This window comes from Azolla caroliniana, unplaced genomic scaffold (genome assembly GCF_043228905.1).
Source record: "Azolla caroliniana isolate FFs.n. ecotype wild unplaced genomic scaffold, voAzoCaro1.0.p SCAF_14, whole genome shotgun sequence".
NCBI lineage: Eukaryota > Viridiplantae > Streptophyta > Polypodiopsida > Salviniales > Salviniaceae > Azolla > Azolla caroliniana.
Window position 1 is genome coordinate 5,080,113 of NW_028230449.1, and position 72,089 is coordinate 5,152,201.

At 44.9% G+C, this 72,089-nt stretch overlaps 1 pseudogene; it reads right to left on the reverse strand.

Moving 5' to 3' along the window:
* Positions 1-6,613: 6,613 nt before the first annotated feature.
* Positions 6,614-39,040, reverse strand: LOC147855341 (uncharacterized; annotated as a pseudogene).
* Between the last annotated feature and the right edge of the window lie 33,049 nt (positions 39,041-72,089).

A 72,089-nucleotide genomic window follows, 5' to 3' on the forward strand; every position in this document is an offset into this window, starting at 1 on the left:
AAGAAAGAAAGAAATACTAACATCCTCTAAGGCCAAAAATTGGCCCATGAGACAATTGGTGTACAACAAAATAGGGTATTTACCCAATTATAAAAATAAAAATAAAAATAAAAATAGAACTTAAGCTAAAAGAGTTCTAGTATTGTGCAAAACGTGTTATGGTGTAACATATTCTATAAAGGAAATGACTTTGTACTAGGCCTAGTTTCATTTCCATCCAAGCCTCTCAAAAAGAAGTCGGAGGACAAAGTGCGTCGGTGTGGGTGTGACATGTGGTCCTAGTGTAGAAGGTACCCCAACCATGGCTTCTAGGTGGTGTAGCTCACGTTCCCTTATTTTCTTAATTGCTTCTACACCATGTCGAGTTGCTTTGAAACCTGGCATCCGAGGGCATTTGGTTCTTCTTTGGTTTTCCACTTCATCAAGGAAGAGGCCGAGTGGTGTAGGTGTGTCCACATTCGTTATCTCCCCTTACCCTTGAAAAGCTTCATTTGTTACATGTTAGTGAATATTAGAAACGTTATTGTCAACATTTTGTAGTTTATTCTCTCTATGTTGTTTTAGCTCTAAGATATATCTGCCTAATTTCTTTATATCTAGAGTATCTAATAGTTTGGGGAGGGTGGGAGAGAAACCGAGTATGTCTCAGTATTTTGCCCTTATCTCGGCATAAGCTGGACACTTACATTTAAAGTGGTACTCATCCTCTTATCTGTATGTGACATAATCTACACATCCTTTCCTCTCTAGGGACTCCATGTTGAGATCGTGACCATCCACAACTGGTTTCCGTTCGTATATTCGTGTGCAAGAAATAAACACCCAGACAGAAAACCAAAAAATTAAGTAACTAGAAATAGAGAACACACAAGATTTTACGGTGGAAACCCGAACTGGGAAAAACCACGTGGAGTTCACAAACTCCGAAACAGATCACTATGATGATGAGGGGAGTACAACAAGAAACTCAAAGGAAACGACCTCGAGTTCTTCTTCAACAGACGACTATGGCGTTACACTTACTCACACTCTCCCTCTCTCACTCATTCTCATAGTTACACAAGTGACGACTTGTTCTCACTAACTTACAAAACTCATCATCCTCTTCATAATGATTGCCCTTGATGCTTATAAACAAAAGCAACTTTCTGGCTATTTACAAGTATAGCCCACAAGGGCACATTTCGACTATTTACAAATATAGTCTTCCAAGTTGGCTATATACACGATTTCGGTTTCTTACGAGGACCAAATGGCCGGAACAAGGAGTGTGTAAGGATAGGCACACGACGGTTAGAGGGTGGTTAAGCTAAACAAGACAAAGTAGGCAACATACACTAATGCGAGAGAGAGAGAGAGAGAGAGAGAGAGAGAGTTTTATTAAAAGAGGGTGGTGGTCTTATGCAAACTAGTTTCGCTCCATGGTGGAGCTCTTCAGTGCAAAGACCATTACAACAAGAGAATGTGATTAATAAAGGGGTGGGGAGGAAGAGGGGGTGAGGTAAAAGGAGTGGGGAGGATTTGACTTGTGTAGTAGATGAGATAGAATAGGATGTGGCAATGGCAGAGATAGATAGATTGATTATATTATCGTCTTCGGAGGTCAAATATGACCTATGAGACCAAAAATATTACATTTCATATAATACGTGTGAAAGTGAGTAGTGACTCTCGATGTTCAAGAACTTTACTAGTGAATGTTGCAATCAAGAGTGCACATTATGGTTGTGAGAGGAATTCATGCAAGGATTGGAGAGAGAGAGAGAGAAATGTGTGTATGAAAGTGATAGGGAGTGAGAGAGGGGGAATGAGTGTAATGATGATGGTGAGGGGGCAGTTCTTAATGTGCTGAAAAAAAGGGTTTTAGGATGGCAGTATAATATTAAGTGGGGGATGTGGGTGGATTGTTTGAAATTTTAGTCTTAAGTGGGGGACTTGTTTTGAAAACTTAGTTTTAAGTGGGGGAATTGGGTGGATTGTTTGAAATTTTAGTCTTAAGTGGGGGATTTGGGTGGATTTTTTGAAAACTTAGTCTTAACTAGGAGGGCATGTAAGGACTTAGATTTTGTCCAACATATGAAGGGGCGTGAGATGCTAGCAAGGTCAGGATGTAGCACTAAGCCATTATAGAGATTTTTTAGAAAACTATGAATGCCTAGTTTTGGGGTATGTTTGGTGTATCTAAGTTTAAAGATTGTGGGGTTGAGGGGGGTAGTAGTTTTGGGTTGATATAGGAGTGTTTTTCTAAGATTAAAGGGTATTTTCCTATAGTTTTTTAGTATGAAGGAAGGGGGGTAACCACGGTTAACTAGTCTATTGAAAAAGAGTTTTTTCATTTGGTAGAAACCTAATGGGGTGCTTTCTCTAATGAAATATCTCCTCACTTCATTCGTGATAAAGTGTTGTTTTGTATGGGGAGGATGATCTGATGAAAAAGGCAAGTATTGTTTTGAATTGAGAGGTTTTTGAAAACAATTAAATGAAAAAGATGAGTTTTCGAGGTTGATCCATATGTCTAAAAAAGGTAGCCTAGAGGGGGAAGTTTGAATAGTAAGCTTGATGGAGTTATTTGTGTGTAGAGGGTAAGAGTCAAGATATTGTAAAAGTTGAGATTTGGTGCCTGTCCAGAGCCCAAATGCATCATCAATATAGCAGGTGAAGTAGACGAGATAGGGGGGCGATGGCTGTAAGTTTTCGAGATATACTAAAAAGAGGCAGGCGTATACAACTGAAAAGTTGTTGCCCATCACCGTACATTTTATTTGTTGGTAGACTACGCCATCGAAAGTGAGATAGTGATATTCTAAAACAAGGGCACTAAGGGTATAGATGAGATTAGTTTTCGAAGGGGAAAAGTGGGGGGTGATTAGACTACGTAGGGCTTGGAGTCCTAGCTTAGGCGGGATACTAGGATAGAGAGATTCAACGTCAAACGTTGTCCTAAAGATTGTGGTTGTGTCGCAACCGCCGGGGTTTTGTGACTCGGGGATGATCATGCAGATGGTGCAATGACAAGAAGCCGAGAAAGCAAGATTGATACGACGTTTTCCCGAAAAGAAATTTATTTGTAAAACACCACTTACAATATTTATTTGCCAAAAGTTACTTAACAACACTTGAACTTACAACCTCTATTTGAGAAGAAGCATTCGAGAAAGACCACTTCAACTTATTTCATTTCCATTTATTCTAGTCTCTTTCTCCTTATATTACAAAATTTGTTTACCAAGTTCGCACAACCATTTGTTTGCAAAGAGGCATTTGAGATACACCACTTCAACATCTTGGTTTTCTTCTTTTCTCTTTCTTTTCTTACTATTTCTCTTATGTTCAATAGGCCCCTAGCTTCATGAGCAACCTCTACATCTCTTCTTCTTGCGAGCTTCCTCCCTCCCTCCCTCCCTCCCTCCCTCCCTTCCTTCTCTCCCTTCTTCTTCTCCTCTTCCTTTTTCCCGCTCTACCCTTTCTCTTTAGCCACCATGGGCATGGCTTTTATAGGGTGGTCAACCGCCCTACCACCCTCTTGAGGCGGTTGACAGACCGCCTCATGCAAGTGGTTATTTTATTATTTTATTTGTAAATTTTACAAATTCAATTTTGTAGTTGTACATTTGAGAAACTACAAAAATGGCCCTTATTTAATTTCGAATCCCCCTTTTTACATAATTACATTTGTGTCCTGAGTTGCATTAGTCCTTCCGAAGCTTGTATCTTGGGCGTCTGAACTCCGATTCACAAACAAAAAATTCCTACATGCTCCTCGTCATAAGCTCCAGACGGGAAATGTACTTCTATAGATTTTTGACATTGTTTTGACATCGTGAAGCAACAACTTCACGACACCCACCCCCTCTGAACTTGCACACCTATGGGTGAGTTCACACCACTTAAAAAAAATTCATCCTCATTTTCTATGAAATTAGGTTCGGTTTCTTCTCTTCTTTTAAAAATCTTTATTCTTTTCCCTGCAATCAACGTCTGTATCTCAGTCCCATCCAACTTGTTCAAGGAGTAGGTAGCCTTATCAGTCACCTTCCGTACTTCGTAAGGCCCAAACTACTGTTTTGCGAACTTCCTCATTGTACTGTATTGGTTCTCGAGGCTACTGTCCAGTACTAACACCCAGTCTCCTTCTTGAATCTTTCATGGTCGTAATCTGTTTACTTTGTCAAATCTTGCTTTGTTCTTTATTCGAGCTTCCTTCAATTTCTTAGCAGCCTTTTCTACAACTTCTGCTTGACATTGTAGTTGTTGGATACGAACAACTAGCAAGTCTTCTCTACTCATCTCCGACTCCCATGGTAGCATTGCCCATGTAGCAATCTTCTCTTCAATCGGCATCACTGGCCTTTGTCCTGTCATGAGCTCTATCAGCATATATCCTGTCACCGAACTATGTGTGGTCCTATCCGCCCACAATGCATATGGCAAGACCTTCGGCCAATTACCTACTTTACCTTTGCATGTCTTTGCAAGTGCTTTAACTATCGGGCTATGACCTCTTTCTACCTTTCCATTTGCCTCAGGATTATATGATGTTGTCAATCTACATACTATATCCTCTAATATGAATTGACATACTACCGACGTGGTCTTCCTTCAACTTGATTTGTAAGGTCTTCTCTAGCAAGTACCAAGAACTTCTTTTGACCTGTCCCCATTGGCATTGCCACTATATCTACAATCCATTTGTAATATATAGTCGGCGAGTAGTTCGGGTGCAACTCATCTCTATGCTTAATGTTGGCGTAGATTTGACAGGTTGGGCATGTCTCGACAGATTTGACAGGTTGGGCATGTAGAATCCTGGCCATCGGTATCTTTCCTTTATTTTGCTGAATGTTTCCCAGACTCCACGGTGTCCGGCCCACTCCTTGTCATGTAATTCCTTTTATATCTGTTCCCGCTGCACTTGGACACAAATAACCCGTTGTGGACTTCCCATTTTACACTTTGGGCGCTTCCAAAGGTAACCTTGATGCAAGAAAAATCGGTGTGCCTTCTTTCAGAAATTTGAGAAGTTTCTCCCACTCAAAGTTCCTTCCTTCCATGGTGCTTGTAGATACTTCCCGATTTCCTTAAACTCTTCATTATATTCTTCTTCTTTAAACTCATGTTCTTCATGTGGCTCACCCCCTCTAATTGCATTTATGGCTAAAGCTGATTCTTCTTCGTCACTATCTGATTCTGCCACTTCCTCATTTTCGTATTTCGCTCTAGACAACATATCAGCTATTGCGTTCTTCTCACCAGATATATGTCGAACTTCTGGGTTGATGGTTTTGATGTAGACACACACCACCTAAGCATTGCTTGGTTTGGAATATTGCAATTTGCAATAATCCCAAGAATTGGCAAGCAATCAGTCTCCACGATCACCTCTACACCAACTAGATAGTCCCTATCCGTCTTGATAGCGATGACTATCCCCCAAAGCTCTCTCTTCACTTGTGCATACTTTTTTTGACGTACACTAAGTACCTTCGCACCAAACCGAATCAGATGTCTTTCTCCTTCCTTATCTTGTTGGCTTATCACCCACCCGATTCCAATTGCACTTGAATCAACTGTAAGGATTATCGGTAGGGTGTAGTAAGGTTGTTTCAAAGCAGGAGCTTTCGTCAAATTCTCCTTCAGGCTTATAATTTCATTTGAGTGTTCTTCTGTCCACTCGGATCTGATACGTGGGCATAATGTGGAATCCACTTGCAATAGAAGACACATGCACCCAAGAACCTCCGAACTTCAGATACAGAGTTGCATTCCTCTTTCATATTCTGTATTGCATTAATCTTCGCTGGTGCTGGCTTGGTTTTGTATGGCCCACACATATTTCCTACCACTAGTACTTCTTAAACCCCGAATATTGATTTTGGAGCCGAAAGTGTTAGGTGTACCTCTAGTCTAGTCTTGAAAGCACTTTATCACAATCTTCTATGTGATCTCGGACAAACTTCCGACATCTACCACTATCCAATTCTTCATTCTTCATTCTTTCCTCACATCCTTCAATGGGTATATCATCCAAGAAAGGCATGGTTATGTGGAATAAAATCTCGGAGAACTTTGTGCATACCATTCATCATGTGAGAGATCGAGTTGGTTGCACCTTGAGGTAGGGTACACATCTGAAGTAATCCACTAGGAGTCCTAATCGAGGTGATATCTCGACTACCGACCGCAAGCTGGAACTGGTCGTAGCCGGAGTAGAGATCACACATGGAGTAGCTTTCAGCAAACATCTCTGCAAACTCATCTACTATCGGCCCCACTCCTGAATTCCGGATAGTAACTTGATTCATACGTTGCATGGCTTGAATGAATCGAAGCCGCCCATCCTTCTTTTGCACCGTAAACCATCTACTCGAGTATGGAGCGTTTGATGGTTCCAAGATGTCCATCTTCACTCTCTCTTTTAGAAGCTCGATTAGTTACGGTATCCTTGCTCTTGGTATTGGGATTGACTTTAGATTCCATGGAATGTGTGGGATCGTGAAGATGACCATTGGTTCAACTACTTTCGGATCCACACATCCAATTTCTTCAGGGTTGAAGGAGAATGCTTTCCCGTGCCGCCCTAGCATTTTTCTAAATTATGCTTCCTCCATAGGCGTTAGGAAGTCCCCCCTCCAATTCTTAGTTGTTTAATCATTTCTTTTGTGAATTTGTGCCCAATTCTCTTTGGATCCTGAAGAATTGGCTCGGTTGACACCTCCTTCATTATCTTTTCACTGTCTTCTAGAAGCGGTGTTGCTGCTGCCCGGACCTTCTTCTCCACTGTTTTGTACTTTGTGTTTATTCGAGCTTCTTCATTTTGAAGATACTCCTTGATGGTTTTGAACATCTCAATGGAGTTTACCATAACTTCAACTTCATGATCTTCCGTCACTAGAGACTCTAACTCTCCTACTGTATCTTTAAAACAATATTCTTCAAATATATTCACTAATTTTTCTTTTTCTATTTTTAGGAATTTATTTCCTTTGAAATCTTCTATTATAGTTGCGCCATCTACTGATGCAACATATAATTTACATTTATCTTCAATGCTATGAATGGGGCTTCTTACCTCCCTGAGGCCATCACAACCCCTTTTTGTAAGGGTCCACTCTAGAAATCTTGTACGAAATCCCCCACATCTCATAGTGGATGATCCCGAAGATACTCCTTATTCCTTTCATGATTTGGTCGAATAGTAAGGAACTATACCGACCTCTTCCCATCCTTGCTTTGAATCCTAGCAAATGCCGCTCTGTTATCAAGCACTTTAGTCTCCATTCGTACTATTGTGATGTACGGTTGCCTCAGGATTACCGGATAAAATGACTTCTCCTGGATGAAGAAGTTTTGATCTACTAACACATCCCCAATTGTAACTTTAATATTTGGGCATGCGCCACATAAATCCTCCACGACCTCGGTTGCTGCTCTCACCTTCCACCCGTGGTTTCTCTCTATTGGCCATCTCCCGCGATTGTAGAAATCAGATCATATGATGTTAATCTCGGAGCCGTGGTCGATGAGTGCCACGCACGGTTCCATTTGATCACCAATTCTGACTGGAGCGTCAGTTGTCGCCCGAGCCTAGTGCATGCGGGTGTAATGGCTTCTTTCCTCTCCATGATTACACTGTATGTCAGCACTCCGTACCCAGGCTAACAATGCAGTCTCCATATCTTCATCTTCCTCCTATATCATGACGTCATTTACACCACCCATTTCTTCAACCACTTGTCTTTTTCTCCGGATCACATCGATGATCGCTTCATGAAATTCCTTCTTCGCGATCCCTGGTACTTCTCGTAGTGTTAACTCGACTTTATTATCGAGAATCCTAAATTTGAGCACATGCTTTAGGTTGGTGGATGTTTCTATGTCAGAGGCGAGTTTGAATGACAAGGTGACCTTCTGATTACCCTCGTCTTCTTTCATTGCCTCCACAGCAGCTCGTTCCGTTTCCCATTTCTTTTGCTCTCGGGTCTTAGGTTTTCTTGAAGGTCCCACTTCTTCAGTTCTCCTTCTCTTTTCTTCGATTGTCACTTCGTGGGCATTCACCCCTACTATCTTTGTGATTGTTGTGAATGAATCTACTGGGTCATCCCACCTAGTACTATTCCTAATTTTGTCGCCGGCCTTTCGTAAGTCCTATGGTTGGGACTCTTTTGTCAGTAACAGACTTTATCACTTTTCCCCAGAATCCTGATCCAATATGGGGATCATCGACCTTCAATCCGGAGGTAGTCGAAAAGTACATTGCTTGAACATTCTTCGACTCTTTGTCCTCCATCATTTTCTTCATCCCACCTTTGTCGAAGTTGGTTTTTAGGGGTTGTTGGGTCTTCGACGAGTGGATTCTCCCATTTTGATAGAAGATAGTGTTTCTTTCTAATGCTTCCTTATGGCTCTTTCTAATGCTTCCTTTCATAAGTCCTGTGGTTGGACTCTTTTGTTTGTAGCAGACTTTATCACTTTTCCCCAGAATCCTGATCCAATATGGGGATCATTGACCTTCAATCCGGAGGTAGTCGAAAAGTACATTGCCTGAACATTCTTTGACTCTTTGTCCTCCATCATTTTCTTCATCCCACCTTTTCCAAAGTTGGTTTTTAGGGGTTGTTGGGTCTCCGACGAGTGGGTTCTCCCATTTTGATAGAAGATAGTGTTTCTTTCTAATGTTTCCTTATGGCTCTAGCAATCCCTTTTTTGGTGCTCTGTGCTATCGCACCATATGCATCAGCGAACGAATTCTCCCTTTTCCCCTTCATTGGGATTTTGTCTTACACTTGAGCTTCCACCCTTCTCAAGCTTTATGAACTTGAGGTGTAAATCTTGCATTCCCATTATCAGATCATCGATCGCGGACTCTGGCTCCTTTCCCTTGCAAACATCCGTTCGGGTTCTTGATTCTTGTTTTGGATGTTCTTTGGTTGTTGTCTTTATTCTGTTGTCATAGCCATCCTCCATCCATAGTGCTCTCCTTCGTAGTACTCGACAAGCCTCGGGTACCTCCGCCCAATCGGACACCAAACCAGTTGTGCTTGTCCGGTCTTCTAGAAGGATAGTGATATCTTTTCTAAAATATTGATCTACAGCTTGGACAAATAAATCCACCTTTTCTGACTGTAATAGTTCTTGGTCTTTTACTGAGAGCTCATTATATCTTTTCCCGAACTCCCTCAACAACTTTGAGACTGAGAGTCCTTTACCCCCTTTCTTGGTCCATTCGGGAAAGCTTTTCTTTGACATTCGGGTCCGATCTTCTACCATATATTCATCAAGAAATGCTTGAAGAAACCCGGCCAATCTTCACGAAATTTCTCCGATAATTCCGTTACCCTTGCTCGGACATCAAGTGTGCACACCGGTTAATATGTTACACTATTTGTACTCTGGTTGCCCCTCTACTGGCCATCTTGTATATCATAGACCTCGAGGAACCGAGTGACGTCCTCACCATTAACTTTGCTTATCCTCTCAATGATCGTTTATACGGCGAGTGTTAACTCACTTTCCATCCGATTCATCACACTTTGCTCTTGCAACATATGACTCATCATCGTCATCATGAAACTTGCCATATCTTCATTGAAGCCCTTATTTGCCATTTTCTTTGATTTTCCGCCATTTTCTTTGATTTTCGAACCTCTTTGGAAAACTTTAGCTCCGAAACTCTCCTTGTCATCGACACTTCACATCGGGTTCACCAAATTTATGTCGTAAAGATTGTGGTTATGTGTTGCAACTACTGGGGATGATCGTGTGGATGGTGCAATGACAAGAAGCTGAGAAAGCAAGATTGATGCGACGTTGTCACGAAAAGAACTTTATTTGTAAAACACCACTTACAATATTTATTTGCCAAAAGTTTCTTAGCAAGACTTGAACTCATGACCTCTATTTGAGAAAAAGAATTATGAGATAGACAACTTCAACTTATTTCATTTCCATTCATTTAAGTCTCTTTCTCCTTATTTATATATACCAAATTTATATTACAAAATTTGTTTACTAAAAAATCGTTGTTCTGAGAGGAATCAATCTCACAAATGTTTGTTTGCAAGGAGCCATTTAAGATACACCAGTTCAACTTCTCAATTTTCTTGTTTCATCTCTCTTTTCTTTACTATTTCTCTTCTGTTCATCAGGCCCCTAGCTTCATGAGCGACCTCTACATCTCTTCTTCTTGCGAGCTTCCTCCCTCCCTCCCTCCCTCCCTCCCTCCTCTCCCTCCTTCTCCTCTTCCTTTTTCCCGCTCTACCCTTTCTCTTTAGCCACCATGGGAGTGGCTTTTATAGGGTGGTCAACCACCCTACCACCCACTTGAGGCGGTTGACAGACCGCCTCATGTAGGTGGTTATTGTTATTATTATTTATTTATAAATTCTACAAATTCGATTTTGTAGTTGTACATTTGAGAAATTACAAAAATGGCCCTTATTTAATTTCGAATCCCCCTTTTTACATAATTACATTTGTGTCCCGAGTTGCATTAGTCCTTCTGAAGCTTGTATCTTGGGGTTTTGAACTTCGATTCACGAATTGAAAATGCCTACATGCTCCTCATCATAAGCTCCAGATGAGAAATGTACTTCTATAGATTTTTGACATTGTTTTGACATTGTGAAGCAACAACTTCATGACAACGTGAATAAGAAACTATTAGATGGTGGGTCTAAGTTTTCTAGTGATTGGATTAATGTGTGGGAGTCTTTTAGATATTGTGGTTGGTGAAGGAGGATTTGTAGAAGTTGGTGGTGTAACCACTTTGATGTTTGTTCAAATAAGGAGTTATTATATGAACAAATGGGTCGAAAACCCATAGGTGTTTTGTGTAATTTAGGGAGGAACTAGAGGTTGGATACTTGATATTCCTTTTTGGGTTTGTGGAGGAAGAAATTGGTTTCAGTTAGCGAAAATGTGCGTAAGTGTTTTGTTATTATGTTATTGAGGCAGTATAGTAACTCTTCCTAGGGGTGGTAGAATTTGAGAGGTGTTCTATGGGTTTGGTGTAGTATGTGTCTTTATCTAGGACACATACTCCCATATTTTTATCAGTTGGGAGGATGATAATGTGTTTATTGTTTTGGAGGCATTTTAAGGCTCTAGAGAGGTGGTATGGGATTCTATTGTTGTGTTTTTCTATGATGGACACTAGGGGTGGATATTCTATTGGTGGCATCCAACTAGGGTTAGGTAGTTTGACGGGGTTGAGAGGAAGTGAAGTTGTATCTCTAAAAAAATGTTTTAGCTTGAGGGATCTATAGAGATGGCGAGCTCACTTTTGACTGAGAAGCTCGATAGGAACAACTATGTATCTTGGTCATACAAGATGCACCAGTACTTGTTGCGGCATGGTTAATGGAGTTATGTCGAAGGAGTGAGTGAAGTAGCGTCGTAGCCGACACACAAGGACTTCTCGGCGTGGGAACAAGGAGCAAGCAGAGTGTTGTACTACCCCGTGTCCTGTGTGCAAGATCAGATGCTCGACTACATCAGAGACGCAAAGTTGTCGAAGGAGGCCAGGGAAAATCTCAAAAAGATTTTCACTACCAGTACCACAACCCAGAGGTTGAAGCTCCAACAAGAGCTCAACAACAGCTTGCGGAGAGACATGTCAGTTACATAATATACCACCAAGATAAAGGAGATCTGCGACGCACTCAAGTTCATCAACATGCCTATCCAAACGAGATGGTGAAAATTTGCCCCGGTGGTCTAGCGAAGAGATGTGCCTATCCAAACAACGATTTGCACTTGAGAGAAACCATCGTCCTCCCCTGACTTGCAATCAATGCTAATGGTGGAAGAAAACCACATGAGTGGGTCGACGACCACTCAACTGGACAAATGGATGTTGTACACATAGGCGGATCAGCCCCATGGGCGTAGTAGACAATGTGGGTCAGTACGCAACAATGGTGGCCAAGAAGAGCATAATCGGAGGCACGAAGATAGTGCTGAAAACAGTTTCGGACCCTCCCGACAGGGGGAGTGAAGACGGTGCCAGGAACCGTCAATCGAAAACCGATATAGAAGGCTAGTATTGTGAACTCGTTGAAGAAGACCACTTCCAAATCAGAGGAAGTGTGGTATGTTGACTCTAGTGCGTCGAACCACATGACGAGCCATGAAGAGTGGTTCTCATATTAGGAAAAGCCGGAGCAACCGGGTGTTGTCGAAATCGGAGACGACACTCCTCATCCGATTGAGCATGTCGGAGAAGTCCCTTTGAGTCATGTCGGACTAAAGGAAAAGTTGATGAATGTTTTACATGTTCCAAAAATCACGAAGAACCTAGTGTTGGTTGGACAGATCGTCGACGAGGGGATGCAGGTGCGGTTTACGGACCTCGGGTACTTCATTGAGGAAGAGGACCGGATCATCACGCAAGGGCGTCAAGATGGGAGGATGTCTAACCTCGACACCAACGATGCATGCACCACATTGTTCGCAAAAGGATAGAAATTTGAGTCGTATATCGACTTGTGTCACAAGAGGATCAGCCACAATAATTATCGAAGGCTTCAGAACCTACAGTTGAAACAAGTCGTGTTTGGACTGCTGAAATCCAGTGGTTGGAAGGCCCATATTGTGAAGCCTGCCAATTTGGGAAGCAACACCGGCTTCCATTCCTCACCAAAAGAAACCGGAGCTGTAACAAGCTCAACTTAATACATTCAGACATATGGGGACTGACATAGAACGTTAGTCTTGGCGGGAACCGATATTTTGTCTCCTTCATCGACGACTATAGCCGACACACATGGATCTCCCTAATAAAAAAGAAAAGCAAAGTTTTCGATTGTTTCCGGAACTTACAGAATTTAGTCGAATAGGAAACGGAGAGGAAGATCAAGTGCTTGCGGTCGAATGGCGGAAAAGAATTCAGTTGTAGATACACACTAGAACAAAACGGTGTGGCCGAAAGGAAGCACCAATCTATTGTGGAGGCGGCACGGGTGATGCTAGAAGAGAAGAGCATGCCCAAGTTCTACTGGGCCGAAGCAGTTTGGACGACTGTCTACATAGAGGTCCGAACAGCCTTCTACATCCAAAACCAGATCAGGGAGAAGGTGTTAGCACAGGAGTTGTATTTCAGGCGGGAGTCGAATTTAAGACACCTTGTGGTATTTGGTAGCATAGCCTTTTTGCATGTACCAGATGAGAAGAGGAGAAAGGTGGACCCAAAGTTGGCTACTCTTATGAGCAAAAGGGGTATAAGTGCTCCAACCCCCGGACAAAGAGAACCTGAGTAAGTCACGATGTCAAATTTGACGAATCGGCATCCTGGTACTCTCTACCGACTCTGCCTCCCGACTCCGACCACTCGATTCCGGAAGATGAGGCCAGTGAGCCCGAAACAATCCGAGCAGAAGAGGAAGAAGAGTTCGGTACTCTAGATGAGAGTCTGATCTCATTTCGGCTGAGCGGGGCGAACAAGCGACTAAGTCGGAACGACCAGTCAGATGAAGAGCCGGTGAGTAGTGGAGACTCAACCGGGTTGTCCCTGTGCAAGGAACTGAGGAGACGGTTCACACGCAAAGAGAAGGGGAAGAAGACGATGCCGGAATATGGCACCGGTAGAGATGAGTCGGATCGGAATGAATCCGACTCTGGAAAGAACGAAGATGGACCTTTGGGAACGAAGTCTGAGTCGGCCAAGAGGGCCTTGAAATCGGCTAATGAGAAATTACGCCAATGGACTCGCCAAAACAACTCCGTAAAACGGTACGACTATAGTGAGTACATGGCGCATCACTATGCGTACATGAAAAACGTGGCGGTAGTACGTGAGCCGAAGAGCTATGGAGAAGCGGCCAAGGACGCAAATTGGCGTGCTGCTATGGAGGAAGAAATGCAGGCACTTGATATCAACGACACATGGAACCTGGTTGACCCTCCCCAACATTGCAAACCGATTGGTTGCAAGTGGGTATAGAAGGTAAAGTACTACGCCGACGGTTCGGTCAACCGGTACAAGGCCCGATTAGTTGCCAAAGGATATGCACAGACCTACGGAATCGACTATGACGAGACCTTTGCTTCGGAAGCAAAGATGACAACGGTTTGTGTGGTGCTAGCGGTTGTTGCGGTGAGGGGGTGGCATCTTCACCAAATGGACGTGAAGAATTAGTTTCTTCAAGGTGACCTTGGAGAACAGGTCTACATGATCCAACTCCCCGGTTTTCAATCGGAGATGAACAAGTCGGCAGTCTACCGACTCAAGAAGTTTTTTTACGGCCTAAATCAAGTTCTCCATGCTTGGAATTCGAAAATCACGAACCGATTGCGTAAGTTGGGGTTTACGGCCTCCAAGTCCAAGTCCTTGTTGTTCATTTGGAGAGGCCCAAAAGGTCTAGTATGTATCAGATTCTTGTTATATGTGGATGATCCAATCATCATTGAACCCAGACTCGCTAAAATCGGCTGAGTGAAGTCCCAACTGTTAGAGGCATTCGAAATGAAGGAATTGGGGGACCTTCATTGCTTCCTCAGGATCGAAGTGAACCATACCCCCGATGGCATATTGCTTTCACAACGATACTATGTGTTGAATATGTTGTACAAGTTCGGCATTATGTATTGCCGACTAGTCTCCACACCCTTGGATCAGAACCTTAAGCTTCGTCCTGACTCCGGACCGGTTTGCAACGAGAGATGGTTCCGAAAAATTGTCGAAAGCCTTATTTACTTAACAATTACTCGACCCGACATCAGCTATCTGGTCGGACCGATCATGAAATTTATGCAGAGGCCGACCGTCGAGCCCCTTTAGTGCGTGCATAGACTATTGAGGTATGTGAGCGGCACTAAGGATCATGGATTTTTATATCTACACGGTATAACGGAGCACATAGAAGTTGGCACGATCTACTACGACATGGATTTTTATATCCCGATCTACTATGACAACATGAGTAGCATGCTGCTGGCCAAGAACCTCGTGTTCCATGCTCGGACGAAGCACATAGAAGTTCATTATCAGTTTTTGCGCGAGCGGGTCCTCAACAGTGAATTCAAACTTCAGTGTGTTCAGACGGATCGGCAAGTTGCCGACATCTTCACCAAGACACTTGGTACCAACAAGCTGCAACATTTTTCGGAGATGCTTCGGAGATGCTTGTGGGGGAGAACCGATATTGATACGGGTAGAACTAGAACCAGAACAGAAACTGAGAAAATAGGTAATGACACCGGACAAGCAGTCGGAGAGAAGGAAACCAAAACAGGGGGAGACAAGAAGAAGAAGGGGCCCGAGTCGACTAAAGAAGTCCTCACATCTGATCAAGTTAGAACAAGTGGCGACAGTGGTAGAGTGAAGAAGGACAGAGCCGACCAGAAGAATAAGGCCAAGATCTAGACATGGTCTGATGTTGTAAAGGGCCTAAAGATTGAAGACGAATTGGAGACAGCCAATTCATACAAGAGTTGGAACGAATTGGACGCACCCGATTTGGAGGAGCCGAATTAACTAAAGGCCAAACGGATGAGAAAGCACTAGAAGTTGACATTGACATGGAGGAACTCACGGGTTGAGGAGCGCGAGCAAGGTGGGCAGACGCTAGGAGGAGCTAGAGGGAAGGACCGGCAGTCACTGAGACCACGATCCGACCTCAAGTTGAGCTTGAGGGGGGAGTGTTGAGCAAACAAGCGCAGTATCCGAAACGGAGAACTGGATGGGTATTCGGATCGATATCCGGAACCAAGAGCCGGATCGGGAGCAAGGTGGGCAGACGCTAGGAGGAGCTAGAGGGAAGGACCGGCAGTCACTGAGACCACGATCCGACCTCAAGTTGAGCTTGAGGGGGGAGTGTTGAGCAAACAAGCGCAGTATCCGAAACGGAGAACTGGATGGGTATTCGGATCGATATCCGGAACCAAGAGCCGGATCGGATTGTAACCGGTAGGCTGTTAGAGCCCTACGATCCTAGCCTAGTACGTAGGCATATTTTTAGGAGTCAGTGTCAGTCGTTCATATGAGCATTGAAATACATGTTAGTACTTTTGTGAGTCCTTTTAAGGACTTGTATAAAAGTGTTGACTGAAAACATTAAATATGTACAAAGTGTTATTTTGAAATTGTTTTTATGTTGTTCTGCTCTCTCTATCTCTCCCGTGTACTCTATGTGTAATTTAACCTTTCCATTAAACCTAGTTCTGGTTTTCTGTTGTTATCCGGCTAAGTCGGTTTGTCTAAGCTTCCGCACATTAACCTTCACACTAACTGACTTAGGGCAATTTCCCTTTATATTATTTACAAAGATAGCCTAACTATTGAGAAGCAAGCTCAATAGGACCCGGATCGAAGAACCGGATCCGCGGGGAACCGGCAGGCCGTTAGAGGCCTAAGCTTCTAGCCAAGTATGCAGTTATATTCCTAGGAGTTAGTGTCAGCAGTTCAATTATGAGCATTGAAGTACTTGTCAGTACTTTTGGCCATCCTTTATGTACTTGTATAAATATGCTTACCGAGCACATTAGTATGTACAGAGTGTTATTATTTTGAATCTGAGTTTTAGTCTTCTGCTCTTTCTGTCTTTCCTGGGTACTATGTTTTCTCTCCATTGTTTTTCTCTATTTTCTGTTGATGTCCGGCTGAGCCGGTTGTGTCTGTTTCAGCTTCCAAATGGTATTAGAGCGAGGTTTCGATCCTCGGAGACATGTTCGATGGGATGTGAGGTGTCATCACTGGTTTCGACTACCCCCCTGTTGTTTAGGTTTCTCCAAATATAAGAGCCACTCTTTCGTGGTTCTTCATGTGGTTTGACGCTCCAGAATTGATATATTGTTAAGCGGACAAATTCAACATGATCCGGATCGGCTGAATAAGCCATGAGTCGGATCGGTGTCTGGATTTGAGTGTAATCGGTAGGCTATTAGAGGCCTATGATCCTAGCCTAGTACGTAGGCATATTTTTAGGAGTTAGTGTCAGTCGCTTGGTACGAGCATTGAAGTACATGTAAGTACTTCTGTCAGTCCTTTTATTGTATGTACAATGTGTTTATAATTTTCGAAAGAGAGTTTACGTTCTACTCTCTCTGTATCTCCCGTGTATTGTGTATTCTCAAGCTGAGCCGGTTTATCTATGCTTCCGCACATTAGCTTTCACATGGTATCAAAGTGTGAGGGTTGAAAATCCTTTGCTGCCAACAGAAAGCACTACATAGACGAAAACCTGACTTCCGGTAAAGAATAGATAGAAGAAGGAAATGGACATAGGAATGGCTTGCTCGCTTCCGTCAGAGAAGCTCGACAGAAGCAACAATGCATCTTGGTTCTACAAGATGCACCAGTACCCTTTGGGGCACGGTTACTGGAATTATGTCGAAGGAGGAAACAAAGTAGTGCCGGAGCCAGCACACAAGGACTTCCGGGCATGGGAGCAAGGAGCGAGCATATTGTTGTACTGGCTCGTGTCCTGTGTGCAAGGTCAAATGCTCAGCTATATCAAGGATGCAAAAGCGCTGAAAGAAGCTTGGGAAAATCTAAAGAAGATTTTCTCCGCAATCACCACGACTGGGAAGTTGTAGCCCCGACAAGAGCTCAACAACATCTAACAATGGGATATGTCGGTTATCGACTATACCACCAAAATAAAGGAGCTCAACGATGCCCTAGGGTCCATCAATGTGACGGTGGATGAGGAAGAGACGGTCCAGATCTACCTCGGTGGTTTAGCGCAAAGGTACGAACCTATGCAGATGGTAATTTGCACTCAAGAGAAGCCACTACCCTTCTTCGACTTGCAATTGATGCTGATAGTCGAAGAAAACCATGTGAATGGATAGAGGACCACTCAATCAGATAGTCAGATGTTGTACACGGAGGTGGATCAGCGAGTGGTAGAAGAAGCGCGCCGATTCAGATAAATCCGGATGGGCAAGGCCAGACAAGGGAATCGACAGAGCTCGCACTACGCCGAAGGATCAAAAGGATTTGGAACCAGAAAGAAAGGAAAAGGGACAACCTTCTTGATGAAGCACAAGGTAGACTTGAGTCAAAATAGGTTGTATTGGAACTGCCGAAATTCAATGGCTGGAAGGCCCAAATTTTTTGAAGCCTACCAGCTATGGAAGCAACACCAACTTCCATTCCCCAACGAGTAGCGACAGTGGCAGAGTCAAGAAGGACAAGGACGACCGGAACAAGAATGCCTAGACCCGGACATGGTTTAATGTGGTAAAGGGCCTGGAAGATGAGGACGAATTGGAGACAACCAATTCAGACCAGAGCTGGAACGAATCAAATGCATCTGATTCAAAAGAGTTGTTTGATTTGGAGGAGCCGAATCAACTGAAGGCCAAATGGATGAGAAGGTAGTGGAAATCGACATCGACATGGAGCAACTGACGGGTCCAGAAGTGCCGAAGTCATAGCAGGGTGAAATCATGTGAATGGAAACACTATTATAGCTAACATGTAGCTAAAATGGAAAATTGTAAAGATACATATCATTTATTATGGGGATGGAAATATTACCATTTATGGTCCACATTTTAACTAGTCTTTATTTGAGACCACATTCAAATAATCCCTAAAATTGCCAAAATATGTAAATTACATGCATATTTTTGCATAGCTAATTCATTATGTCAAGGACACAACTAATTGTTCTCATTCCCATGCTTTCACCCAACAGTGAAGGAGTTGTGATAGGCCTTATGAGTAGACAAGACAATCGAGAAGATTGAGGTGCGTGGAACCAGACAGGTTGAGGAGCACAAGCAAGGCTGGAAGACGTCAGGAGGAGCCAGAGGGAAGGACCAGCAGACACTAACACCACGATCCGACCTCAAGTTGAGCTTCAGGGGGAGTGTTGAGCATAGAAGCTAAACATGATCCGGATCGGCTGAATAAGCCAAGAGCCAGATCGGTGTCCTTTCTGGCGACAATACCAGCATTCCCCATTTCAGCCTTCCCTTGCCGATTTCCAGCACTGCCATGCCTCGCCCTACTTGTGGAGGGTCCAAAACTGTTGTTGGCATGTCGATTATGTACAAAATAGTACTCGGCCTCTACCAAGTCTCAATCTCTCAATAAAAAAATAGAATAGAAATAAAGATTAATGCACTTCCACAAAATGAGACAACACAGTATATTTACATGGAAAACCTCAAGAGGCAAAACCACAAGAGTTCGCAGACTCCGAACAGGTCGATTATAGGGTAGAGGTACTACAAAGTGAGACTCAGAGGCAACAACCTCGAGCTCTGTCTTCGCTAGTCAACAGTTACAACAGAAAAGCTTTATGTATCTCTCTCTCTCTCTCTCTCTCTCTTTACCTCTCTCTCTATACAATGATAATGATACCAACAACTAGAATAACAAATTAACACACCAACAGTATTGCCCTAGTTATATTTATAGTTATATAACGTTATTTACAAATGTGACCTCAACAGTCACATTGGAACATATACATATACTAATATGTCTGGCCGGATACCAAACCGGATCCATTTGGTCTGATTCCTTCCTTCGGCTCGTCCGGTTCTCCTCTAGAGGGACCGAATTCCCAACAAACTCCCCCTTCACTCTAGCATGGGATGTATTGTCAATCTGATCCGTTTCTGGCACACATCCAGCTTCTTAGTTGACAACACCTTGGTCAACATATCTGACCCGTTTTCCTCTGTATGGATCTTCATCAGCAAAAATTATTTATCTTCTACCTTCTCTGGAGCTAGTGATATCTTCTCTGGATGTGCTTGGTCCGGGACTGGTAGGCCTTATTCTTTGCAAGGTGGATGGCACTTTGACTGTTATAGTAGAGTCGATATTCCTCCTGTCGAATCCCTAACTCTCCAATGAAGTCCTTCATCTAGATTACTTGTCGGCTTCTATAACCGCCATGTATTCCGCTTCCGTTGTAGACAATCCCACCGATTTCTGCAGTCTTGACTGCCATGATACCGTTCCCCCTACATAGGTCATCATGTATCCGGATGTGATACGGTTGGTATCTACATCAGCTGACATGTTCCCTTCCAATAGGGGTTTACCCGAGCCAAACCAGAGGCACATGCTTGAGGTGTCTTTCAAGTACTGGACTATCCACTTGACGACGGCCTAGTCTTCTCTTCCCGGATTGCTCATGAACCGGTTGACCACTCTGACTGCGTATCCAATATCCGTTCGTGTACACAACATTGCGTACATCAAGCTTCCAACTATAGGGGCATATGATACCTTTTTTATCTCCGCTTTCTCTGCCTTTGTCTTCAGACTTTGTTTTTCCAGACAGTTTGCAATTTGTCGGGAGTGTCGACCTGACCGGCTTGGCATCCGACATGTTGAACCTTTGAAGCACCTTTGTCACATACTTCTCTTGTGACAACCACAACAGCTTCTTAGTCCAGTCCTGGACTATGTGCATTCCCAATATTTGTCTTGCCAGACCCAGATCTTTCATTGAGAAGGTCCAGTTCAAAGCCTTCTTTAGATTCCCGATTTTGATTTGGTCCGGTCCGACGATTAGCATGTCATCCACATACAACAGAAGTATCAGGAAGTTTCCTTCGTCGAATTTCTTCACGAACACGTAGTGGTCGGCCTGCTTCTTGTGATATCCTTGGTCGGTCATGAAGAAGTCGAACTTCCGGTACCATTACCGAGGAGCTTGCCATAGTCCGTATAAGCTCTTCTTCAACTGGCATACTAGGTTCTCCTTCCTTTTTGTTGACGAATCCCTCCGGCTACTGCATGTACATCCCTTCTTCGAGGTCGCCATGTAGGAACGTCGTCTTGACGTCTAGTTGCACTACCTCGGGGTCCATGCTTTGCACTACCTCAAGGTGCATGCTTGCCACTATGCTCAACATTGTCCTAATGGATGTCATCTTGACTACTAGGGACAAGATCTCATCGAAATCCACTCCTTTCTTATGTTGGAAGCCCTTCACCACAATGTGGGCTCTGTACCTCGGTGAATTTCCGGCGTCTCCCGGTTTCCGCTTCTACACCCACTTGTTTTGGAGTGCTCTCTTTCTGTTCGAAAGCTCCGTCAATTCATATGTGTGTTTCTCATGCAAGGAGTCCATCTCATCATGCATGTCACTTACCCACTTGTGGTTGTGGGTGTCTTTATTTGCTTTTTCGAAGCTTTGCAGCTCCCCCTCGTCGGTCAATAAAACATACATCTGGAAATCTCCGAGGGGTCCTCTCTGTTAGAGGGTATCTAGGTCCTTGGTTTTTGACAACCGGCTCCTCTGTCTATTCTTCACCCGAATCTGATTCGGGGTCTTGTCTGGTTCTGGTGTCCGATTCTTCTTCTTCGGTCGATTTGGTTCTTTGTCCCAATCCGGCCAGTTCATCATGGTCTTCCGTTGACATCCAACATCCGACCGGATGTGTCCTAGCATCTTCCAACCAATTTTTGTCGGTCGACCCGAAGTCCACTATCTTCTTCTCCGACTCCCAATTGACAATGGTCATGTCGTCCATGAAGACTATGTCTCGACTTCAGAAAACCTTCTTGTCGTCCAAGTCCCACACTCAATACCCGAACTCATCATCGTCATATTCAAGGAACGGTGAATTCGGGGTCTTCGGCATGGTGAATTCGAGCCAGATTCCCTTTGACCGACAATACTCCTCGAACTGTCCCCGGTATTCGCCTCCATAGTGTGCCCCAACCACCTTCATCTTCCGGTTGGTTTCCCTTTCCACGATCATGTGGAATTCCTTGAAGACGGATGATACCTGGTTCTTCGTCTTCAATGGTGAGACTCGGAGTTGACCACCCATGTTGTCTCGTCACTCAAAAAGTGCAACTCATTTTCCTTGGTGATGAGAAGCAATTCTTCTTCACTTGTCGCAATTACTGATGTTACTTTCAGATCAGAACTCCTCCGGTTCAGACCCTTCTTTGAGTCGGGATTGTCGGTTCCTTTTTCCTTCCAAAAGTGTCAGCAATTCTTTTGGAAGTGTCTCAGCTTCCCACAGTAGAAGCACCTAGGCCACCCTCTTGACTTGGAGCTCGTCCCTGATTGTCTGATTCCGGCCTCTTCCTCGGTTATTGTCTTCATCCGTAACCAAAGCCTTCGGATTGTTTCCAGATTCCCGGTCCTTCTGGCGAGCTTCTTCATCTACCAAGCTCCATTTTACCCTTGCTAGGGATAGTGTTTCCCTTCCGGCTTGGCGTTGCCCAAAGTTACAACTAGCGTCTCCCAACTATCTAGGAGGGAACCGAGCAGCAACAGCACGAGTACCTCGTCAGTTAGAGGTACTTCCAACGAGGTATTTTGGTTTATAAGCCCTTGGAAGGCATTCATGTGCTCTGTTATACTTGCGTCATCTTGGTGTCAGAGTCTCATTAACTTCTAGAATACTGAGACCTGATCCACAACATTTTTACTCTCCAATATGGTATTGATTTTCACCTAGAGCACATGAGCCTTACTTTCTTCATTGAAGTTGTTGTACAGACTCATCTCGATGAAGCATCTTATGTATGTCGTCGTCTTCATATGCATCACCTCCCAGGTCACGACATCAATATTGTCTAGTCTTTTGTCTCCAAACTGTACCAGCAGCTAGAGATCTTTAACCACCAACATGTCTCTCATCTTCGACTTCCACAGTGGGTAGTTGGAGCCGGTGAGCTTGAACATGCCGCCGAAAGAATCTTCCATTTTCTTTCCTTTGTTGTTTGTTCTGATACCAATTTGTACGAAATAGCGCTCGGCCTCTACCGAGTCTCAATCACTCAATAAAAAAAATAAAGATTAATGCACTTCCACATAATTAAATGACACAATATGTTTACGTGGAAAACCACCAGAGTTCACAAACTCCGAACAGGATGAGGCAACGACCTTAAGCTCTATCTTCGCTAGCTGGCGGTTACAACAGAAAAAAATTTGTATCTCTCTCTCTCTCTCTTCGTCTCCCTCCCTCTCTCTTTATACAATGATAATGATACCAACAACTAGAATAACAACTCAACACACTAACAGTATTGCCCTAGTTATATTTATACTCATATAACTTTAGGGTTATTTACAAATGTGACCTCAACAGTCACATTGGAACATATACATATACTAATATGCTTAGCCAGATACCAAACCGAATCCATCTGATCCAGTTTCCGGATATCTTCCGGATCCATCCAGTCCGATTCTTTCCTTCAGCTCGTTTGTTTCTCTTCCGGATTCCATTTGGAGGAACCGAATTCCCAACTGATTTTCTGCTCTTGTTAGCTGCCACCATTGTGTGCCAATCCACCTTGTCCTCCACGACCACATGGACGATCCACCTCCATGTACAACATCTGGATGTCTGATTGTGTGCTCCTTGACACACCGGCGTGGTTCTCTTCGACCATAAGCATTTGACTACAGGTCGAAAAACGATGGTGGCTTCTCCCTTGTGCAGATACCCGTCCGGATCGGCCCGTACCTTTGAGCTAGACCACCGAGGCAAATCTGTACCATTCCGTCCTCGTCCTCCATCACATTGATGGACCCCAAGGCATCACAGATTTCCTTGATTTTGGAGGTTTAGTCTGTCACTGTCATATCCCTCTATCGGATATTGTTGAGCTCTTGACGGAGCTGCAATTTCCGGGTTGTGGTACTTGTGGCGAAAATCTTCTTCAGATTTTCCTAGGCCTCCTTCAGCATCTTCACACCCCGAATGTAGCCCAACACCTTGTCGTGCACACAGGATGCAAGGCAGTAAAAAACTCTACTTGCTCCTTGCTCCCATATCGAAAAATCCTTGTGTGCCAGTTCTAGTGCTACTTCATTTTCTCCGTGGATTTAACTCTAGTAACCCTGCCTAAGTAGGTAGTGGTGCATCTTGTACTCCCAAGATGCGTCGTTGTGTCTGTCCAACTTCTCTGTCGGAAGAGAACCACCCATTCCTCTATCCATTTTCTTCTTCTCTGTTCTTTTCCGAATATTCGGGTTTTTCTGTGTTGAACGCTTGCCGGTAGCAGAGGATTCTCAAGCCTCACGCTCTAACATGGGACAAATGTGGAGGCTCACACTTCACACATTATACTACACATGTTGCACCCATAGAATGAACCATACGTATCATACGTGCATTCGCATTTGAGAATTATTCAATCAAACGTGTATGGTAAATCATCTCAAAGTTGGATTGGATTGACTAGGGTCTATATTATAAATTGATTCACTCTCAATCCTAATAAGTGGACACTAATCCATTGTGAACCACCAACATAAGTATGGTTGCAATATTTGCATTGTATCACATGCATACTTTTGGGATGCGAATCAAGACATCTCTATCATCCTCAGTTTAGAACTTTACAAAAGAATGAGTATGAACTATAGAGATTGAATCAAAATATGTCATTATAAATTATAATCAAACGTTCAAAAACTCATAAAACGTATATTTGAGAATTTGAAGAAAACATGACATAGGCAGTATTAGCATAACAACTTACCACTAGGGTGACCTAATTTCTAATAACAAAGAAAGAAAGAAAGAAAGAAAAAGGAACATGACACTAACATAAAATTTTGCCATGACATAGGCAGTAGTAGCATAACAACTTACCACTCAGGTGAGCTAATTTCTAATAACAAAGAAAGAAAGAAAAAGAAGAAAAAGGAACATGACACTAATAAGAGGATATGAGAAAGTTGGGAATTGAACCCAAGACACGAGTAATAGTAACACAACAACTTACCACTAGGTTGTGCTTAGTTGTAACTTATAATAATAATAAATAAAAGAAAAAAATTATTATAACACTAACATAAAATTTTGCTATGACATGGTACTAATGAGAGAGACAAATGAGAAAATTGGGAATTGAACCCAAGACATAGACAAGAATAGCGTGACTCCTTACCACTAGGGTGAGCTAAATTGTAATGATAATAAATGAAAAAGAAAAAGAAAAATAAAGGAGCATGTATTTTTCCCATTTCAAACGTGTTCGTTTCCAAACGTTGGAATGCTTGCACGAACACGAATATTATGTTCTATGGTTGCACCTAACTACAAAACCATATTCTTTGCAGAATGGGGAAATCGTACACATCGATACATATTAGAGCCCATATCGTTATCTATCATTTGAACCATTGCTTGCATGCGACTTAGCTCACATGCATTGCGATGTGAGATAGGGTTTTGGGGCACAAGTGATGAGAGTGGTCGGCTATGTACACTTTGCCCTAAACAAGTTCGCGAGTCTGAGTATCACACTTTGATACAATGCTCTACCTTTGTTAATATTCGACCATGCTTTCCACATCTCTTCGATGGAGCCCAATCCTTGCATGAATTCCTCTCACAACCACAATGTGCACTCTCGATTGCAACATTCATTGATAAAGTTCTTGAACATCGAGAGTCACTACTCACTTTCACAAATATCACGTGAAATGTAATATTTTTGGTCTCATAGGTCATATTTGACCTCCGAAGATGATAATATAATTTATCTATCAATCAATCAATCTATCTATCTATCTATCTATCTATCTATCTATCTAATACCATGTCGAACAGAAGGGGAAACTAATGAACATCTTGCATGTTCCGAGAATCACGAAGAACTTGGTGTTGATCAGACATATTGTTCACCAAGGAATGCAGGTCTGGTTCACACAGCTCAGATGGTTCATCGAAGAAGAAGACCAGATCATCACGCAAGTGCACCGAGAAGGGAGGATGTTCATTCTCAACACAAACGACGTCGGCACTGCAATGTTTGCCAAGGGCAAAAAGGTCGATTCGGATGTCGACTTGTGGCATAAGCAGATCGGCCACGTCTACTATGAAAGGCTTCAAGAGTTGCAAATGAAACAAGTTGTGTTCGGTTTGCCGAAGCTCAATGGCCGGAAGGCCCAATGTTGATGAGTGGGGGTGGAGCCAAGAACGGCTCCACCCCCTTCCCAAGGGGGTTGAGCATGAGGAAGAGAGAGAGAGAGAGTAGGAAAGAGAGAAAGAAAGATATGTTAATGTCTTCTAAGGCCAAATTTGGCCCATGAGACAATTGGTTTACAACAAAATGAGTATTTATCCAGTCATCATAACTAAAATAAAATAAAGTAAACATAGAACTTAAGCTAAAAGTGTTCTAGTAGTGTACAATACGTGGTATACTTGATAAAGGAAGTGACTTTACACTAATCCTACTTTTATTTCCACCCAAGCCTCTCGAAAAGAAGTGGGGGGTCGAAGGGTTTTGATGTGGGTGTGACCCGTGGTTCCAATGTGTTGGGATTACGGTCCCTCCGGATGGGATGTCCGGAGATGAATGACGGCAAGCCCGGTTGCGGTTACGGAACCGGATGATGAAGAGTACCCGGCATAAAGCCGGATGACGAGTACCCGGTTACGGATCCGGATGCTGAAGACCCCGGTTACGGAGCCGGATGCTGAAGACCCCGGTTACGGAGCCGGATGACGAATGTACCCGGAGAGAGATTCGGATGCGGGGACATATTTGTGAATATGTTTGCTAAGAGCCCTTGAGGCTATATTTGTAAATAGCCCGAAAGTCATATATGTATAAATATGACTTAGGGCAAACAGTTTTATGTTGTTGCTCACTTTTATGAGAAGTGAGAGCAGCCAAGAGAGAGAGAGAGAGAGAGAGAGAGACGAAGAGGTCGACGCCTCTGTGTATTACCGCCGCCTGTGGCGAAGACAGTGAGCTCAAGGTTGTTGCCTTGTAGCTTCACCATTGTACATCCCTGTCGATAGTGATAGTTGGAGTTAGAGGACTCCCGTGGTTTTTCCCATTTAGGGTTTTCCACGTAAAACACTCTGTGTACTCTTCTCTCTATAGTCTTCGTGAACTTTGTATTTTCTTGTTTTCTGGAGTTTATCCTATTCCTCAGTTGTGGCCGAGAGTTGGTTTGCAACAAGTGGTATTAGAGCGACGGTAACACAGAAAATGGAAGGCGGCGGTAGTGGGCCTCCGGGCATGATGGTGCTGAATGCGCAGAACTACGCCGACTGGAAGATCAAGATGGAAGATCTTCTGATTGTTCGGGACCTGTACGAACCGATTGACAGGTCGGAAATACCGAAGGGGGTACTTGAGTCGGAGTGGAGGCTTCTGAACCGGAAAGCCGTTGCAACCATTCGGCAATACGTCGACGTGAGCGTTCTACAACACGTGGCGAACGACACCAACGCATATGAGATGTGGAGGAAGCTGTCGGGCCTCTACGAGAGGAAGAATGCGTTGAACCGGACCTCCCTGATGAGAAAGATAGTGAACCTCAAGTACCGGGACGGCGAGAGTATGGTGGAACACGTGAGCACGTTCATGGGATTCGTGAACCAGCTTGCGGCGATCAAGTTCCCGTTGGAGGATGCAATGCAAGCCATCATCCTGATGTGTACTTTGCCGGACAGCTGGGAGAACTTGGTGGTGACTCTCAGCACCTCCTGCACCGAAGATAACTTGTCCCTACAAACGGTAAAGACAAGTATTTTGAACGAAGAAGCGCGTCGGAGAGATAAAGAACCGGTCTCCGACTCGAAGGCGCTGCTTACCGAATCGGAACGGGGAAGACAATGGAACCGGAGTCCGCAAAGACGGGAGAAGTCGGGGACCCGGTCGCAGTCAAGAGGAAGGCCAACATGTTTCCACTGTGGGAAGCCGGGGCACTTCCGGAAGAATTGTCGGCATTACCGAAAGGACAACGGAGCCGACGACACCGATTCGAAGAAGTCACCGGAGAGAAACGGTGCATACCGGGGAGCCACGGACCGGAGAGGTTCGGATCGGCGAGGGCAGGACCGGAAAGGAACGACGGCACTCGCGGCAAGTGAAGAAGAGATAATGCTCATTACCGAAGAGAGGGAGCTGAACCTTGCCGGTGTAGAGATGACCTGGGTGGTCGATTCCGGAGCGTCGTTCCACTTGACCCCGGAGAAGAAATACTTCTCATCCTACACAGCCGGTGAGCACGGCTTTGTCCGGATGGGAAATGAAGGTACATGCCGGATTGCCGGCATAGGAGACGTGTGGCTGTTAACATCAACCGGATGCAAGATGCTGTTGAAGGATGTGCGACACGTTCCGGAGGTCCGATTGAACCTGATCTCGGCCGGGAGGCTAGATGATGAAGGCTACACGGGTAGCATCCGGAACGGTGTCATGAAGTTCAGCAAAGGGAGCCTAATAATGGCTCGGGCCCGGAAAGACAACACACTGTACCTGATGAATGCCCGGTTATATCCGGAAGAGCTGAATGTGGCAGCCGACACTGCCGGTGAGCTGTGGCACAAGAGACTGTGCCACATGAGTGAGAAGGGGATGAAGAGGCTTGCAGAAGACAACCTTATTCCGGTGAAGCATGTGCACCTGGAGAAGTGCACCGACTGTCTGGCCGGTAAGCAAAACCGGACCTCCTTCCACTCAAGGCCACCGACGAGACGTAGCGCACCATTGGAGTTGGTGCACACTGATGTGTGTCAGGTAGAAACGAAGTCACATGGCAGAGCCCAGTACTTCGTGACTTTCATTGATGATCACAGCCGGAAGCTGTGGACGGCGCCGTTGAAGACAAAGGACCAAGTGTTGTTCGTCTTCAAAGAACTCCACGCGAGAGTGGAAAGAGAATCCGGCAAGAAGCTGAAAGCGATACGAGCGGATAACGGAGGGGAATACCGGGGGCAGTTCCAGGAGTACTGTCGCTCGAAGGGAATCCGGCTCGAGTTTACTGTGCCGAAGACGCCGGAACTGAACGGGCTGGCCGAGAGGATGAACCGGACCATAATGGAGAGGGTCCGGAGTATGCTGGCGCATGCGAAATTACCCAAGGGGTTTTGGGCTGAGGCAATGTCGACGGCGACATACGTGATAAACAGATCACCCTCAGTACCTTTGGACGGAGACACGCCGCAGAAAGTGTGGACCGGTAAGGAAGTGTCCTACCGGCATCTGAAGGTGTTCGGGTGTCTCGCTTACGTGCATGTGGCAAAGGACCGGAGAGGAAAGCTAGATCCAAAGACCCGGCCATGCATATTCCTCGGTTACGGCAACGACGAGTTCGGCTACCGAGTATGGGACCCGGTCGACAAGAAGATATTCAGGAGTCGAGACATCATCTTCATGGAGGACAAGACACTCGCCGACTTGGAGTCGGAGAAGAAGATGAAGAGCTCCAAGTCGACCGGTGAGGATAAACTCTACGAGGAGCAGTCCCGACCGGCAAGGGACCGGTTAGCACTCGAGGATCCGGCCGAAGACGGTGAAGAAACAGAACCGGCCGAAGAAGAAGATGAAAATGATACCGGAACCGGCCCCAATCCCGAAATGGATTCGGATGAAGAAGAAGAATCGGAAGAACCGGTTACCGAAGCTCCCGAACGGAGATACCCTCTAAGAGAGAGAAGGGCCCCCCGGAGATTTCCGGAACCAGAGCACGTGCTGCTAACCGACGAGGGGGAGCCGGAGAGCTTTGAAGAAGCAAAGCATGACACCCAGAGCCGCAGGTGGTTAAGCGCCATGCAGGACGAGATGGATTCCCTGCATGAGAACCACACATATGAACTTGTGGAGTTGCCGAAAGGAAAGCGGGCACTTCGAAACAAGTGGGTGTTCAAGCTGAAACCGGGAGATGCCGGAAACCCCCCGAGATATAAAGCTAGGATCGTAGTGAAGGGGTTCCAGCAGAAGAAGGGCGTCGACTTCGACGAGATATTTGCCCCGGTAGTGAAGATGACCTCCATCCGGACGGTGCTGAGCATAGCGGCAAGCATGGACCTCGAGGTAGAACAGATGGACGTGAAGACGGCATTCCTTCACGGTGACCTCGAAGAAGAGATCTACATGCAGCAACCGGAAGGATTCGAGAAGAAAGGGAAGGAGCACCTGGTATGCCGGTTGAAGAAGAGCCTTTACGGACTGAAGCAGGCTCCCCGGCAATGGTACCGGAAGTTCGACTCCTTCATGACCGACGAGGGGTACCTCAAAACGCAGTCTGACCACTGCGTGTTTGTGAAGAAATTCGAAGGAGGAGACTTTCTAATACTCCTCCTGTACGTGGACGACATGTTGATCGTCGGACGGGACCAGGTCAAGATACGGATGCTGAAGAAGGCTCTTCATCGAACCTTCTCAATGAAGGACTTGGGTCCGGCGAGACAAATACTAGGGATGCACATCATCCGGGACCGGAGCAAGAAGCAGTTGTGGCTGTCACAGGAGAAGTACGTGACAAAGGTGCTTAAACGGTTCAACATGTCGGAAGCAAGACCGGTCGGATCGACCCTTCCGGCAAACTGCAAGTTGTCCAACAAGCAAAGTCCCAAGACAAAGGCTGAAAAGGAGGATATGATGAAAGTGCCGTATGCCTCAGCCGTCGGGAGCTTGATGTATGCCATGGTGTGTACGAGACCGGACATAGGATATGCAGTCGGAGTGGTGAGCCGGTACATGAGCAATCCCGGCAAAGAGCATTGGAACGCGGTCAAGTGGATACTACGATACCTGAAGGGCACGGCAAACGTGTGCCTCCGATTCGGCTCCGGTAAGCCCGAACTCGACGGCTTTACCGATTCGGATATGTCGGCTGATGCAGATACCAGCCGGTCCACATCAGGGTATGTGATGACCTATGCAGGGGGAGCCGTTTCGTGGCAGTCGAGGCTGCAGAAGACGGTTGCGTTGTCAACCACGGAGGCGGAGTACATGGCAGCTGTTGAAGCCGGCAAGGAAATAATATGGATGAAGGACTTCATTAGAGAGCTCGGTATCCAGCAGGAGGAGTACCGACTCTACTGCGACAGTCAGAGTGCCATCCATCTTGCAAAGAACGCGGCCTATCACTCCCGGACGAAGCACATCCAGCGAAGATATCACTGGATCCGGGAAAGGATAGAAGACAAGGAGTTCGTGCTGACGAAGGTCCACACGGACGAGAACGGGTCGGATATGCTGACCAAGGTGCTCACACCCGACAAGCTGGAAGCATGCCGGAAGAGGATCGGATTGGAGAGACATCCCATGCCGAAGTGAAGGGGGAGTTTGTTGGGATTACGGTCCCTCCGGATGGGATGTCCGGAGATGAATGACGGCAAGCCCGGTTGCGGTTACGGAACCGGATGATGAAGAGTACCCGGCATAAAGCCGGATGACGAGTACCCGGTTACGGATCCGGATGCTGAAGACCCCGGTTACGGAGCCGGATGCTGAAGACCCCGGTTACGGAGCCGGATGACGAATGTACCCGGAGAGAGATTCGGATGCGGGGACATATTTGTGAATATGTTTGCTAAGAGCCCTTGAGGCTATATTTGTAAATAGCCCGAAAGTCATATATGTATAAATATGACTTAGGGCAAACAGTTTTATGTTGTTGCTCACTTTTATGAGAAGTGAGAGCAGCCAAGAGAGAGAGAGAGAGAGAGAGAGAGACGAAGAGGTCGACGCCTCTGTGTATTACCGCCGCCTGTGGCGAAGACAGTGAGCTCAAGGTTGTTGCCTTGTAGCTTCACCATTGTACATCCCTGTCGATAGTGATAGTTGGAGTTAGAGGACTCCCGTGGTTTTTCCCATTTAGGGTTTTCCACGTAAAACACTCTGTGTACTCTTCTCTCTATAGTCTTCGTGAACTTTGTATTTTCTTGTTTTCTGGAGTTTATCCTATTCCTCAGTTGTGGCCGAGAGTTGGTCTGCAACACAATGTAGAGAGTGCCCTAGCCATGGCTTCTAAGCGGTGTAGCTCACGTTCCCTTATTTTCATTATTGCTTCCACACCACGTCGAGTTGCTTTGAAACCCGGCATGCGAGTGTAGAAAGTAGCGTGCGGAAGCAAGTATGAAGACAGAACAGAGGAAGGAAACTCAGGTTCAATGGAGAGCTTAGGCTTACACGGTATACGTGGGAGAGACAGAGAGAGAAACACAAAAAACTATATTCAACAATAATACTCAATCTCTGTACATAAGACGTGCTCAGTGAGCACTTTTATACAAGTCCTAAAAGGACTGACCGAAGTACTGACAGTACTTCAATGCTCATCAAGAGCCCCTACACTAACTCCCAAATATATTCCTCATGGAATATCTTTCCTAACGACCTCCCGGTTTATGTACTCGGCCTAACCGATCGGTCCCAACCGATCCGGTCCTCGGCTTCTTCAGCCGATCCGGCCGATGTTGAGCTTGTCTCTCAACACTCCCCCTCAAGCTCAACTTGAGGCTCTTCGGGATCTTCACAGCACCGGTTCCTCCTGGCTTCTCGCCTCGCTCGCGCTCCTCGACCTATTCGACTCCGCGCGCTTCGACCCTTCTGGTCGGTTTGTCTGCTCATGCGGCCCTTATCAGCTCTTCTCCTGTTGCGGTGTTGACGCTTCTCCTGCTGCCTTTTCTTCCGCTTGGGCCTCGGTTGATTCAACGTGTCTGAATCAAACATCCGAACCGACTCGGCTACCTCCGATCGGTCTTTGCTCTCGTCCAAGTTGGCTGTCTCCAACTCGTCTTCGGTCTTCTCGCCCTCGATGGCGTTATCTTCCCCATGCGCGGTTGGCTTCGGCTCTCTCCTTCGGTTGCTCCCCTTCTATCCTCTTCCGAACTTTTCCACTGGTCCGCCCTCGGCTTCTTCAGCCGATCCATCTTCAACCGAGTCAACAAACGAGTCAACCGACTCGGTGTCATGGTCACCGCTCCTTTCCTGCTGCCTTGCTTGGTCGTTCGGGACTATTCTCCCCCTCAAGCTCGGCACGTCGAGGTGACGCAACCCGAGCGTACCTGAGAATTGCCGCAACTTGTCCAGACCAAGAGGCTTTGTGAAGATGTCGGCAGTCTGCCGATCCGTCGGAACGTACTGAAGTTCGACTTCACCGGAAAGGACACGCTCACGGACGAAATGGTAATGCACCTCAATGTCCTTGGTTCATGCGTGAAAGACGGGGTTCTTCGCGAGTTGGATGTTGCTAAGGTTGTCGCAGTAGATCGTCGTTGGATCGGACACCTCCTCTTGCAGGTCCTTAAGTAGCCGCTTCAACCATATGGCTTCGCATGTCGCGACAGCCGCTCCTCGGTACTCAGCTTCGGTGCTCGACAGTGCAACTGTCGGCTGCTTCTTACTGCTCCACGCGATCGCGGCATTCCCGAGGGAGAACGCGTATCCAAACGTGGATCGACGATCGGCGGCGTTGCCAGTCCAATCAGCATCGGTGTAGCTGACTAACTGCGCGACTGTACCGGTCCGATATAGCAGTCCCCGGTCCTTAGTGCCGTTGACATACCGAAGTATGGGTTGCGCACACTGAAGGTGCTCCTCGGTAGGTGGCGCCATGAACTGACTGATCACCCCGACCGGATAACTGAGGTCGGGTCGGGTGATGGTCAAGTATATAAGGCTTCCGACAATTTGTCGGAATCTCGTCGGGTCGCATACCTTTCCCGTATCGGGACGAAGCTTGAAGGTTCTCTCCAGAGGAGTCGAGATGGACTTACAGTCGGCCATCCCGAGTTTGAAGAGCATACTCAGCACGTAGTGACGTTGGCTGATCAATATGCCTTCGGGGGTACGGATCACTTCGATCCCGAGGAAGTAATGAAGGTCCCCCAGATCCTTCATGTCGAACGATGCCGCAAGTTGGAGCTTCACGCGATCGATTTCACCGAGGTCGGCGCCAGTGATGACCAAGTCATCAACATACAGTAAAATACTAACCGGTCCGAGTCGACCTTTCCGGATGAACAGGGAAGAGTCCGATTTTGACGTGACAAAGCCCATCCGACGCAGTTGTTGCGTGATCTTCGCGTTCCAGGCGCGCGGGGCTTGCTTCAGTCCGTAAAGGGACTTCTTCAGTCGACATACTGCCGAGGAGTTCGTTCCGGAGTGAAATCCAGGGGGCTGTACCATGTACACCTGTTCCTCAAGGTCACCTTGCAGGAACGCATTCTTTACATCCATATGATGTAAGTGCCACCCCTTGGCCGCGGCTACTGCGAGCAAAACACGAACGGTTGTCATTTTTGCGACCAGCGCAAACGTCTCATCGTAGTCGATGCCGTGTTTCTGCGCGTAGCCCTTTTCCACTAGCCGAGCCTTGTACCGGTTGACCGAGCCATCGATGGTGTACTTGACTTTGTACACCCATCTACACCCGATCAGCTTCACACCCTTCGGTGCGTCAACCAGGTCCCAGGTCTCGTTCTCCGCCAATGCGTGCATCTCTTCCTCCATCGCGGCGCGCCAATTCGCATCCTTCGCCGCTTCTGCGTAGCTCTCCAGCTCACGCACTTCCGCTACATGAGTAATGTGCGCATAATGATGCACCATGTACTCATTGTATCCGAACCGCACAACTGGGTTCTTCTGGCGGGTAGATCGGCGTAATCTCACATTAGCCGATGTCGAGGCCTTCTCGGTCGACGCGGTCTTCATCTTTAAAGACCCGTCACCCATTCCCTCAGAGTCGGACTCGCGTCGGTCTGACTCGTTCCTTTCCATGCCGGAATCCGACACCTTCTTCTTCCCTTTCTCCTTGCGCGTAAGCCGTCTACTCGGCTTCCTGCGCGGGGATTGCACGACCGAGTCTCCACTACTCGCTGGCTCTTCATCGGACTGGTCGTACCGACTCAGTCGTCCAATTGGTCCACTTAACCGGAGTGAAATCGGACTCTCTTCGCGGGTCTCGATTTCTGGCTCATCCGGAGGCATCTCAGCCTCACTGACCTCATCGTCAGAACTCATATTGGAGTCGGGGTTCCGAGTCGAGGGCAGGTACCAGGACGCGGACTCGTCAAACACAACGTCGCGGCTGACACGCGCTTGTTTGGTGCGAGGGTTATAGCACTTATAACCCTTCTGCTCGTTCGAGTAACCGACCAAGATGCACTTCTCGGCCTTTGCGTTCAGCTTCCTCCTTTTCTCCTTCGGTACATGCACATACGCAATGCTACCGACCACCCTCAAGTGTCTCAAGTTCGGCTTTGTTCCGAAATATAGCTCGTGCGTCGACACTTTGTCTCCAATCCGGTTCTGGATGTATACCGCGGTCCTTACCGCCTCGGCCCAGTAGAACTTGGGCAAGCTCTTCTCCTCCAGCATTGCCCGTGCCGCTTCCACAACTGACCGATTCTTTCTGTCGGCCACGCCGTTCTGCTCTGGCGTGTATCTACAACTGAATTCGCGCCGAATTCCCATTTGTTGTAGGTAACCGTTGAATTGACTAGAAAAGTACTCTTTCCCGCCATCCGACCGTAGACACTTGATCTTTCGTCCCGTTTCGGCTTCCACGAACCCTTTGAGGTCCCAGAAACAGTCGAAGACTTCGCTCTTCCTCTCAATGAGGTAGATCCATGTGTGCCGCGTGTGGTCGTCGATGAAGGAGACGAAATATCGGCTCCCACCAAGACTAACATTTTGTGCCGGCCCCCACACATCCGAGTGTATAAGGTCGAGCTTGTTCCGGCTCCGGTTTCGCTCGTTGGGGAAAGGAAGTCGGTGTTGCTTCCCGAGCTGGCAGGCTTCACAAATTTGTGCCTTTCGGCCACTAAACTTGGGCAATCCGAACACTACCTATTTCGATTGCAGATCTTGAAGCCGCTGGTGGTTGACGTAGCCTATCCGCTTGTGCCACAAGTCGATGTCTGACTCGGTCTTTTGTCCCTTCGCGAACATTGCGGTGCCGCCGTCAGTGGAGTCGAGGATGAACATCCTCCCGTCTCTGCGTCCTTGCGCAATCACATGGCCTTCTTCCTCAATGAAGCACCCGAGGTGTGTAAACCGAACCTCCATCCCTTGGTCGACGATCTGTCCGACCGAGACCAAGTTCTTCGTGATTGTCGGAACGTGCAGCACGTTCTTGAGTTTCCCTTTCTGCCCGACATGGCTAAGGGGAACTTCTCCGACATTCGCGATCGGATGCGGAGTGTCGTCTCCTATTGCGACTACTCCAGGTTGTATCGGTTTTTCAAGGTACGAGAACCACTCCTTATGGCTCGTCATGTGGTTTGACGCGCCGGAATCTACGTACCACACCTCGTCCAATCTCGGGGTGCTCAGTTTCATTGAGTTTGCTTCGTGTCTCGTCACGAAGACAGACCCTTCTCCGGCTCTCCCGGAGTCTTCAGCGTACTGCGATTGCTGCCGATTTCCCTTGTCGGTATGTCTGGAGCTGTTCCCGGAACCAGTTCTCTCCGAATCGGCACGCTTCTTCCACCACTCACTTTCCCTATGGTCTTTCTTGCCACAGTACCAACACTCCGCGATGGCCTTCCCTTGCCGGTTCTCATCGCTTCGACTCCCCCTATTTCCGGAGGGTCCGGAGTTGCTGTCGGCATCACTTTGGTGCCTTCTTCCTTGATCACGTCAGATGCCTCCATTGCGCGCCGACTCACCTCGTCCGCCACGACCACGGGGCCTTTCTCCCTCTGTGTACAACATCTTGCTGTCGGTGTGCGTGCTCGTCGACGCACCCGCGTGGTTCTCCTCTACCAAGAGCATCGACTGTAAGTCGAAAAAGGACAGCGTATTCTCCCGGGTACACACGGCCGTTCGGAACGCTCTGAACTTCGACACCAAACCTCCGAGACAGATCTGGACCATCTCGCTCTCCTCGATGTTCACCTCTATGGAGGCGAGCGAGTCGCAGATATCCTTGATCTTCGAGGTATAGTCCGCCACCGACAAGTCGCGTTGTCGTAGGTTGCTCAACTCCTGTCGGAGCTGAAGCTTCCTAGCTATGGTGCTTGTGGCGAAAATCTTCTTCAGATTTTCCCACGCACCCTTCGGCGTCTTTGCATCCCGAACATAGCTCAATAGTTTTTCGCCCACACATGACGCGAAGCAGTATAATACCCTGCTCGCCGATTGCTCCCACGACGGGAAGTCTCTGTGTGTCGATTCGGGTGCCGCGTCATTAGCTCCTTCGACATAACTCCAGTAGCCGTGCCCGAGCAAGTACTGGTGCATCTTGTAGGACCAAGAGGCGTAGTTGGTTCTGTCGAGCTTCTCTGTTGGAAGCGAGCTCGCCATGCCTCTATCCATCGTTCTTCTTGTTCTTCTTCGTCAAGCTGTGTCGGTTGCAGAGAGGTTCTCAACCCTCGCGCTCTGATACCATGTAGAAAGTAGCGTGCGGAAGCAAGTATGAAGACAGAACAGAGGAAGGAAACTCAGGTTCAATGGAGAGCTTAGGTTTACACGGTATACGCGGGAGAGACAGAGAGAGAAACACAAAAAACTATATTCAACAATAATACTCAATCTCTGTACATAAGACGTGCTCAGTGAGCACTTTTATACAAGTCCTAAAAGGATTGACCGAAGTACTGACAGTACTTCAATGCTCATCAATACACTAACTCCCAAATATATTCCTCACGGAATATCTTTCCTAACGACCTCCCGGTTTATGTACTCGGCCTAACCGATCGGTCCCAACCAATCCGGTCCTCGGCTTCTTCAGCCGATCCGGCCGATGTTGAGCTTGTCTCTCAACACCGAGGACGTCTGGTTCTTCTTTGGTTTTCTGCCTCATCAAGGGAAAGGTCGAGTGGTGCAAGCGTGTCGACATTTGTTGGCTCCCCCTGTTCCTGAAAAACTTCATTTGTCACATGTTGGTGAACATTAGCAACATTATTGTCAACATTTTGTAACTTATTCTCTCTGTGTTGTTTTAGCTCTAGAATGTATTTGCCTAATTTCTTTATATCTAGAGTATCGAATAGTTTGGGGAGGGTGGGAGAGGAACCAAGTATGTCTTGGTATTTTGCCCTTATCTCGGCGTAGATTGGGCACTTGCATATAAAGTGATACTCATCCTCTATCTCTATGTGACATAACCTACATATCCTTTCCTCCCTAGGGACTCCATTAGTACGGCCATTCTCAATCTCAAGTTGGTGAGATGATATTCTAAGTTGTCCAATGGCAACCCTTAGTGCATGTGGTAAGAATACATCTAGATATTTTGGCCGCGTGATAAAACCTAACTCAAAGAAGTGCATGAAGTGTTCCTTATAGTACAACATTTTAGATGGGAGTGGCTCTCGTGGGGTGATCCATTTATACCAAGTGTAAATTTGCCAAATGTCTTGGCGTATTACTTTATTGCGGTCCTCATGAGAGATTAAAGTGTTATCAATCGTGTGGTTGTACCTAAGGGGAGGTAGGTTATTAATGTCTAGACCATTCACAAGAAGCCAACTCACCATCATCCCATACCATGAGCTAGTATAGCCGGACTCATACAATGATCGAGAGGCCTTAAAGGCTTGATGAGATATTCTATCATGTGGTTGGCTATGTATCCTATGAAGAAAGACTACAAGTTGGAAAAGTGCCTCTACTAACATTGGGGGTAACGTGAACTCAGTCCTAATAATTTAATGTGGTACTATCGATTTGCTTCGGAGTTGGCGTGATAACATCGTCACCAATGCTCTCTCTAATTGCATCCACATGAAAGATGGTAATCCTGGAGCCCAAACCGTTGATGCATACATGAGGGAGGGGGTCACTAATGAGTCAAAGAGCCAACCTTTCGTCAGTGGCTCTTGAAAGTATGCTTGGTGGCATTGTCTCTCTAGGAGTGAGAGGGATGCATGTCCTCTCGTAAGTCTATCCTTTGTTGCATGTGTCATCGAGAATTTACATGAGCGAGCACTGAACGTGACTCCGAGATACATGTATGATCCAACCTCCTCAATTGGGCTATGGGAGATAGTTAGGTGACACTTAGCTCTAACTTGGGCCGATGTGTGGAAGATAAGGACTTTATTTTTCCCTAGATTCACTACCGATCCTCGTTGTGCACAAAAGTCATCTAAGGCATTAAGGTGCCTTTGTAGGTCGTGTTCGGATTCAGAGAGCAAAACAATGTCATTCGCATAGAGCAAGATACGAACCTGCGTATCCCCAAGGACTACTCCGTTGCCTCCCTTACGAGCAATAAAATATGTGATCTCATCAATGTAGATCCCAAAAAGTGTCGGTGAGAGGGGGCAACCTTGTTTTACACCAATAGTGCTAGTGAAACAATTGGATAGGCCACCTGGGCATCAGACACACCCAGACACTTGTTCATATAGTGCGTAGATGGCCCAGACCATGTCATCTAGTATCGTCAAGCTTTTAAGCCTATCAAACAACCACTCTCTAGGGACTGTGTCAAAGGCCTTGCGGAAGTCCACAAAACAACAATATAATTTCTTCTTGCGAGCCTTAGTTTGGTAAATTAAGCATACAAGTGTGAAGATATGATCAATGGTGGAGAAGGCTTGTCTAAAGCCAACTTGTTCAGGTGCACGAAGATTTAGGGTCTCCATATAATCACTAAGCTCTGCTTCCATTACTACACCATATAATTTAGCAAGGGTATGACCTATCATAATGGTCCTATATGTATTTGGGTCCATGGGGTCCCCCCCTTTATGTATGGAAAACCCTCCCCAAGGGCACGATTGAAGATTAGAGTTAGCAAGGGAGCTAGGCACTCTCTCGTATATATAATGTGTTCTGCTCGCAATCCTGTGTGGTCCATGGACTTCCTATGTTGTAATTTCTTTATGACCTTCGCGACCCTAGAGGTCGTGAAAAGTGTCCCCACGGTAGGTCGGGGTGTGGAAGGCATTGGAATGGGTGGTTGGTTTGGGATTTGGTAAAGTCTCTCTGTATATGTGTGCTAGGTTTCGGGATCCTCGACGGGTGTTTGTGGTCTTGTCTCTCATAGTCTCTTCCATGCCGTGGCGCAATCGCTACTCATGAGCATATGGTAGAGTTCCCAAAATTGGGATGCCTCCCACGCCCGTCTCTTATGACATGTCAACTTGCGCATTTCTTTGCAAGCTTGTATTGAGGTAATACTACCATTGAGTTGTGATACTGTAAGTTGTTTATGTAAGTCCCTACAATCCTCATCATACCATTTATTTTGTGGCATAGATCTTGATCTAGCTTGATTTGAGTGTTTTGTATATGGGAAACTACTAGTTGCTCCGGAGTGAAGGATGTGTGTGAGTTTCGTACTAAGGCTTTCTAAAGGTAGGGAGGGATCAAGGGAGGAGAGATGGGCCTGAACATGTTGAGAGTATATGTCAGAGAGCTCATGTGTGAAATGTATTGTGGTGTGATGACGTGGTTGACTAGAGTTGGTGACCTTAGAGATATCACATTTTAGCTCGAAGTATAAGAAACTATGGTCTGTGCCAATAGGGCATGGGGCCACCTGGAAGGAGTTAAGCATGTGGGTAGCTTCAAGGCGTCCTATTAGATAATCAATTATGCTTTCCCCTCCTCCATGTGGGAAACATGTGAGCTCTTCCGAGCCCGGCCACTTGGCTAAACCATTATATATGACCATCCGATGCCGACTACCAAGTTCGAGCAGATGACGGCCAAAGCTCGTGGCGTCTGCACCTTGATCCTTTGATCTACGTGCGGTGCCTATGTCTAAAGGATCGACATTTACCATTTCTAGGTTTCTATTCATCTGAAATACTGTGCATTGTCGGGATTGGGTTCTCGCATTGAAGTCTCCTACAAGGAATACTTCTCCTTGGGAAGAATATCGGATTATGTCATCCAAAAGAGGTTCGTATGGGGAAGGCCCATGTGGCATTCCTTCATCGACTAATCTCGCCAAGCCAGCAATATTATAACGAGATCCTTTTGGGGGAAAGTAACAAATGGCGAAAAATACTACCTGGTCCTTGCTTGTGGAGACTTTCACCCACATAAAACGAGCTTCTGGGTCTGTCCTCAGTATTTCTATCCTATTATTTAGCTCTCTACGAAACAATATTGCGACACCTCCAAATCCCCTGGTAGTGTGTCAACGTGAGGTTTGTTTAAAAGCGGACTCCCAACGGAATCCTTCGACCCATGGGAGTCCTCTATTTGGGCTTTGGTGTGTTTCTACCAAGAAAAGTATATCTGATGCCTTTAATATCTCCTCTAGGTGGCCGGGGTGTGTCCAAAGTGCGTCGTTACAATTCCATAAGGTCATCCTAAGTGCATTTTCTGTCACATGGGTCACACGCCATCAATTAGTAGTGCGATCATTTATGATCACTCGCCCGTCTTGGTAAAAGGCGCGATGCCCTTCTTTACGAGCTTGCATAACTCGTGGCATACAACTCTTGTGATGCTCAATTTGCATCTTAGTGAGGTCTTCATCGAGATAGATAGGGTCCCCACCCAATCCTCGAAGAATTGGTCTCTTCTTAAAGAAGGTGATTCTAGAGTCTAAGTCTTTAAATTGAAGGACTAAGGCTCTCTTCCTAGTTGTGTCACGTCCGGCCCTCCATGCTTTGGTGATAGGTAGGGCCACTGTATACCCTAACATGTTCCCAATTGTTTGTGCATCCTCATCTGGGGATGCACCTTCCTTGAGCCCAGTGACACGCACATTTAAGCGTTAGGCCTGGTGCATTTTCTCTTCTTCAAGGGTGGTATTAACAATATTTTCATCTTTTATTTCTTTTTTAATGTTTCTTTTAACCACAAATATTGAGAGGCAAAAACTTCTACTATTTCTATATATCCATTCATGCCCCTTGGGTGGAGTTATATAGGTACATTACATGAGGGTTCCAAATCAAGAACATACAATGGGGTTTGTAGGTTAGTTACATAACCTTGTAACAACCTAGACCCACTTTACCATATTAATATACTCACACTTATATACACATTTGCACATACACTTAAACATGATTTTAATACAAAGACTTTACGTATCTATCCACGTACCAACACACTACACTCATACGCTTTCAATCCCACGGAAAACACATATGGCACACCCGTGGGACAGTGCCTTGCACGGGTGAACCCATATGCCTTCAATAACACAAACATCAGTCCTTGGACCAGAACTTACGACCGGAACTCCCTCGGTCTTCTCCTATTGCGTTGGTCAGAACTCCATCGACCGGAACACACGTAACACGAACACAAACTCAACGACGCGAACATCTCGTTTGGTCGGAACATCCGCGAACATAGAAACTTCAATAGTCCTTTTTTTTGGTCTTACAATGATGTTTTGTGTATGTGTGTGTGTGTTTGTTTTATTTTATTTTATGTGAGTTATTGTGAGTTTTATTTTATTTTATGTGAGTTATTGTGAGTTTACAAAATTTTAAGATCTACCCTCATGTTTTATATTTTTTATATTTTTTTTTGAAATTCTATTTGTTGCCCTCAAGTTGTCATGATATAGATTGCTATGGCATTGAAAGGATTTGAACCCATGACCTAGTGTCACATGGGTTGAAGCCCTACCATTAAGCAATACATTGTAACACAAAGAATATTGTTTTCATTTATTATTTCACTATAGAAAATTGATGTATATTCTAGATTTCTCTGGAACATTCTAGAAACTTCAGGAATATTCCTGACAACACTATAAAAAGAGGCACAAGGCATTATTTCGAACCAATTCAGTTCAATGCCAGTCTTAAGCCTCCTAGATATTCTTGTACTTACTCTTCATATAATATATCACCTATTATCATCATTCTCTCTCTCTCTCTCACCCTCTCTCTCTACACCCTCCTCCTCCTTGAGACGGGATCGCTTCCCATTGAGATCATGGTCATGGAAAGGGTTGTTGAATAAATGCTTAAGGTTCAAAAAAGTCCCTCACATCGACTTCCTAGAATTGCATGGGAAGCAAGCAAAAAGATTCAAAAGACACATAAAAGCTAAATTTTGTGTTCTAATTGGATGCAAGATATAGAAAAATAGTTTGGTAGATGGGATGCGAGACACTTGCTTTATGATGCATCATTAGATTCCTCTCTAAATGAGGTCTTTTTGCTATCACAACCAAGAGAGAAGATAGAGTGACAGAAGAAAGGTATAAAGAGATCACAAGAAGAGAGGAATGAAATTATAAGAGAAGAATGAATGCATTAAAGTAGAATGAGTATGGATACAACATAGTGTCATGATATGGCAAGACTCAAACCCATGATCTTATGTTACATAGGTCGAGCTCTTGACCATTACACTATCTATTGTAATACGTAGGATATTATTTTTATTTAAGTTTTACTATAGAAAATTAATGTATATTCCAGATTTCTCTGGAACATTCTAGAAGCTTCAGGACTACTCATGAGAACACTATATAAGGAGGCACAAGCCATTATTTCGAACCAAATCAGTTCAACGTCAATCTTAAGCCTCCTAGCCTTCCTTGTATATTCTTCTCACATAATATATCGTTGTCATCATCATTTTCTCTCTCTCTCTCTCTCTCTCTCTCTCTCTCTCTCTCTCTCTCTCTCTCTCTCTCGTGTTCTACACCCTCTATTCCTCTTAGTACTAATTTCTTCTTTGTCTCAGTACTATTCTTGACAGTTTGAACCAATTACCCCTCCTTCCGTCTCCTCCTTTCCTCCTCTTCCTTTTATCTTCTTACATATCCCCTTTTTTCCGGTCTTCTCTCCAGTTTCCCTCATCTTCTTACCCCTTTTTTCCCTTTATACTAATCCTCTTATCCTCCCTAGTAAAATGGAAACTGTTACCGGTCAGGAATACCAATCTGTTTTCTTAGAGCTCCGGTGCTTAAAAGAGAATTTGTAGCACTAGAACAAGAAAATCATTGTTTGTTAGGGGATCTTCAACAAATAGCGCTAGAAAAACAACAACATGGGGAGCTAACGTTACGTGTACAACAACTTGAAGGGACTATTGTATCACTACAACAACAAGGATCAAGCACTCAAGGGATTAACAAAGAACCCAAGATCGGTCTTCCTGCAAAATCACAGTTTAGAGGTTTTCTGAATCAGGTACGTTTAGTGATTCAAATGCATCCTTCTCGATATCCCACCGATGCATCACGAGTGGAACTAGTAGCCACTCTACTTAGTGGCTCAACATTGGCATGATTCGTTCCGTTGTTAGAAACGGAATCTCCATCACTAAACAATTTTGAAGAATTTATAAGTGAGTTTAATGCTGTTTTGGAGATACTGATAGCATAAGGACAACAATTAACAAAATCCGACGATTATGCCAAGGTGATCATCCAACCTCCGCATACGCTATAGATTTCCGCCTACTCGCCACCGATATCCCTTGGGATGATCAAGCATTGATGGAGCAATTTCGTTATGGTTTACACAACGATGTCCAAGATTTACTCTTGACCTTCCCCAAAGAACCAAAGTCATTACCAGAAGCAATCAGTCGTGCGGTGAGATGCGACAACCACCTTTTTGAACGACGGTCGGAACGACAATTCCAGATGCCGAGGGCAAGATAGTGGTAGTGAAACCTTTTCCGAGGGAGTCATCTAATGCGTCTCCACTGAATACTCCGACTCCGATGGATATTGACACTACACGTCATCGCGGACCATTATCGGAAGAACAAAAGCAACAACATCGAGCAAATCGACTATGTCTTTATTGTAGTGGACCAGGGCATATTGCAGTAAATTTTCCCCATAGGCGAAGATGATAGGTAAAGCAAATAGTTCCTAGTTCTAATTGCAGTAAACCCGAGTTTATTTCAGTAGGAATATCTGGTAGTCCTAATAGTACTAATAGCCCAAATCTAGCGAACAAATTTGATGTCCTTAGTCAGTTAGAAGAAGAGTTAAATGACTAAGTCCAGCCAAAATAGGAGTCATTTGGTTGGACAGCCCTAGATCTGTGCAACCCATTAGTGGTTCCATTCCCTCTAAGCAAGTTAGCAATGTGTTTGTCGCCCAAGTAACAGTTAGTACTAAAAGCACCCCTCCAGTACATGTCTTAGCACTTCTACATTCCAAAGCTAATTCTTTCTTCATGGATAGGAATTTTGCCCAAGCTCATCAGATATCTCTCAGAAAACTCCCATGTCAAGCCTCTATAGTAGTCATTGATGGTCGTCCCATTGCTTCCGGAAATATCATAGAAGAGTAAGAGCCCGTTAATATTGTCCTAGATAATCTAGCGTGTGTAGTATTATTTAATATAATTAGTATCCCAGAACATCCCATTGTTTTAGGATTACCATGGTTCGAATTACATAACCCAGACATAGATTGGAGAACAAGAGACCGGTATCGACAAGCCGGAGGATCTACTCATAAGATTGCAACCATTTCGCTACATCAGTTGCGGGAAGAAGGACGGAAGGAAGAAATGTTTCTCTTTGCTATATCAGTAAAACCCTCCGACACCACTAAAGAGGAGTCCACCGTTCAACTTCCAAAGAAGTATCATCATTATGCCGATGTGTTCGATAAAATACAAGACAATACGTTTCCTTACCATCGACCGTATGATTTGACAGGAACTGCACGTTCCCTATACGCAACGCTCGGCCACAACCGAGCTTAGAATCATACATAGAAAAATGGGAGATAAATGCACGACACAGTGAAGAGAAGAGTACACAGGATGTTTACGTGGAAAACCCAAACTAGGGAAAAACCACGGCAGCCCACAGGCTGCAAACTATCACTATGTTAGAATGTACAACAGTGAGTTCACGAAGGCAACGACCTCGTGCTCACAATCTTCGCCACAGGCAGCGGTTTCAACAGAGGCAACGACCTCTTTCTCTCTCTCTCTCTCTCTCTCTCTCTCTCTCTCTCTCTGTACACGGTTACACACTCTCTCTCTTCTTGCACCAACAAGAATAACAACCACACTAAAAGTTTGCCCTAAGTCATATTTATACTAATATGACTTTTCGGCTATTTACAAATATAGCCATGATGGACTCTCAGAAACATATTTACGAATATGTCCCTTCATCCGGTGAGCACTCCTCACTGGGTCTGCACCATCCGGCTCTCCGTAGCCGGGTACTCCTCATCCAGTTTGTTCATCAGCACTGTTCTTCTCCCTTCCCATCCGGAGGGACCTGTCTCCCAACAAACTCCCCCTTCACTTCGGCATGGGGTGTCTTACTAGTCTAATCCTCTTCCGGCATGCATCCAGCTTGTCGGGTATTAGCACTTTGGTCAGCATATCTGACCCGTTCTCGGCCGTGTGGATCTTCGTCAGTGCGAACTCCTGGTCATCTACTCTTTCCCGGATCCAGTGATATCTTCGCTGGATATGCTTCGTCCGGGAATGGGAGGCTGAATTCTTAGCAAGATGGATGGCACTTTGATTGTCGCAATAGAGTCGGTATTCATCTTTCCGGATACCGAGCTCTCCGATGAAGTCCTTCATCCATAATATTTCCTTGCCGGCTTGCACAGCCGCCATGTACTCCGCCTCCATGGTTGACAATGCAACCGTCTTCTGCAACCTCAACTGCCACGAGACAGCTCCCCCTGCATATGTCATTACATACCCGGATGTAGACCGGCTGGTATCCACATCAGCCGACATGTCCGAATCGGTGAAACCGTCAAGTTGAGGTTTTCCGGAGCCGAATCGGAGACACATATTTGAAGTGCCCTTCAAATACCGGAGTATCCATTTGACCGTGTTCCAGTGCTCCTTGCCGGGATTGCTCATAAACCGGCTCACCACTCCGATTGCGTATCCTATATCCGGTCGGGTACACACCATTGCGTACATCAAGCTCCCGACGGCAGAGGCATATGGAATCTTCATCATATCCGCCTTCTCTGCTTTCGTCTTCGGGCTTTTCTTACCGGATAGCCTGCAGTTTGCCGGAAGTGTCGATCCGACCGGTTTCGCATCTAACATGTTGAACCGGTGAAGCACCTTTGTCACGTACTTCTCCTGTGACAGCCATAATTGCTTCAATGACCGGTTCCGGATAATATGCATCCCCAGCATCTATCTTGCCGGACCTAAGTCTTTCATTGAGAAGGTCCGGTTGAGGGCCTTCTTCAGCATCCATATTTTGACTTGGTCCCGTCCGACGATCAACATGTCATCCACGTACAGAAGGAGTATCAGGAAGTCGCCTCCTTCAAACTTCTTCACAAACACGCAGGGATCGGCCTGCGTCTTGTGGTACCCTTGATCGTCCATGAAGGAGTCGAACTTCTGATACCATTGACAGGGAGCCTGCTTCAGCCCGTAGAGGCTCTTCTTCAACCGGCAAACCAGGTGCTCCTTCCCTTTCTCCACAAATCCCTCCGGTTGCTGCATGTAGATCTCCTCTTCGAGGTCGCCGTGAAGGAATGTCATCTTCACGTCCAGTTGTTCTACCTCGGGGTCCATGCTTGCCGCCATACTCAGCACCGTCTGGATGGAGGTCATCTTTACTACCGGGGCAAATATCTCGTCGAAGTCCAGGCCCTTCTTCTGCTGGAACCCCTTCACCACGATCCTGACTTTGTATCTTGGGGGGTTGCCGGCATCTCCCGGTTTCAGCTTGTACACCCACTTGTTTCGGAGTGCCCGCTTTCCTTTCAGCAACTCCACCAATTCGTACGTATGGTTCTCATGCAGGGAATCCATCTCATCCTGCATGGCACTTAACCATTTGCCGCTGTGGGTGTCATCCTTCGCTTCTTTGAAGCTTTCCGGCTCCCCCTCATCGGTCAGCAGAACATGCTCGGCATCCGGAAATCTCCGGGGCGCCCTTCTCTCTCTGAGAGGATATCTCTGTCTTCGGGCTTCGGTAACCAACTCCTCCATTTTCTCTTCATCTAAATCTGATTCAAGGTCTTGGCCGGTTCTGGTTTCAACTTCCTCTACTTCTTCTTCAGCATGTTCGGTATCCTCACCGTAACCGGTTGGTCCCTCGAGTGCTAACCGGTCTCTTGCCGGTTGGATCTGCTCATCGTAGAGTCGATCCTTACCAGTCAACTCGGAGTTCATTATCTTCTTCTCCGACTCCCAGTCGGCAAGCGTCTTGTCCTCCATGAAGCTAATATCTCGACTCTGGAATACCTTCTTGTCGCTCAGGTCCCACACTCGGTAGCCGAACTCATCGTCACCGTAACCGAGGAATATGCATGGCCAGGTCTTTGGATCTAACTTTCCTCTCCGGTGCTTAGCTACATGCACGTACGCGAGACACCCGAATACCTTCAGATGCCGGTAGGGTACTGAGGGTGATCTATTTATCACATATATCGCCGTTGACAATGCCTCAGCCCAAAACTTCTTGGGTAGTTTTGCATGCGCTAGCATGCTCCAGACCCTCTCCATTATGGTCCGGTTCATCCTCTTGGCCAGTCCGTTTAGTTCCGGCGTCTTCGGCACAGTAAATTCGAGTCGGATTCCCTTCGAGCCGCAGTACTCCTTGAACTGCCCCCGGTATTCTCCTCCCTTATCTGCTCGAACCGTCTTCAGCTTCCGGCCGGTTTCTCTTTCCACTCTCGCGTGGAGCTCTTTGAAGACGGATAGCACCTGATCCTTCATCTTCAACGGTGTGGCCCACAGCTTCCGGTTGTGGTCATCTATGAACATGACGAAGTACTACGCTCCGGCATGTGACTTCGTGTCTACTTGACACACATCCGTATGCACCAACTCCAGTGGTGCATTACGTCTCATCGGTGGCCTTGGTCGGAAAGAGGTCCGGTTTTTCTTAACAGCCAGACAATCAGTGCACTTCTCCAAGTGCACGTTCTTCACTGGAATGAGGTTGTTGTCTGCAAGCCTCTTCATCCCATTCTCGCTCATATGTTACAGCCTCTTGTGCCACAGCTCACCGGCAGTGTCGGATGCCACGTTCACTTCTTCCGGACATAACCGGGAATTCATCAGGTACAGTGTGTTGACCTTCCGGGCCCGAGCCACAATCAGGCTCCCTTTGCCGAACTTCATGACACCATTCCGGATGCTACTCGTGTAGCCTTCATCATCTAGCCGACCGGCTGATATCAGGTTCAGAAGAACCTCCGGAACGTGTCGGACATCCTTCAGCAGCAACTTGCATCCGGTTGGTGTTGTCAGCCACACGTCTCCTATGCCGACAATTCGGCATGTTCCTTCATTCCCCATCCGGACACAGCCGTGATCACCGGCTGAGTAGGATGAGAAGCATTTCCAATCCAGGGTAAGATGGAACGACGCTCTGGAGTCGACCACCCAGGTCATCTCATCGCCGGCAAGGTTTATCTCACTCTCCTTGGTGATGAGCATCAACTCTTCTTCACTTGCCGCGATTGTCGTCGTCCCCTTCCGGTCCGTTCCCCTCCAGTCTTTACCGTTCCGGTCCGGTATCCGCTTCGAATCGGTACCGTCGGTTTCCTTGTCCTTTTGGAAATGCCGACAGTTCTTCTGGAAGTGTCCCGGCTTGCCGCAATAGAAGCAAGTAGGTCTCCCCCTTGACTTTGACCGTGTCCCCGACTTTTCCCGGTTCTGGGGACTACGGTTTCTTTGTCTTCCGCGTTCCAATTCGGTAAGGAGTGTTGTCGTGAAGATCCGTCACTACGCGCGGATCGTGAGGCGGAACCGCCGGGGTTCTGAACCGGAAGGATTCAAAGTCGGTACAAGCTTTGGCGTAAGCTTTAGCGAGAAAGTACTTAAGATAGATTGGGAAAGAGAGAAGTTGAGATTAAACGATTGAGAGAGATTGATTGAACTTTTAACTTTAGATTTAAGAAACAAGTTACACGATCAATTTGATAACGAATTTCTTCTTAAAAAAAACCGTGTGTTTTCTCCTCCCCCTTCCTTCTTTTATAGATGCTCTCATGCATATGATGCATGTGAGGGTACAAGACATGCATAAATTGCATGTTTGCCATTTGGCGCTTATGTATTACATGTGGTGCATGATAACCATGTCACTCATTTTAGCTCTCATATATGAGAATTTACATGTAAAAGTACAATGATAGAAATATAATTTCAACTAAATAGCATGGCTTAATGGTAAGCCAATTGACTACTAACTTGGAGGTGCAAGGTTCGAATGCTTACTTGCCCTCCTTGTATATGTATATATATGTATATATATTTATATATTTATTTATCGGACGCCGGTTCCTCGGATGCCGCCAAATACCGGTGCCGCCGCCAGATGCCGTCGGTTACCGGTGCCTCACCAGATGCCGTCGTCTTACCGGCGCCGGATACCGGTGCGTCGCCGGTTGCCGCCGGATGTCGTCTACTCACCGGCGCCAGATATCGGTGCCTCGCCGGATACCGGTGCCTCGCCGGATGTCGTTGTCTCACCGGCGCCGGATACCGATGCCGTCGGTTGCCGGTGCCTCGCCGGATGCTGTCGGATCACCGGCTCCATCGTCGGTCCGGTTTTGGTTGGCCAAAACCCTTTACGAGTAGCTAGCCCACCTCCACTCTTAGTTCAAGTTACCTTGAACTCTCTATGCTCCACACATAGACACAAAGATAATATCTTTTGCTCTACCTCATATATGATGAGAGCCGTATTTGTCGTGCCTACGTGGGATATCTCACAATTTTCTCTTTTCCTTTCACAAACTTTATACCCTCATATCTTGACATTTAGTTGTCCGTTTCTCGTGTAATAAAGTGCATTCGAAACCTCCATCATTTTGTACTTAGATATTAAATTTATTTAAAACGTTATCTTCACAATCATTGTATTATGTGATTCATACTCGATTTCGTACGTTTTATGGGATTTTCACACTATTGCCGAAAATCTTCACGACAGCGCTTTGGAGTCGGAGCTCGTATCTTTATCTTTTCGACGCGCCTCCTCATCTAGCAAGCTCGACTTTACTCTTGCTAGGGATAACCGCTTTCCTTCCGGCCCGGCGTTGCCCAAAGTGACAACCAATGTCTACCAGCTATCCGGGAGGGAACCGAGCAGGAGTAGCGCTAGTACCTCGTCGGTGAGAGGTACTTCCAATGATGTTGCCTGGTGTATCAACCCCTGGAAGGCATTCATGTGCTCCGCCATGTTGGAGCCATGTACCGGAGTCTTACTAGCTTCCGGAATACCGAAACTTGATTAACAGCATTTTTGTTTTGAAACTTTATGCCGATCTTCTCCCAGAGCTCATGAGCCTTGCTCTCTTCATTGAAGTTGTTGTACAGGCTCATGTCGATGAAGCACTGTATGTACGCCGTTGTCTTCATGTGCATCACCTCCCATATCGTGGCGTCGATTTTGTCCGGTCTCTTGTCCCCGAACTGAACCGGCAGCCAGAGGTCTTTAACCACGAGCATGTCCCTCATCTTCGACTTCCACACCGAATAGTTGGAGCCGGTGAGCTTGAACAGGCCTCCCAACGAATCGTCCATTTTCTATGTCGTTTCGCTCTGATACCACTTGACAGGAACTGCACGCTCCCTATACGCAACGCTCGGCCAAAACCGAGCTTAGAATCATACATAGAAAAATGGGAGATAAATGCACGACACAGTGAAGAGAAGAGTACACAGGATGTTTACGTGGAAAACCCAAATTAGGGAAAAACCACGGCATCCCACAGGCTGCAAACTATCACTATGTTAGAATGTACAACAGTGAGTTCACGGAGGCAACGACCTCGTGCTCACGATCTTCGCCACAGGCGGAGGTTTCAACAGAGGCAACGACCTCTTTCTCTCTCTCTCTCTCTCTCTCTCTCTCTCTGTACACGGTTACACACTCTCTCTCTTCTTGCACCAACAAGAATAACAACCACACTAAAAGTTTTCCCTAAGTCATATTTATACTAATATGACTTTTCGGCTATTTACAAATATAGCCATGATGGACTCTCAGAAACATATTTACGAATATGTCCCTTCATCCGGTGAGCACTCCTCACTGGGTCTGCACCATCCAGCTCTCCGTAGCCGGGTACTCCTCATCCGGTTCTCACCGGGTCTGCACCATCCGGCTCTCCGTAGCCGGGTACTCCTCATCCGGTTCTCACCGGGTCTGCACCATCCGGCTCTCCGTAGCCGGATACTCCTCATCCGGTTCTCACCGGGTCTGCACCATCCGGCTCTCCGTAGCCGAGTACTCCTTATCCGGTTCTCACCGGGTTTGCACCATCCGGCTCTCCGTAGTCGGGTGCTCCTCATCCGGTTCTCACCGGGTCTGCACCATCCGGCTCTCTGTAGCCGGGTACTCCTCATCCGGTTTGTTCATCAGCACTGTTCTTCTCCCTTCCCATCCGGAGGGACCTGTCTCCCAACATGATTGCCCCATCAATTTACAACTGGGAAAAGAGCCACCATGGGGACCAATCTACAATTTGTCACCAACCGAGCTAGAAGTCCTTTGAGCCTATATAGAGGAGAATTTGGAAAATGGTTTCATTTGGCATTCGAAATATCCAACCGGCGCACCCATTTTCTTCATCAAGAAAAAGGATGGATCACTTCGTCTCGTTGTAGATTAATGTGGCTTGAATAAGGTCACCATCAGAAATAGGTATGCACTTCCCCTTATCTCAAGTCGTTTAGAACGGATCAATGCTGCAAGGTTCTTCACGAAGATCGACTCGCATATAACCTCGTACGGATCCGACCAAGAGATGAATGGAAGACCGTCTTTCGCACCAGATATGGGCACTTCGAGTATACGGTCATGCCGTTCGGCCTCACTAATGCGCCGACAATCTTCCAGCACATGGCAAATGATATATTTTGGGTGCAACCAGGTGGAATTTCTGGGCTATGTCCTCTCCTCGGAAGGCATCTCCATGCATCCAGCTAAGGTCAAAACGGTGGTAGAGTGGCAAACTTTGCGTTCCTTGCGAGATGTGCAATGCTTTTTAGGCTTTGCCAATTTCTACCGCAAGTTTATATAGGATTACTCAAAGCTTGTTGTGCCTCTCACACAACATACTAAGAAGGGACAATCGTTCGTTTGGTCTGAAGAAGTGGACATGACTTTTGAGACTCTTAAGAAGGCATTTACATATGGTCCTATTCTAGCTCACGTTGATCCAGAAAAACCATTCATCATGGAAGCGGACGCATCGGATTTCGCATTGGGTAGCATTCTGTCACAACAAGGTAATGATGAAAAGCTACATCATGTGGCTTTCCACTCACACAAGTTTGACGCCGCCGAAATCAACTATCAAATTCATGATAAGGAGCTATTAGTAATAGTGGACTCTTTTACGAAATGGAGGCATTTTCTAGAGGGATCCTCTCATCAAGTCATTGTATTCAGTGATCACAAAAACCTTGCCTACTTTTAGAGTGCTCGTGTGTTAAATCGACATCAAGCTCGGTGGGCCCAATTCCTCACGCGTTTTGACTTCAAAATTAAATATCGTCCGGGGAAGCACCAAGGGAAGGCAGATGCATTATCACGGCGTTCGTATCTAGCACCACGTCCCGACAAACCAGCTTTCGATAACCAAAAGCAAGTAATCTTGGGACCGGCACGACTGCAAGCAACACAGGTCTTCGGCATGCCCTTGGATTCCCACGTTATCGATATCATACGTGAGGACTTGAAGACGGATGCTTTCGCCCAAGCCATTCTAGCACAAATTGATCCCTCTCGAGCATCTTGTTCACAGTTGCAACAACCAGGTACGAACTATCGACAATTCGAATGTCACGATGGATTACTATTCTTTAAGAAACTCTTGTATGTTCCTAATGGTTCTTGCCGCCTTCGAGTAGTCCAAAACTGTCATGACACATATACAACTGGGCATTTTGGTAGTACTAAGACATTAGTTTTAGTACAACGATCATTCTAGTGGCCCTGTATGCGACAATTTGTCGAAGATTTTGTTCGGACTTGTGATACATGTTGCAGAGCAAAAATGCCAAAGCATCATCCATATGGTTTATTAGAACCATTACCAATTCCAAGCTTTATTCAATTTTTCTCTATAAAGTATGCCACCATTTCTATCCAAGGTTGTACACCTTCAAAATGAATCGAATGAAAGTAAATTGACGAGCCACCATATGCTCATATAGATTCAATATTGATGCCCCACCAAGACGCTTCGGAGTATAAACATGATCCTATGCCAACCATGACAAGGCACTTTTCCCTTTTCTTTTCCATAACATCATTCGCATCGAGCGTGACAACATTTCAAGAGCTTTCTTTGACCATGGGAGCAAAGGAAGATAATACGATACCATAGAGACCATAATCGATTGGACCACCTTAAGTCGTACATGAAAAGGCCAAAATTGAGACCTCCAATACATAAACTTATCCTCCAACCTTTTAGATACCCATTCAATAAGTTTCACATGAGAAATTTCCACCCCAATTGGATATCCAAGATGACGACAAATCATACCATGATGTACTATCCTTCCTGACCACCCCAACCCTAACACATCTTGTTTTGTACATGAAATGAGGACAGATTTATGTATATTAATTCTCAACCGTGAAGCATTTGAAAACAATTCCCACACATCTTTTGTCTTACGAATATTTTCCCGATTAGGTGCCAAAAACATAATATGGTCATCTACGAGAGCTCGAACAATAAATGGCTTCCCTGATGGCAACCTTAGTCCAAGCAATTCTTCCTCCATAGCCATATTGTGTAACTTAACAAGAATAGGATGTGTAACAATAGTGAATAGTAAAGGACTTATCGGGCATCCTTGTCTAACTGACCTCCGAATAGAAATCGGTTGTGTTACTCCTCCATTAAACATCACATGTGAAACTGAATCCTCCCCTAATGTGTATATCAACTTAGACATACAATCACCAAAACCCATATGAGACATCAATTGATTTGTAAATGACCAATACACAATATCATAGGCTTTCTCGATATCCAATTGTAGCAACACTAAATCTTGTTTAGACTCCTTTGCATAGTCAATTGACATTTGAACATTTAAAATATTATGTAAAATGTCTCTTTTTGCTAAAAACACATATTGAGCATTATGAATAATAGAAGGCAAAACCTTATGCAACCTATTGGCCATCACTTTTGCAAAAATCTTGTACATTCCCCCCATCAATGAAATGGGCCTCCATTGAGCAAAGGAAGATAGAGAAGGCACCTTCGGCAAAAGCTTGATCAAACCAATCTTCCAAGAATGAAGCATTTCCCCCTGATGTCCACACCTTCTGAAATAAAACCGTAAAAGGCCCCTTTAACTTAATCACATATTTCTTAAAGAGATCATGTGTTAATCCATCCCACCCAGGACTCTTATCATTAGCAAGATGTGACATGACATGTTCCACCTCATCCTCTAAAATATTAGCGTCTAATGATTGTGCCACATATGTGATACATGATTTTTCACTCCATTAAAAAATACATCTCTATCCTTTTTAACATTATCATCGATACACACTTGTACATCCAACAATTGTGTATAATATTCTATGCATTTCTTCACAATTTCTTGAGGATCAGAACACATGATACCATTTTCCTCTAACCTTACCACATTATGTCGTGCATGTGATTCATGAAGGTCATGAAAAAACTTATGTGATTGACAATTATCATCATCCACTTCTTGTCTTAGACTAGCATGTTGATCATTTTTTGCCGTTAGGTCACGCATCGCAGAAATTAATACCTCTTGATATCCCATCAACTCTACATCCATTGTCCAATAAGTTAACAATGAGTTGCATTTATCAAGCAAATTAACTAGGAGACTTAATTTCTTTCTCCTTTTAAAAGCATGATGAATTCCGTAATATCTAGTTAACCTCTGAACATTTGCAACAAATACTTCCCATGCTTCATACCCATCAAATTGAACATGATAGGCAAATGCATCAATCAATTGACACATATAGGCATGGAAGACCTCATGATCCAAAAATGATGAATTAAAAAACAACGGTGGTTTTCCTAAAAGCTCATGAAAACCTTTAATTGAGTGGTGATTGAACTCAAAAATTAATGGGAAATGATCTGATATAATTGACCTATAAGACATTGAAATATCCAAAATCTCTGGTAAAAAACCTTCGGTATACATTACATACATTCGATCCAACCTACTCCAAGTATCCTTATATTGAGCCGATTGAAAGGTATAACCAGGTTCATCTCCCTTGATCCATTTCCATACATCCCTTAACATGACTTCAGTCTCAAAATCTCCCCATTCTTGAGCCTCTGGTCCATCCATAATAGAGTGGATAGATGTTGATTGATCTGTCTCACAACAAACATTAAAATCTCCCATCAATAAACCTGGTCTACCATTATCAAGCACTGAGTTTAGAGATCTCCATAACAACTTTCATTCTTGTGAAACATTTGATGCATACACACCAACTAACCAAAGAGCTTGCCCTTCATAACATATCTCTACCACAATAAATCTTCCAAATTCATCTGAACAATTACTTTTGGGTGAAATTTATCTCTTATAAACATGACAATCCCAGAATAATCCCCATGAACCTTGCCAGCATAACATAATGTATAACCCTTAGAATAACTAATTAAACTAGCATTACAATGATCTTTATGCTCTACTGCACATAAAACATCTCATTGCTCACTTAACACAATCCTCCAAACCTCATGCATTCTAAATCTAGAACACAATCCCCTCACATTCCATGTGGTGATCTTCATACTTTATTTTTTCCTTTTATTCGAGAAATCTCCTTCTCCTTCACTACTAATGTTTCTGCCATATCCTGAAATAAATCCCCTAAGATTGCATATGAATTACTATGGGAATGCAAAACTCTAGATCCCAATGGCTCCTCATGTGAACGAGGCACCGATTTCCGTGTATTCCAAGGAACATACAAATTACCTTTATTATCAAAAGATAATTTCTTTGGATATTCCTCTTGACGAGCCCATGGTTTATTCCGCATGGGATGTGTCGGTGTGACCTTCTCCATAGATATATTATGCCCAACCTTTTTATTAGACTTCTTTATCTTTCCAGAAACTATTGACCATTGTCCTTCATCCTCTAGAGTCTTTCCATCCTTTTCATTCACAATTTGTGGTTCCTTTGTTTGCTCTGAAATTGTCAAAGCTTGAATCTGATCATAAATTGTAGGCTCTTCATGTACCACTTCCACTACATTATTTCTTTTTTGAGGACACTCAACCATAAAATGCCCCAACACACCACAATGGAAACAATGTCCTGCAAATGTACCCCATTTAAGCCGAAAGTACATAGGCAGCATACTAGAGCATGCAATCTGTAAACAACTTGGCCTCTTTATAGCAGTATTCCAAAGAATACACATCCGATATCGATTTTGAGCATTAGCACTAGGAGGCACCAAGATCTTTCCCAACTTTTCTGTCGCTGACCGTAATATTGGCCAAACCACTGAATATGTGCACTCTACCTCAACCCATACGGGACACTCTTGCTTTAATATATCTTGGTATTCCACTAGTGGTCTCCACGGAACAATATGAACCAAACTTTTCTCATAAAAAACTGGCAATTTATTGAGTAATTTCTCTTTATACTCTTGTGATACCAAAACAACCTCATAAAATCCACGAGGACCGGCATAAACATCCTAAACACAATCAGCTTGTTAAATCCCACGTAACCATTGTTTGACCCTCCAAAGGAAAGGTATCTTTCCTATGAAAAACAATATGACCCCTTTATCACAAAAATTAGCAAATGAGCCCAAAAACTCCTTATTGTCTATTTCTACCTTAGCCACTTCATCGTCAACTTTCACATTCTCCCTTATACAATCTTCCATTAATATATTTGCCATGCATTATAAATGTTCCCAATGACTATCATCTTTCTCAATATCATCTTGTCGCATTGCATCAACGTAAGACATGTCATTACTATTATCTCCAATACATCGTTTTCTTTTACCATCCCCTCTTGGGCTTGATACTAACTCAACCATGTATGCATCCTTTGAAGAATTTGGAGACTCATCCATATTCATAAAAACACTACCATCCATATGACAAGAAATAGGAGAGAGCTCACTTACAAGTAATTGTGTTGGAGAAGGAATCAAAGCAAGCGATCATGAGATGCATGCAATCGAATGGAATTTTTACTCATAACATTCTACCAAGACCACCAAATTATACATGCAGATACTCTTTAGAAAGCTCTATGTGCAGGCTTCGAAACGAGCTAAAGAACAAAGGAAACGGACATCATAGCAAGAAGATACATCAAAATTAGTGTTTGGCCTTCTCCAACATCTCCGAACTTTGCGTTTCTCTCTCTCTCTCTCTCTCTCTCTCTCTCTCTCTCTCTCTCTCTCTCGTGAGTCTTACACACTCCCTTCCTCTTAGTACTAATTCTCATAGTACTTTCCTTCTCTAGTACTAATTCTCTCTCTGATTTTAGTACTATTCTTGGCGCAAGCTTCTGAAATTTGATTTGGTGCCCTCAGGTTATTGTAATTGGGTTAATGCCCTTCCATTTTTAAATTTACTCATATGCTCTCTCTTTCTTCTCTCTTGTAACTCCTCCTCTTGCTTGATTTCTTCTCCTCTAATTTTCTGTCTTAAATTTCTGTTCCTATTCTGTCATCGTCTTCTATCTTCCTCTTGTTTCTTCCTCTTTTGGTCAACTTCACCATCTTCTTCTTCTTGTTTGTCTGTCTGTTTGTCTATCCCGGTCATCTCAGTCTGTCCACTGTGTCTTTGTACGGCTATCTCCACTGACTGTTCGTGGCCGTCTGTCCGTCTGTTGTCTGGCTGCTATCCGGATGCCACTTGGCCGTTGTTGGCTACTGTTTGGCCAATCGTTGTTGCTATTCAACTGCCACTCGGCCACTGCCGACAACTATCCAGCTAATTGCCACCACTCAGCCGTTGTTCAGCCATTGTCTGGCCATTATTCGGCCAATCGTTGTTGTTCGGCCACCATTCGGCCAATCGTCATTGTTCAGCCATTGTCCGGCCATTGTTTGGCCACCACTTGGCCATTGTCGACCACTATCCGGCCAATCACCGCCATTGTTCGGCTATTGTCGGCCACTTCTCGGCCAATTACCGTTGTCCAACCATTGGCCGCTACTATGTGGCCGCTGTCGGCCACTGTTTGAGCATCGGTCGCTGCTATTTTGGCCTCCACTCAGCCACTGTTCGGCCGCCACTCAGCCATTGTCCGGCCAATTGTTGCCATCAGAGGTCTCACTGAAAGATATCTTCTCCTCTTTCATGGAATCCATAGCTGCTAGCTTACGGTACTGATAATAAGGACTACGATGAAGACAAAAATTAATTACATGGAAAGGATGGTTTTAATCAATTGCCGATTAAAATGCAGACAAATTGTGTTTTCTTTTTCAATTATTACGAAACAGAAGGAATTTCCCAATTCTCTTGAGAGGAGGGTGAGTGGGATTGCTGCAAATATAATTGCAGGTGTACATGGTCTATATATACATAATGTATGGTTATTGATTATTGCAGAGGAGGGTGGTCTATATATATGTGTGTTATACATGGCATTGAAAGCGTATGAGTGTAGTGTGTTGGTACGTGGATAGATACGTAAAGTCAAAGTCTTTGTATTAAAAGTCATGTGTAAGTGTATGTGCAAATGTGCACATAAGTGTGAGTATATTAATATGGTAAAGTGGGTCTAGGTTGTTACAAGGTTATGTAACTAACCTACAAACCCCATTGTATGTTCTTGATTTGGAACCCTCATGTAATGTACCTGTATAACCCCACCCAAGGGGCATGAATGGATATATAGAAATAGTAGAAGTTTTTGCCTCTCAATATTTGTATATCTCTCTCTCTTTCCCTCTCCCTCTCTCTTCCTCATGCTCAACCCCCTTCAGAGGGGGGTGGGGCCGTTCTTGGCTCCACCCCCCACCCATCAACACCCAAGTTTGTGAAGCCCACCACCTAGGAAAGCAACATCGACTTCCATTCCCCAACGAGCATAATCGGAGCTGCAACCAGCTCGTCTTGATACATTCGGATGTATGGGGACCGGCATAGAATGTGAGCTTAAGCGGGAGTTGATACTTCGTCTCCTTCATCGACAATTAAAGCGGACACACGTGGATCTACTTGATTGAGAAGAAGAGCGAGGTTCCACAACTTGCAAAATCTTGTCGAAAGGGAAATAGACAGGAAAATCAAGTGTTTGTGGTCAGATGGTAGAAAGGAATACTTTTTCGGCCATTTCAACTGTTATTCGCAACATATGGGAATTCGGCACGAATTCAGGTGTAGATATAAACCATAGCAAAATGGCGTGGCCGAAAGGAAGAACCGGTCGGTTGTGGATGCGACACAGGTAATACTGGAGGAGAAGAGCATACCCTAATTCTATTGGGCAGAAGCTATTCGGACGGCTGTATATATCCAAAATCAGATTTCGACAACCGGAGAAAAGGTGTCAACTCATGAGGTATATTTCGGGCGCAAGCGTAACTTGAAGCACCTTAGGGTATTTGGTAGCATTGCATATGTGCATGTACCGGATGAGATGCGGAAGAAAATGGATGCCAAGTCAGAGAAGTGTATCCTAGTTGGCCACTCACATGAACAGAAGGGGTATAAGTGCTACAACCCCCGGACCAAACAGGTACGAGTAAACCGAGATGTCATGTTCGACAAGTCGGCATCCTTGTATTCCCTTCCAACCCTCGACTCCATTCCGATTACTGAGGATGAGGTCAGTGAGCCCAAGAGGATTCTGGAAGAAGAAAAAGAAGACATTGACACTGTAGAAGAGAGTCTGGTTTCATTCCGGCTAAGTGGCTCGAATGGAGAGCTGAGTCGGAATGATCATTTGAATGAAGAGACGGTGAGCAACGACGACTCAGCTATGCAGTCCCTGTGCAAGGAACCGAGGAGATAGTATACGCGCAAAAAGAAGGGCAAAATGAAGATGTCGAAGTACGACACATATAAAGGTGTGTTGGATCATGGAGAATATGACACTAGTCAGCGTGAATACAGACCTCAAGAGTTGAGGACAGATGCGGCCAAGAGGGTCCTAAAATCGGCGAATGAGAATTTACACCGATCGACTTGCCACAAGAACCATGTAATCTAGTACAAATACAACGAATATATGGCGCATCATTATGCGTACATGACGAAGGTGGCTGAAGTCCGTGAGTTGAAGAGCTATGCGGAGGCATCACGGGATGCCAAATGGTGATCAGCCATGGAGGAAGAAATGTGGGAACTTGATGCCAACAAGACATGGGACCTGGTTGACTATCCTCGACATTGCAAACCGATCGGATGCAAATGGGTATACAAGGTACAATACAACATTGATGGTTCGGCCAACCGGGATAAGGCCTGATTAGTGGCCAAGGGATATGTACAAACCCATGGCATCGACTACGATGAGACTTTCGCACCAGTGTCAAAGATGACGCCAATCGGTGTGGTGATGGCGGTCGCACCGGCAAGGGGGTGACATCTCCACCAAATGGATGTTAAGAACGTGTTTCTTCAAGGAGACCTTGAAGAACTGGTATTTATGGTCCAACCCCCTGGTTTTCATTCGGAAATGAACAAATCAACGGTATGCCGACTAAAGAAGTTGCTTTACACCCCCGACAGCATATTGCTCACTCAACGAAATTATGTCTGGAATATGTTGTACAAGTTCAGGATGATGGATTGTCGATCCGTCTCCACTCCTCTCGATAGAAACCTGAAGCTTCGTCCCGACTCGGGAGCGGCCTACGATGAGAAATGGTTTCGACAAATTGTTGGAAGCCTAATATATTTAACTATCACCCGACCCGACCTTAGCTATCCGGTCGATGTGATAAGTCTATTCATGCAGAGACCCATGCAGAGACAGACTATTGAGCTTCTTCAGTGTGCGCACCAGATATTGCGATATGTGAGTGGCACAAAGGATGGAGGACTGTTCTATCAGCACAGCATTGCCAAACAATTAGTCGGATATACTAATGCCGACTGGGCCGGTTTCATGTTCTCTATTGGGAGCACAGTTGTAGCTTGGAGCAGCAAGAAGTAGCCGAGAGTGGCCTTATCAAGCACCGAAGCTGAGTATCGAGGCGCCACCGTCACAACTTGTGAGGCTATATGGCTCCGGCGGCTAAGTTCCCACTCTGATCCCGATCTACTACGACAACATCTGTAGCATGCAATTGGCCAAGAACCCTGTGTTCCATGCTCGCATGGAGCACATAGAAGTGCATTATCACTTTGTGCACGAGAAGGTTCTGAGCGGTGACGAAGAACTTCAATACATTCGAACCAATCAGCAGATAGCCGACATCTTCATCAAGGCACTCAAACCAGACAAGTTGCAACACTTCTCGTAAATGCTTGGTATCTAGCACCTCGACATGCCACACTTGAGGGGGAGAGCAGTTGATGAACCATAGAAAGAACCAGCTGGAAAGGAGGACAAAAGGAGAGCTGAAGCAGATGCCAAATTGACTGAGGAAGTCGAAACATCCAGTAGAGCCGAAGCAAGCCGCAAAGGCGGCAAAATCAAGAAAGACAGAGCCGACCAGCAGAAAAAGACCTTGACCAAGACATGGTCGAATGTGATCAAGGGTCTAAAGAAGGATGACGAATTGGTGACACCCAATTCGAACAAGAATAGGAACAAAGAAAACAAAGAAATACATATACAATAGGGAGGATGATATTCTAGGATTTCGGTCGTAGTTGGACCAAATTTTGCTTCGGAGTTTGCCGAGCCGAAATCATCTCCACACCCATTAGTTGGCAAATAGACCGAAACCGGTCGGTCAAAAGAATCTTCGTCATCGCGTCCACAACATTGTTGGCAGTAGAAACCATCTCCAAGTTGAGCTTTCCTTTGTTCACGCAATCCTAAATGAAATGGTATCGACCTTCGATATGCTTCGAGGCATTGTGGTGAACTGAATTCTTCGCCAAAGCTACTGCTCCTTGACTATTGCTCAAGAAAACTAGAGCCAAATTTGAGTCCGCGAGCCGTAGTGCTTTTTTAGCCGCATCGCATGCGGTGACATATTCGGTTTCAGTCGTTGAGGTAGTCGTACGCTCCTGGATAGCTCCATGCTCGAATCAAAAGAAATATTCAAATGTCAACTAGAACAACATTGGGTGAGCCAGTCCGCGGATTCTGTTCGGAGTGATTACAGTCAATCAACTTAGCCGAATTGGACTCAAATTTGCCGATTCGATTTCGAATGTCAATTTCAAGATTCTTAACATAGATTATGTGCCGATTATCCAGGCCAATCCTGCTTCGGGTGACTGATTTGATGAGAGGGACGGAGCTGACTGGTCCTCTCGAAGGTCGTTCAGTTGAATGAAGCACGGATTGGGGTTGTTCCCTATAACTGGATCTGCTTTGAGAGGTTACAACAAATGAGTAGATAGTGTCTAACCTGGTAAAGCACGATCGAGGCCAATTTGATAGAGATTCCACTCCGAGCAGTTACAATCACAGAAGCAAGGTACTACCGGCTGGCCTACCTCAAGAGTGATCTAGCTCGATGGAGTGAAATCTTTTGTTTTGTTTTTCTCTTCTCAAGGTGAGATCTTGAACTCGAGTTCTTCGAGGGAGACGAAGCAAGAATGTTGTTGAAAACTGATGACGGCTGGCAGCAAGTTGAAGAACCTTCTCTCTAATACCATATGTTGAGAACTAAGGTCGTCAATGCAGAAACATCAACAACACTTTTATATGAATATCACCGAGTACACAAGTCGAAGACAAGATCAGAGATGAGAATTTGAGAGAGAGAGAGAGAGAGAGAGAGAGAGAGAGAGAGAGAGGCAATGTAACAATTTATTTAGAATGGTTACAATACAATAGAGCCAACAACTCTCTCACAATAACAACAACAACCCTTTTTGAGCTAGGTTACAAAGGCCTTTATATACTAACTGGGCTAGGACAACTGCCCTTTGACATATTTACTGTTGGGAATTCGGTCCCTCCAGATGGGATCTAGATGAGAACCGGACGAGTCGATGGAAGGAACCAAACCGGATGGAACCAGAAGGTATACAAAAACCGGATCAGACGGATCCGGAAGGTATCCGGCCGGATCCGGTGGTGAACAAGAGAAGAGACATATTTGTAAATATGTTCCTATGTGTTGTTGAGGCCATACTTGTAAATAGCCTGAAAAGTTATATGAGTATAAATATAACTTAGGGCAATCATGTTGTAGTTGAGATATAGTGAAGTTGTATTGAGACAAAGAGAGGGAGTGAGAGACAGAAAGTCTTTTCTATTGTAACCGCTTGTTGGCGAAGATACAGAGCTCGAGGTCATTGCCTCTGAGTCTCATTCTGTTGTACGCCTTCTCTTATAGTGATAGTTGGAGCTTGTGGACTCTCATGGTTTTTTCCCTATTAGGGGTTTTCCACGTTAACATCTGTTGTCATCTCATCTCATCTATCTCATCAAGTGCATTGTTATTTTCTATTTATTTCGTCCATCATGTGATTGAGACTTGGTTGTGGCCGAACTCTATTACTTTCAATTTGGTATCTTCGTGTGGATCTTCGTCAACAAAAACTCTTTGTCTTCTACTTTCTCCCAGAGCCGTGGTATCTCCTCTGGATGTGCTTGGTCTGGGAATGGTAAGCCGCGTTCTTTGCGAGGTGGATGGCACTTTGGCTGTCACAATAGAGTTGGAATTCCTCTTGCCGTATCCCTAGCTCTCCGATGAAGTCATTCATCCAGATTATCTCTTTTCCGGCTTCCACGGCTGCCATGTACTCCACTTCCGTTGTCAACAGTGCAACGGACGTTTGTAGCCTCAACTGCCACGATACAGCTCCCCCTACATAAGTCATGAAATATACGGATGTAGACCGGCTGGTCAGCATCAGCCAACATATCCGAATCCGTGAATCCTTCAAGTTGGGGTTTACCTGAGCCAAATCAGAGGCACATGTTCAAGGTGCCTTTCAAGTACCGGAGTATCCACTTTACAGAGGCCCAATGTTCTCTTCTTGGATTGCTCATAAACCGGTTGACCACTACGACCGCATATCTAATATCCGGTCGTGTGCACACCATAGAGTAGATCAAACTCTGATGGTAGAGGCATATGGTACCTTCATCATCTCCGACTTTTCTGTCTTTGTCTTCGGGCTTTGCTTCCCAGACAGCTTGCAGTTTGCCGGAACTGTCAACCCGACCACCTTCGCATCCAACATGTTGAACCTTTGAAGCACCTTTGTCACGTACTTTTCCTGTGATAGCCACAATTGCTTCTTCGACTGGTCCCGGATTATGTGCTTCCCCAAAATCTGTCTCGCGGGACCCATATCTTTCATTGCGAATGACTGGCTCAAGGCCCTCTTCAGCATTCTGATTTTGATACGGTCTCATCCGACGATCACCATGTCGTCCACATATAGCAGTAGTATCATGAAGTATCCCACATCGAACTTCTTCACAAATACGCAATGGTTGGCCTACGTCTTATGGTATCCTTGGTCGGTCATGAAGGAGTTGAACTTCCAGTACCATCATCGGGGAGCTTGCTTCAGTCCATATAAGCTCTTCTTCAACCGGCACACTAGGTGCTCCTTCCCTTTTGTTAATCGGCTAATTACTAACTACTACCGATACAGAAGAGTGAACGTCGCTACTCCACGTTCTAACAAGGAATTGTGTTTTACGAACGGAAATATACTATATTAATCGGTAATTACCGTGATCGTTACTTAGTTATAAAGTAGGAAGATTACACTTAACAACATAGACAATAGAAAGAACACAGAATCCGTACACGATATTCCTAACTTAAACTTATATTCCCAAATAAACGACCTTTCTTACAATGCCTTCGGTTCCCTTTTATAGGTATACCGAAGGTCTTTTCTCATCAAGAACTATTCCTACTTACTATCAAGAATTACAAAATTATCTAACTAACTTAGTTCTCTTCGTTCACTGCTGAGTCATTGATCCGAACAGTCGATCCGAACCGACTCCGTTTTCGACGCTTTCCCACTTGTTCGGTAAAACTGACTGTCCGGGTCCGGGTAACACTTGGCACGTCCGTGGGCCAGGACCTTGTCCAGCGAACCCACGCCTATTCCTGTAGCTCTTCATCCGAATCGTTCAGAATATCAAAAATCGAACGCTCTTCTGGCCTTGGATGTATTCCATCTATATCTTCCTCTTCATCTTCATCTTCATCTGTGTCACAGTTGTCATTCGGAGCAGGTTTTGAATGTTATGATTCGGTTGGCTGCTCTGGTTCACTTCTTCCGGGAGCTTGAAGACCAGGAGTCTTGCTGGTTCTTTCGGCTTCAATTTTATCCAACTGGACGGAAGTGCCTATATCATTTTTGTCGAATTCTTGCATAATACGTTGAATTTCTTCTCTATAAAATGCCGCAATTTCGTCCATATCTTTCATGATATCCTCTTGGATATTGTCAATATCCTTTTGTGCCATTTTAAAAAAACCTACACCTTGGACCTGACGGTTATTTTTGTCGGCACGCAATAACTGTAATTCCGCCGCTTGTGCCGTCCATAACTTCCATCCTTGCGCAAGGGATTCATCGATCATTTTCTTTGCTAGGTTTCGATGTTTCCCTATGATGCGTTGCACTTTGTCCTTAGTGATGCTTGCGACGAATTGAGCGGCTTGCAACTCTTTCCGTAAATCCGTAATAGTGGCTCGGTTTTCACTTTCAGCCCGCATTAGTTTGGATTCGACTACATATATGTCCAGCCGCCTTTGTTCCGATATCTTCCGAATTTCGTTCAGTTGTTGTTCGAATGCCGATTTCTCTTTGCTCCATTCCTCCTGGTGTTCCGTAATTCTTCTGTTGACTTCTTCAAGACTCCGCTCTTTTTCTGTCAATTGACTTTCCTGTGACACTATATACCTTTCGAATTCCTCAATTTGTTCGGTATATGTATGATTGGCTGTCTTAGCTTCTTCCAGATTTTTCTGTAATTCGTTTATTAATTGATTTTTTTCTTCGAGAACTTTGTATTGGCCATTCTGAATGGTTTCTATTTGTTTTTCTAATTCTGTAGTTTGAAATACAGCATTGTTGGCCCTTGTTGTTTCTGCTTGACGTGCTTTCTCAGCGTCCTCCAATTTCTACTGCCATTCTGACTCCGACGCCATAGGTCGTTCCTGTGTTTCCCATTTGTTTAGACTTTCTTTTAGTTCTTTATTTTCTGTCTGTATGTTACAAAACTGACGTTTCAGCACCTCCGCCGATGCTGATACACTTTTGTATCTTTCAGCCATATCACTGGCTGCTTTGCGTGCCGTTTCATATTCTCTATGAATTTCGACCAGTGCTTCATGTAATGGTGGCATTTCAATAGCCTCCCCTCTATTCTGTGCATTTCTTTTCCGGCCGATTTTCTCTATCTCTGCTTTTTCTTGAGGTTCCAACACTCCTCGTAAGGCCTTCTGTATCATTATTCGGTCATTATGTTCTTGAGCCAGCCGTTCTGATACTTCTGTCAATCTTCTAGCCAACCATTCAACCAGTTCGTATGAAGTTCCGAACTGTAAAATGGCAGCTAATTCATGTGCTGTTGGTGGAATATCCAAGCACCCATGTGCTTCCCGAATTGCTACTTTTGAAGATTGTCCTTATTGAAGTTGTGTCGAAACGCTCTCATTCCCTGGTTTTATTACTTCTGCTACTACAGGCGTATTCGAATTTTCCTTTGTGCATTGCCTTTTCGGTGCTGACCCATCACTGTTTTCTGGTTGGAATTGCCGATTAGCCTTTTGTTTAACCCTTGTCCTTTGTCGCATCTTCTCTGCTTGTTGTCGATTTTCTGTCGGCTGCTGCTTGTTTATCAAATGGTCAACTGTTTCTTGTTCGGCTGCTGGTTGCCTGTTTTCGGAATTCTCTGGTCTTGGTGGTTCCGACTGAGGCATATCCGTTTGTATATTATCGGCATGTGCCGATTCTTCCTCTATCCATTCTTCATGTGCTACCTGTCGGTGTCTTCGAGGTGCTTGTACTATCGGTGGTCTTCTTGACTAAACAGGAGTTTCCGATTCTTGAATCGGAAACAATACCGATAGCCAACGACCAAAAATTTGCTTCATTGGTTTTCCTGTTTTTACCCCTTGTAGCTGCTCTCTCAGAGCTTCCCCCGACAATAGTGGCTAGTTGAAATCCTCTTTTTCGTATGCGGCTATGATAAACCCAGCCCTTTTTTTCGGCATACAATAAAAACGGGGACTGACAAATCCCACCTCTAGTAAAAATCTAGCCACTTCATGGAAAAACTCATCCCGACCTCCATAAGTCTGATATGCTTTTGCCGAGGGTGAGTATTCCCCGAAATACGATTGGAGTGCTTCTGATGAAGGTTTTTTAACTGCCTCAAAGCCTCCTCTTGGCATCTGTAATGCATTTCGTATTTTCTTTGTGGTGACCTTGGTGATGTCTAATTGTTGTACCAATTCTTCCGCCTGCGGATGAGGTTCCGCTTCTGCTACTTTGATGAAACCTTGTAAGTTTCTCTCATGAAGCCACAGTCGCAATTCTTCAGACACAGGAATCGGCATGACTTCTGTGTTTGCTTGTTCTGAATCACTTGTCGATGACGTTTGGAGATCTCCACAACTTCTGTAGCGATGAAAATCAGAAAAACAGAGTTTGGGCGAGCTAGGGCACGAAGGCTCAGAATGTTTCGAGATCTGCACTCGTTTCTGTTGCTTTGGCGACACAGAAGATACAGAAATATGCTTTAAAGATATTAACTTATGCATTATGACTAAAGAATAGTAATTGCTATTAATGTAGGAATTAATTAGTATTAACTCTACGTGTAGTGGTTGTACCACTTACTAATAATCATGCAATTCCTCTTCCTATTTATAGTCGATTCAGACTGTTATGGCAAGATTCTATTTCTGCATTTTTATTTTTATTTTTATTCTTCCGTTTGAATAAACGGGTTTACCGGCATATCTCCCAAATACGGTTTAAGCCGGAATCCATTTACCCATTTCGGTAAAACCTCTCCGGTTAATGATCCCAGCTGATACATACCATTTTTACTATTAATTATCCATACTGGACCTGTCCATCTATACCGAAGTTTCCCAGGCATAAGTCCCATTTTCGTCTGGAATACCAATACCGGTTTCCCAATTTCGAATTGCTCTTCCGATTTCCTTCGATGTCGATTTACGAATGCCTTGATTTGTTTCTGCTTGTGTTCTAGTGCTGACATTGATTGAATCCGTTCTTCTTCTAATACTAATAAAGCCTCTTTGCGTATCTGCTCCGATTCTATTTCATTTAACTTATTCGTCGCTTGGATACGAAGTGTCGGAATTTGAAATTCGATCGGCATAACAGCTTCAAGTCCGAATGCCATTCGAAAAGGTGTTGATTTAATGGATGTTTTGTACGAAGTACGATATGCCCATAATGCACTATTTAACTTTTGATCCCAATCAGTACGATTTTCATTCACTATCTTCTTTAAAATTGTTTGAATTGTTTTATTTGTCGATTCTGCCAATCCATTAGCTTGGGGATAGTAAGGCGTACTTTTCTTATGAACTACGGCATAATAATTAGTTAATTCATGAATTAACTTGTTAATAAAATGAGTGCCTTGATCGCTTACCAATTCTATTGGGCAACCGAATCGACACCATATATTTTCATACAGGAATTTTGCTCTGGATGCTGCTGTATTGTCTCTGAGAGCTTTTGCTTCAACCCATTTTGTGCAATAGTCAGTCGCAATTATGATATATCGATTACCGGTTCTTGCAGCTGCTGGTTTGAATGGGCCAACAAAATCTAAGCCCCATTTCTGAAATGGCTCAAGAGGTAAAACCGGTTGAAAAGGCATTCGATCCTTTTCGGTCGGTTGCCCCATTCTTTGACACAAATCGCATTTCTTACAATATTCGTTAGCATCTTTCATCACCGTTGGCCACCATAACCCGCTATTCCATATTTTTCTGGCTGTTGCTTCTCCTGCGTAATGACCGCCAGCAATTCCACAATGTGACTCTGTTAATATGGCTAATTTTTCAAATTTCCGTACTGCCCTTCGCCATATTCCATCCGCTCCTTTATGATACAACATGTCATTAAATAAACAAAAATTTCGACTTCGTACTGCAATTCTTTTTCTTTCATCTGTCGACATGTGTTCGCCCGGAATTCCTGTTGATAGAAATATCGTCATTTCGGAAATCCATTCATCCTCTTTTTCCTCATTCATTTCTTGTGCTTTTACTGTCTCAACCCGAAATAATTGAGTATCTGGAAAATCATCTTTAACACCAACCGCTTCTTCTTCAGATTCAAGCCGACTGAGATAGTCAGCAATCGCGTGCTGTGCTCCTGGTCGATGTATAATGTCGAATTCAAACTCTTGAAGCAATAACGTCCATCTGGCTAACTTGCCTGTCAATTCTTGTTTGGAAACTAGATACAGTAGAGCCGAATGATCCACATGAAATGTAAATTTCTTACCCAAAAGGTAATGTCGAAATTTGTTCACACTATATATCATTCCCAAAGCTTCTCTTTCGGTTGTTGAATAGTTTCTTTCGGCCGACGAAAGTTTTCTACTGGCATAGTATACCGGCCTATACCAGTTTGGTTCGGATAATTGCATTAAAGCACTGCCTATGGCAATGTCCGACGCATCGACGAAAACATGAAATGGTTTGTTCCAGTCCGGTGGTTGGACTACCGGAACCTTTGTCAGCATCTTCTTGAGACATTCGTATGCATCTTGTTCTATACTTGTCCATATAAAAGGAACTTTGTGTACTGCTGTGTGTAACGGAATAGCAATGTCTGCTAGATATCTCGTCATTCTACTGTGCCACCGAATTTGACCCAAAAATCTACTTAGAGCTTTAGCATTTGTCGGTGGTGTTGCCTCAATAATTGCTTTAACTTTGTCTGGGTCCACTGCAATCCCTTCTTGACTGACAATATGCCCAAGTAACGTACCACTCATTACTCCGAATGCGCATTTGGCTGGATTTAAGCTAAGACGCCCTTTTCGACATTTCTCTAAACATAGCCGTAAATGCTCAAAATGATCAGCTTTCCGACTATATACCGCAAAATCATCTAAAAACACCTGCATGAAAGCTGGAATATATTCCCCGAATATTTCCTGTATTACCCGCTGAAATGTAGCTGGAGCTGTTTTTAAACCGAACATCATTACTACTGCCACAAAGACACCCCATTCTGTGACAAAAGTTGTCTTTTCCTGATCTTCCGGATTCATCCGTACTTGGTTGTACCCACTGAACCCATCCAAGAAACTATAAATTTCATGTCCAGCTACTGCATCTAATATCCCATCTGTGAATGGCAACGGAAACGCATCCGTAATTGTCGCTGCATTCAATTTTCTGTAATCCACACATACGCGAATTTTCCCATTCTTTTTCGGGACTACTACTATCGGACTCAGCCATGTTGATTTTTTGACGGGTCGAATAAATCCTACTTTTAAGAGTTTATCGATTTCTTCTTTTACTTTGATAGCATAATTCGGATTCAACCTGTACCTGCGTTGTTGTACTGGCTTTGCATCTTTATGCAAATTGATTTGATGTTGACAAAAAGCGGGATCCAGACCTTTCATATCGTCAAACGACCATGCAAAAACATCTTTATATTGTAATAGTAATGTTGTTAATGTCCGTTTGTCATTTTCCGCCAAATCTCTAGCAATCAAGATTGTTTTTCTTTCACCATCCTCTACTCCTGCCAAATCGATCTCCTCTAATGCTGAGGCTTGCACTCTCTGAGATACCTTCATTTCCTTATCTGTAGCTTCTTGTTGCATTCGTATTTCTTTCATTGTTTGCTCATCTATTGGCACTTCTTCGTGTGAGTCTACATATGGTGTTAATGCTTGCAAAATATCTACCTCAAATAGAGGGATCATTTTCTGATTATCATTAAAATACTGACTTTCTTCTTCCTCGTCCAATCCTTCCATCATATTAACTGCTTCTGCATGTACAGGTAAACTCTGTTTGCTTGTTGTCACTTTGTTGTGCGTTGGAATCCTGACCTTAGTTTTTCCTTTCCTAAATGTTAGCACATTTTGTTTCCAATTTTGTTTGATATTAGCTGTCTTTAACCATGGTCTCCCCAATAACAAGGGGTATGCTCCCTGTGTTTCTTGTTGGGATTTCGGTCCCTCCGGATGGGATGTCCGGAGATGAATGACGGCAAGCCCGGAGGCTGTTACGGAACCGTATGATGAAGAGTACCCGGCATGAAGCCGGATGAAGAGTACCCGGTTTTGAAGCCGGATGAAGAGTACCCGGTTACGGAGCCGGAGACTGAAGACCCCGGTTACGGAGCCGGATGACGCATGTACCCGGAGAGAGATCCGGATGCGGGGACATATCTGTGAATATGTTTGCCAAGGGCCCTTGAGGCTATATTTGTAAATAGCCCGAAAGTCATATGTGTAT